Source organism: Argopecten irradians, chromosome 5, assembly GCF_041381155.1.
Source record: "Argopecten irradians isolate NY chromosome 5, Ai_NY, whole genome shotgun sequence".
In the NCBI taxonomy this organism is placed as follows: domain Eukaryota; kingdom Metazoa; phylum Mollusca; class Bivalvia; order Pectinida; family Pectinidae; genus Argopecten; species Argopecten irradians.
The window spans coordinates 22605894-22669236 of NC_091138.1; the positions used below are offsets into that span (position 1 = coordinate 22605894).

The 63343-nt window shown below is 35.1% G+C and overlaps 1 protein-coding gene across 1 annotated transcript; it reads left to right on the forward strand.

The window, feature by feature from the left end:
- Positions 1-17433: 17433 nt before the first annotated feature.
- Positions 17434-59882, forward strand: LOC138323242 (QRFP-like peptide receptor). Its single transcript, XM_069267674.1, has 5 exons — positions 17434-18429; positions 52154-52599; positions 56170-56274; positions 56583-56691; positions 59660-59882. Exons 1-5 carry the CDS (start codon positions 18054-18056, stop codon positions 59773-59775), a joined length of 1152 nt encoding a protein of 383 aa, XP_069123775.1. The 5' UTR covers positions 17434-18053; the 3' UTR covers positions 59776-59882.
- Positions 59883-63343: the final 3461 nt, after the last annotated feature.

Sequence of the window (63343 nt, forward strand, 5' to 3'; positions counted from 1 at the left end):
TTATCATACACTACCTAATCACCTATTTAAACCAGAAAAAAATAGTATCGTTAAGTTATCGTGTTGTTCTTTTGGTAGCGTTAAAGCAGCTAGTGAGACTAAATATTTCTGTCATTGTAAAAAAGGTTTTTTTCCGTTAGCGATATTTTCTCTCAAACCTTAAATCAAGAATGAATATTATTTATTGGAAAGGAAAACTCCGCCGAAATGATTACTCGATTTTAACAATACAATTATAAAGGCGCTGAAATGACTTTCAAGACTAGTATTACATTCTTGTATTTTGTTTATGGGAAGATGATATAATGAAAAATAGGTCCATAAATATTAATACCCTCGGTGTACTGTATCAATCCCTTCGTCAGGTCAGCATTCGGCAAGCGACATGCTGAACGGTCAAAATTTTCAGCTATGCTAAAGACACGCCGATGGTCTTCACAGGCCCGTGTAAGATTATATTTGTCAATATTATTGTTGATTAGTTTAATTTTGATAACAAGAAGGTCTCGTCAACGTTAAAAGTTCGGTTGATATTCAGTTGCCACTTCCCAGGAAGACATAGATTTGCTGATCATGAGATGACTTCCTGCAACTTGTTCCGTATACATCGCCATATGAAATCTAGATGTTCCAAATAAGATAATGGGAAGATTCGTGGAGCTCATTAAGCCAGTTTTTTTTAGGAGAGCTAATATGAGATTAGAGTTCGGTTGGCCCGGCACAGTTTCTAATATGTTTTAGGTCCACTCGGTTTGGTTCGGCTTGGTTGAACTCGGACCACATCACCAGGAAAAACAGAGAGGCTGGGAAAGAGATGATTTCGAGGAACTCGTTCAGCTCTAACATCAACGGGGAAATTCAGGCACTGAAAATACGAAAATAACGAGATTGAGAAAAACATTTAGTAGATCTTGATGGCGAAAATGGCATACCCTAAATAAATAGAACTTGCGAAAGTGAACTTTTCCTGGAACTCTTTAAAGAGCATCGACCGCGTAAACATCGATGTTGTGGAAGAGATATTTCCAGAAGCTTCTGAAGCCAAAATTTTCTTGACACCGTTAAGACCGCATCGCCAACAGCAACAGAGATGCTGAAAGGAAAAATATGTCGTAAAACTGACTTTGCCCGCATCGCTAGCAAAAGCACAGATGATGATATTGAGACATTTCTTGGAAGCTCATATACATTTTTCTGATAGTCCTTGATCCGCATATGCCAACAGAAACAGAGATGCTAAAATGAGATGCTTTCGTTCAAATAATTAAGTCATAATCGACATAAGAATTTTTACTCCTTAATCCGATATTTTCGGAGACTCCATAACCCGATATTTTCGGAGACTCATTAATCCGCATCGTTAGCAAAAACATGCTGAAAATAAAATGATTTCGTTAAACTTGTTTAGGCCGCATTTACAAGAGAAACAATCGTATTGTTAATAGGACATGAATTTTGATTTCGATAAGCTGATATTTACTGAAACTCCATTAATACTACTTCGCTAAAAGAAATGGAGATGCTGGGAACTGATTTTATTGAGCTGGCTATGACCGCATCACGAGAAGAAATTTAGATGATGTGAGCGACGCATTTTTGGAACTCCTTCAGCCGATATTTTCTGAACTCCATTCAGACCGCATCGCAAGAGGAAACAGTGATTTCTTGACATTCTTGACTCCTTCAATCCGCATCGCCACCAAAAACAGAGATGCTCAAAATAAGATGTTTTGTTAAACCTTCTAAGCTGTAACGACCAATAAAACATCGAGTATGCGAATGAGGTATTTCCTTGAACTCCATAAGCCGCTATTTTTAAAGAATTCTTAAATGCTAAAATTGAGAAGCTTTCGTTGAACCTCTTATGCCGCCTCGACTGGGAAAACATCGATGATGTGAATGAGGCATTTTCTGGAACTTCATTGACAACATATTCCGTCTTTGCATATTACAGTTAGATCCCTTGCGGGTAGGTATTGATTGTTACGTCATTATTTTGTGAGCGCAATTCACGTCGTTTTCTCCGAAAAGTATGACGTTACGCTCGCAAACACATGACGTCACAATTAAAACCTACCCGCAATGGCAGATAACTCTGAAATATGCAAAAACAGAATTGGTAGTAGAAACAAATATACTGATTCTGTTTTAAAACACTGTTGTTGAAGAATATTCATCAAATTGTGACCATTCAACTGATGTTATCAATCAGAACATTTTCAATTTTACTGGCCATAAGGATTGAGTGTGACCACACAGAAGTCGCAGAGGCAGCTGAACTACTTCTAAACCATGAACTTCGTAGATGTAAAACACCGGATCCAGATCATAGCAAGGAGCTTATGACCTTAAACATTCCGAATGATCAGGTCACGAGGCTACTAGGTTGCAGCATCCGCACATGTTTAAAACCTCCTTCAACACGTCGGGTAACTCTACAATCAGGAGAAAACCTAGCGAAGTATTATAAGACATCACAGACAAGAAGTTGATCGTATGTCAAAAGGTAACATTTTAATAAGTTTTCTTCACCGCAGCATATTGTTTAATGGGTCAGGAGAAACACTAAGGAACTGGAATTAAGAGAATTTCGTAAAACTCGCTTAGCCAAGAGGGAACAGCGCTTAGGAAAGATATAATTTCGCATCCACCAATGTTTTGATTGAGATATTTCCTAAAACTCTTCACCAATATCTGGGTGGCAAGAGGTGCGACCCTTCAATAGAGAATGGTTAGTATCTTACAATACTAGGTTTATTTCCGTGCGAGGCTTAGGAAAGTGGAGATGACGGGGTTTGCCGTGTCATCTAGGCTGTCCGTGTCGAGCACCGAAATAAACCTTGTATTGTAGGATACTAACTGTGTATTTGTTTTTTCTGCAACCATTATGACTTTCACAACGAAAAGTTATTTACTTGGTTTCGCTCGAAGCGAGACGCTTTATGGATGCGCAGGAAAAGATTCATTCACAAACCGAACATACTCCTTTTTACTACCGTGGGAAATATATAAGCGCATTCAGCCAGTTTTCCTGTTTAGCGTGGAATATCGATAAAACATATTGAGATTCTCACAAAACAATAACTATCCATCACATAATTACTTACAGTACATACCTTTGCCATAAGTCAAGACGACACCACCATACGTGATTTTCGATATAGTAAAAATGACGTCATTTCGGTGAATGTGACGTCACTTATTAGCGGGGCTGAATGACGTTTCGTTCATCTGATGGTTAAAGTTCGGGGTCAAATTAGAGATAATGGCGTCAGATGTGAAACAAATTCACAAGTACCAGTTCATCCTGCAGTAGTTATCCGTCAGTATATAGAGCAGCTGAAGGATAACGCTACGTACCTTGGGTCCAACCGGGCGTAAAGTACCGATAAATAAACAACCAATGAAACAATATATCTACTATGACGTGACATTGACCACATAGACACACCTTTTCGGACAAATGTATCTTGTACGTATACACCTTAATGATACGTGTAGGTAAATAGAATGATAATTACAGACGAAAAGTGGTAAAATGGCTTATACATGGCAATAGGAAAGAAACCTTTTACATTCCACACAAAAGTAGCAAACAAATAGACCAAGGTAATATTTGCCTATATATCGTAATTATATTGTCTCCTGGTATCAGCAATAAAGGTGATGACATGGAAAGGAGAATTGAACAAATGAAAAAGAAATTGTATCGTTGTGTATTAACAAATAGTAAAAGAAAATCTAAACATCTTATGAAAATCCTAACCAGGTCGAGATCCGGAGGCTCAAATGTATCTAATAACGTCTGTGTTTCTAAAAGCAGCACACATCGAGCTGGATAGGAATAGATTTTGATTTTTTATTGGTTAATATTTTAAAATGAATATTACTACAGTGTATTCCAAGTCGTGCTGTCAGAGATTTGGAAAGGTTTCTATAAGATAATTCCATTTTTCCTATCATAATTGATTTTTTCTTTACATTTATTGCATTTGCCAATACCAATGTATTTCTGAATATCACAGTTTTCTTTTATAATAGGTTTTGATAAGTCATTAATAAGTTGTGGGCATCTAAACCTGTAAATGTACTGTTCCATTATGAGAAGGATAGTGTTATCAGTTTTGTTATATATGTTTTTATTGTTGGATATACCAAAAATGAAAAAAAAGTTTATTAAAAGAAAAAGTTTAAATAAATAAATCTTTGCATTCATGTGTTTTTGATTCTATTTCTGTCTTACAGAAAAAGCAATATGGATTTTCAGATAAGTAAATTTAAAATGGTTGTAAGGACATAAGCGGTTTATTTTGTGTGTGGCCATTGAAGTTTTGAAACTTAGAAAGTGGTCAAATATATTTACTTCGAAGTTTTATCATTAATTTCAAATCAATTATTCCATTTTTATTTACATGTACGAAAAGACTTAGTGCTATTTTGACAAAGTATGCGGCAGAATTCTTTAAACCCCTTGTTTATGTTTTATAACATATAATTATCGATAAAACACATTGATATATATCAAACTGTTTGTGTGCTTAGTATTCTCTACACGAATATATATATATATATATATATATATATATAGTTAACTGGTATGTTACAAAGTTAGTATTAACATTAGATTTTCTGCATATTTATGAAAATTGTAAAAACTTAATGAGTACGGACATCGAAGAAGATCGTTCAGAAAAATAACACCGTTCTTGTATCAATCTTTATAGAATGTCATTTTCCTACAGCATCTGCTATTACATCCCTATTGTATCAAATGGGTGTTTTCTGTTTTTTTTTCTTCAAAATTTCTGATATATCATGTTCACTAAACTGTTTATTTCTCAATAAGGCAATTCCAAGAATTAAAACTATCCTTTCAAAATTTATTTTTACATTTAGATTCACAATCTTTAACGTATCCTACCCCAAAATTAGTCACAATACTGATGTTAATACTGTTTTATAGAATAATTAGCCATTTACTTGACATTGTGTATAATTTTCTGATCCATGTTAACTTCAAAACTCTGATAAAAGAGTATAATTATATCTATCGTTCTAAGACCACCTTCACTGTATTCCTTTATAATAATATCTCTCTTAACCTTGTATTCTTTACTTTGCCAAAGGAGCTTATATATTTCTGAGGTAAGTGCTTTTATGAATGACATATCAGGATTTGGCAATGCTATGAACAGATAATTAAACTTTAAAATTATGAAATATTTTATATGTTACACTTTGCCGATAGGTGTAAGTATTCGTTTATTCCAAGTATTCAAAATTGATTTAAGTTTAACAAGTTTCTTGTCATAACTCATTTTTGCCATTCTTTACAAGTCTACATTAAAATCAACACCAAAAAATGTAAAACTCTTTATCCCAATGTAAGTTTCACTCCGGACAAAAATGTTCATCACTGTATTGTTTATTCCCTATCCAAATTACTCTTACCCTTGTATACTTTTAAGCCAGATGCATTGTGTATTACTGCTTTTTTCTCAATTCTTTCAATATTTCCCTTAATGATTGTTTTGAATCATTGAGAATAATGTATGTGTCATCGGCATACTAGGATAGTAATGTAGGGGTGTCTTTATTGATAATACTATTTACATTATTTCTTATTTTAATTCCTACCACTTCAGCAAAGAGAATATACAAATATGGGGAGATAAGATCACCTTGTCGGCATCCTCGATTGATAAGAAAAAATGGAGGTCATTCCAATCCCCTGATTGACAGATGAATAGGAACCATTGAAACCCATTTTCACACACCATTTGTATATGATTCATGTATTCTCCCTGATATAAACCAAGACTGTTTATTAGAGTGTCTAAAATTTCTTATTCTATTAGCAATAATGCCTAATGCAATTTTATACATAGTATTTAAAAAATGACACTGGTCTCCAATTGTTAAAATACTATCTTGGGCTTTTCTCCCTTAAAGATAAACAAGCTATGATTCACTGCCTTTGTGTTACTGAAAGTTTGTTAGTATTTAACCCATGTTGAATTGACCTGAGTACAAAATTATCAAGCTGTTTGGAAAAACATGTAAAACATTTTATAGTGAAGCCATCTGATCCAGAACTTTGTTTTTTTCATATTTTTTAAGTAATACCTGCCTCTTCAAGAGTCATAAGTAATCATTATTAATAAAGTTAAGTTTTTTTATAACTGTTAAATAGTAATCTCATTCGATATTGCACTTACAGCCATAGTATTTAACATGTACATGTCTCCAAAGTGGGAAAACTCTGCATATATTTGGTTTCCAGATATATCTTAAATTATGGGAAAATGTTAAGTTCCATTAATGTTCATGAAAATCCTTTTCAGAAGTCACAGAATTAAGAATTCTCCTAGTGGAAAAATAGTGATTTATATAAAAAAAATCACATTTGAACTGAGTTTGAGACGAATAAGCAAGCGGAATTATCATAGTTTTTTTATCATTTTCGTAGTGATAACATGCTGACACTACATTCAACAATTTAGAATCTGGATACAGTAGGGAAGAAAAAGATTAAGGCCAAAAAGTGGGTAACAAGAAATATGCTGGTATCACCAGCCTACTACAGGTTCCGTTTCTTTCAACAGAACATGTTTTGAGTGATTCTATCCGCAACAAAAGTGATCAATATTATTGTTTTTTATTTATCCGTAACAAATTAAATATATAGCCGGCAAAAAGTTATTGGAAGAAACCTCGATCTTTACAAGAAACCAATTACCTTTTGTAATGTTCTTGTCACTTATCGATAAATAAGAGACGTCGTGGTGTGTTGTTATATCCAGGGACCTGGCTATAAAGGCGCTGTATGAGGATTTCCGCGTACGACTTCCCTGATATAACGGAATGCTGTTGAAATTCAAAATGATATCGATTCGACTGAAAATGACATATTACGATAGTGCCATCAGTTTTGGCCTTGAAATAATTTCAACTAAAATTATATGAAAAAATAAAAAAAGAAATTAGCTCAGATATTGCTTTCAGTGAACGCTAGCATGAATTTGTAATTTGTGACTTTTGTAACGAGATCAGACCGGAGGTTTTCATCATGCTTAATATTTAATCTCTCTACTCCCAGTAACAAATATCCTGTTTTCGAAGGATTTTAAGGGGTTGAATCCATTTGAATAACATCATTAATTGCAAATAGAATATAAATCATTGAATTATGAACGATAACTGACACTGTTATATGAAATTTAAAGTGGATGCGACATGAAAATATGATAGAAAACAACTATAGTAACCATTTCGTCCTAAATGAAAAAAAAAATCTTACCGAGGTTTTTATTTGTATTTCTACTTTTGCCAGTTATTTTGTTTGAACACAGTAACATCGTGTTTTGGATCTTTACAAATCAGTGTCTTTTGACATCTATAAATTATTAGTCAGAGAACAGCTACATAAACAACACTATATACCATTGACTGACATTGACATATGTCCTACTTAAATAGAAGCTGCTTCAGTACATTTGACAATCTATAATTATAAATTGATAGAAATAGAATTCAAAAAGGTTCCTTTAGAAATGTTTCTTGAATTAGTTCTTTTTATACACTCAATATCAGTGTGTGACATTTGAATGTATTGCCAAAATATCTGATGTTTTTGTTAGAGAGAAATCTCTGTATTTTTGTCTAAAATGGTTGAAAGCAGTGCACTCTTTCTGAAATAATCTAGTAATCAATACAAGACCAGAAGGTGTTCCACTACCGGTACACACAAGTTATCAGCTACGTTTGATACACTTTCTAGTACTGCAATTATAATTATACTGGTTAAGTACTCACTACGTAGATAAAGATCTAATTAATGAAAGGTCAAATTATATGGCATTAATGACTACCATAGCTTACCATTACCAAAGAGTCTTTGTTCTTAACAAGTACATTCAGCACAAACAACAAAAAGGTTAATTTAATGAGGGACTGGTCTAAAATAAAATGTTTTCAAAACGACTTAAAACCTGGGAAACCCATTACATGTTTTATAATTACAAAAATTAACTCTTTCAATCTTATCTGACTTAAAATTTCAAAGTTTCGCAAAACTATTATAACTACATGAAAAATTACATACCGATGGCCTAAATGAACGTACAACATCAAACACATGTAAGATTCCCAGTGTTATTTATATTTACTAAACAACGAAGTTTAATTTCGCTGTTTGCGTCTGGCGCAGTGCTATGGTCAACTAACACGCGGTGATTAAGACAACGACGATAAAAATAAGGCGATCCGCATTATGAAAATAAACATTTGATTTGTTTCAACATAATTGTTTAGAATGTGGTAATAAGTGTTGTATTAACGGTAAGCTAATAATTTTGCGACTCAAAAGGCGATCAAATCCAATTCCCACACTAAGAGAAGTTCTGAAGACAAATTGAAAACAATATAATCATGTTCAATTTGGCTTATACATTTACTTAATTTATATTTTTAATTAATATCATGCAATGATAGATATTGATAAGTGTTATGATGGTAGGTTAAATTAAAGGCCCACTACCTTTCCGAAACGGCTTTTACTTTTTAAAAATAAGAATGTACAATCAGATCGATAATTTATAGTCACAAAAGTTATTAACTTACCGTGAATACTACACTTATCATTGCCTTCTGAACAATTTAATTCAAACAAATAAAATGTTAATTTTCATAACGCTGGTCGTCTTATGTTTCCAGGCGTCGTCCTGAGCCACGCGCGGTAGTTGAATGTCACTGCTCCAGACGGCAAAACAGCGAATTGACTCTCCACTGTTTTCATATATTACGCAGGAAATCTTGCATATGTTTGGTGTTGTAACCTCATCTTAGGTCATCGATATCTATTTTCTTATGCTATTAAAAATGTTCCACCGACGACAGAGCATAAATGATATTCATCATTTGAACGATAATTGGTGTTTAATCGTGTATATATATGTCTGATTAACACAAAAAATAATATAAAATAATTTATTTCGCCATTGTTGCATGCGCAATTAGTACTTCATTCCATATTGGATATAGTGACACGGAATGGTGGTTATGGTGTAAAGTAAGTAACTTTTGCAACTGAAGAAAATACTAAATTGTCTGCTCCTGTTTTTGATAGTGAAACAATACCATTTGTCAGCGGTGGAGCATCTTTAATGTTTTTAGAAACCGTTGAATTTTGGCCCTTAAGTATTTTGTGTAACATTGATCGACTATTGATCATGATTTTATAACCTATTACCATTCTTTGGTCAATACAATTATCTTATCAGCCACAATATGCCATATTTTTATCTATAAATACTAAGGTCAATGATTTTAAGATACTTTGAATGTCCAACAAAATGCCAGCGTCCGAATAGAACTGCTGCTATGACATTCGATATACCAAAATCGTTGTCCTCCTGTCAAGTTATAAGGTATTAGGTTCGGGAAATAAAGATCGCATATCTGGAATGCCATCCTTTATGGTGAAATGGGAAAGTTGATGGCCAGTATATGAATGATACATTTTGTTATCTGTTGAAAGTTGATGGCCAGTATATGAATGATACTTTTTGTTATCTGTTTTGACGTATTAGAAAAAATATGTAGGTTATCTTTGGACTATGTTGGATTTTCTTTGTAGAAACGGCTCCCATCCAAATGATTGGTACACAGGGAAGATGGGGTTTGTATACAATCTAATACGATTTAAAGCCTGGCGCTTCGATACGTCCGACATTTTTTAGTTGATGGCAGATTAATCGAGTAAGGTTTCTTTTCCAAAGTTAGATTTAATTTTGATAAAGAATTTAATTTTCATATCAATCTATGTTCAAGTTTAGATTTGATTTGATTATACCTTTGTTCGCTGATTTCGAAATCGACACGGATGAAATAGTATCTGAAATAATGATAATGCTGTTTTGATATGAGCCTGGAAACGACATAGATAAAGTGCGATTTACCATCGATTACTGTCACCTTTCGTTGATTGTTTGTTTGATTAATTAACGTCCTGTAAACAGCTAGGTTCATGTAAGAACAGCCTCTCTAGTACGCGGTGTGTAGTGTATATGAAGTGGAAGGTGAGTGTTTTGGGAGACTGCGGTATGTCCGTATTGTGTCTTCTGGTATAGTGGAACTCTTGCCTTTTTTATAGTGCTATATCACTGAAGCATACTGCCTAAGACACCAAGCAACATACCCCACCTGGTCACATTATAATGATCGTGACGTGATTTTTGTGACGCAACAATAACAGGAAGGAACGTAGGACTTATCGAATGCAAATCGTACTTAACTCATGTTATTTTGTTTATCGAAATCGACGTATATGAAACAGTTATAAAATTTTGCAATATAATACCAGTCGACGGAGATACGTCATTGCTAGAATCTATCAGGTGTTAGGGTCACTACAAAGTCTTTCCGCTCAGTGGCAGTGCTAACATATAAGCCTTTCGTATATGGACAAATTTGTTTTACACATTTTCCAAACGTTAACTTCATTTTATTTCACCATGCTCTTGTATTAAAATGTTTCAAATTTCCATAGTGACGTCATACCTAGGACAGACTTATATTTCCCCCTAATGCACACAATGGTTACAGTATCATGTTTTATTTATACATTGACGTCACAATATCGACCACCAAAAAAGAATAGTAATTTCGAAAGTAATAAAAAGAAACATAGTGGCAACCATTGCGTCACGGTCGGTAATTTGAACCCACAAAATTAACCCCATGTATGTACAATATCTATAATATTTAAATGAAATAACTATAAAGAAGCGAAAATAATACAAGCTACATGGAGTTAAAGATGCTCCACCGCCGATAGAGCATAAATGATATTCATCATTTGAACAATAATTGGTGTTCAATCGTATATAAATATATGTTTAATTAACACAAAAAATAATATAAAATAATTTATTTTGCCTTTGGTGCATGCGCAATCAGTACTTCATTCCATATAGAATATAGTGACATGGAATTTTTTCGGGATGCAATTAATTATTTTTCATATTTTTAACTTGAAGTAAAATTAGAAGCTCAATTTTTTCAATGGAGGTAATGGTGTAAAGTAAGTAATTTTTGTAACTGAAGAAAAATACTAAATTGTCTGCTCCTGTTTTTGATAGTGAAAAAAATCCATTTGTCAGCGGTGGAGCATTTTAGGAATAGTGGTTTTTTTTATAATGTAACACATGTATTTGAAATCTAGTATGGCTATTGCTGTTCCCAAAACTTTCCAGTGCTAACGTAAACACGATTGTTCAATGCTAACTTACATGGTAGTGTCGTAATGGGAGGTTTTATACACTTGTAAGTTGTCACAGATATCACTCAGATTATCTACGTCATCAAAGTTCGTTGTTACTCGGCTACACAATCATACAAATGTGATCAGTAGTATATCAAGGCAAAAAAATTCCTTACCAACTCGAAAAGGTATTGCATAACCTGCTCGACCACATGGGTTTTCCTAGGGATTTTCTTGATTTCGATCAGACTCAATGTCATAAAAACAGCTAGTGTCATTAAAGGACGACATTCCTAAGTATGCAATGTGTTGCGTGTGTAAATGTTTTTGGGAGACTGCGGTATATTCGTGCGGTGTGTGAATGTTTTTGAGAGACTGCGGTATATTTGTGATATGTCTCCTTGTAGGAGGGCTGAAGTTGGTTGCGAGTTCCTAGTTCCGTTTAATAAACGGAACTAGGAACCAGACCCAAGTTCCGTTTAACTTAAACGGAACAAGGAACCAGACCCGAAATCCGTTTAACTTAAACGGAACTAGGAACCAGACCCGAGTTCCGTTTAACAAACATACTGGCCAACAAGCGGAGTTCCGTTTATAAGGATTCCTATCTCTAACTGCATGTTCAATTACCTATTATATACAGGAATCGAACTTAGAGCTTCCATGAATAATACAGCACAGAATTAATCTCTTTAACACAAGTTTCCTTAAACGGATCTGACACCTAGACTCCAGTTCCGTTTAACTTAAACGGAACTAGGAACCAGACCCGAGTTCCGTTTAACAAACATACTGGCCAACAAGCGGAGTTCCGTTTATAAGGATTCCTATCTCTAACTGCATGTTCAATTACCTATTATATACAGGAATCGAACTTAGAGCTTCCATGAATAATACAGCACAGAATTAATCTCCTTAACACAGTTTTCCTTAAACGGATCTGACACCTAGACTCCAGTTCCGTTTAACTTAAACGGAACTAGGAACCAGACCCGAGTTCCGTTTAACAAACATACTGGCCAACGAGCGGAGTTCCGTTTATTAGGATTCCTATCTCTAACTGCATGTTTAATTACCTATTATATACAGAAATCGAACTTAGAGCTTCCATGAATACTACAGCACAGAATTAATCTCCTTATCACAAGTTTCCTTACACGGATCTGACACCTAGACTCCAGTTCCGTTTAACTTAAACGGAACTAGGAACCAGCTTAAACGGAACTCGGGTCTGGTTCCTAGTTCCGTTTAAGTTAAACGGAACTGGAATCTAGGTGTCAGATCCGTTTAAGGAAACTTGTGTTAAAGAGATTAATTCTGTGCTGTATTATTCATGGAAGCTCTAAGTTCGATTCCTGTATATAATAGGTAATTGAACATGCAGTTAGAGATAGGAATCCTAATAAACGGAACTCCGCTCGTTGGCCAGTATGTATGTTAAACGGAACTCGGGTCTGGTTCCTAGTTCCGTATAAGCTTAAACGGAACTCGGGTCTGGTTCCTAGTTCCATTTAAGTTAAACGGAACTGGAGTCTTGGTGTCAGATCCGTTTAAGGAAACTTGTGATAAGGAGATTAATTCTGTACTGTATTATTCATGGAAGCTCTAAGTTCGATTCCTGTATATAATAGGTAATTGAACATGCAGTTAGAGATAGAAATCCTAATAAACGGAACTCCGCTCGTTGGCCAGTATGTTTGTTAAACGGAACTCGGGTCTGGTTCCTAGTTCCGTATAAGCTTAAACGGAACTCGGGTCTGGTTCCTAGTTCCGTTTAAGTTAAACGGAACTGGAGTCTAGGTGTCAGATCCGTTTAAGGAAACTTGTGATTAGGAGATTAATTCTGTGCTGTAGTATTCATGGAAGCTCTAAGTTCGATTCCTGTATATAATAGGTAATTGAACATGCAGTTAGAGATAGGAATCCTAATAAACGGAACTCCGCTCGTTGGCCAGTGTGTATGTTAAACGGAACTCGGGTCTGGTTCCTAGTTCCGTATAAGCTTAAACGGAACTCGGGTCTGGTTCCTAGTTCCGTTTAAGTTAAACGGAACTGGAGTCTTGGTGTCAGATCCGTTTAAGGAAACTTGTGATAAGGAGATTAATTCTGTACTGTATTATTCATGGAAGCTCTAAGTTCGATTCCTGTATATAATAGGTAATTGAACATGCAGTTAGAGATAGGAATCCTAATAAACGGAACTCCGCTCGTTGGCCAGTATGTTTGTTAAACGGAACTCGGGTCTGGTTCCTAGTTCCGTATAAGCTTAAACGGAACTCAGGTCTGGTTCCTAGTTCCGTTTAAGTTAAACGGAACTGGAGTCTAGGTGTCAGATCCGTTTAAGGAAAATTGTGATTAGGAGATTAATTCTGTGCTGTAGTATTCATGGAAGCTCTAAGTTCGATTCCTGTATACAATAGGTAATTGAACATGCAGTTAGAGATAGGAATCCTAATAAACGGAACTCCGCTCGTTGGCCAGTATGTTTGTTAAACGGAACTCGGGTCTGGTTCCTAGTTCCGTATAAGCTTACACGGAACTCGGGTCTGGTTCCTAGTTCCGTTTAAGTTAAACGGAACTGGAGTCTAGGTGTCAGATCCGTTTAAGGAAAATTGTGATTAGGAGATTAATTCTGTGCTGTAGTATTCATGGAAGCTCTAAGTTCGATTCCTGTATATAATAGGTAATTGAACATGCAGTTAGAGATAGGAATCCTTATAAACGGAACTCCGCTTGTTGGCCAGTATGTTTGTTAAACGGAACTCGGGTCTAGTTCCTAGTTCCGTATAAGCTTAAACGGAACTCGGGTCTGGTTCCTAGTTCCGTTTAAGTTAAACGGAACTGGAGTCTAGGTGTCAGATCCGTTTAAGGAAACTTGTGTTAAGGAGATTAATTCTATGCTGTATTATTCATGGAAGCTCTAAGTTCGATTCCTGTATATAATAGGTAATTGAACATGCAGTTAGAGATAGGAATCCTAATAAACGGAACTCCGCTCGTTGGCCAGTATGTATGTTAAACGGAACTCGGGTCTGGTTCCTAGTTCCGTATAAGCTTAAACGGAACTCGGGTCTGGTTCCTAGCTCTGTATAAGCTTAAACGGAACTCGGGTCTGGTTCCTAGTTCCGTTTAAGTTAAACGGAACTCTGGTCTGGTTCCTAGTTCCGTTTAAGTTAAACGGAACTCGGGTCTGATTCCTAGTTCCGTTTAAGTTAAACGGAACTCGGGTCTGGTTCCTAGTTCCGTATAAGCTTAAACGGAACTCGGGTCTGGTTCCTAGTTCCGTTTAAGTTAAACGGAACTGGAGTCTTGGTGTCAGATCCGTTTAAGGAAACTTGTGATAAGGAGATTAATTCTGTACTGTATTATTCACGGAAGCTCTAAGTTCGATTCCTGTATATAATAGGTAATTGAATATGCAGTTAGAGATAGGAATCCTAATAAACGGAACTCCGCTCGTTGGCCAGTATGTTTGTTAAACGGAACTCGGGTCTGGTTCCTAGTTCCGTATAAGCTTAAATGGAACTCGGGTCTGGTTCCTAGTTCCGTTTAAGTTAAACGGAACTGGAGTCTAGGTGTCAGATCCGTTTAAGGAAACTTGTGTTAAGGAGATTAATTCTATGCTGTATTATTCATGGAAGCTCTAAGTTCGATTCCTGTATATAATAGGTAATTGAACATACAGTTAGAGATAGGAATCCTAATAAACGGAACTCCGCTCGTTGGCCAGTATGTATGTTAAACGGAACTCGGGTCTGGTTCCTAGTTCCGTATAAGCTTAAACGGAACTCGGGTCTGGTTCCTAGCTCCGTATAAGCTTAAACGGAACTCGGGTCTGGTTCCTAGCTCCGTATAAGCTTAAACGGAACTCGGGTCTGGTTCCTAGTTCCGTTTAAGTTAAACGGAACTCGGGTCTGGTTCCTAGTTCCGTTTAAGTTAAACGGAACTCGGGTCTGGTTCCTAGTTCCGTTTATTAAACGGAACTAGGAACTAGGAACTCGCAACCAACTTCAGCCCTCCCTCTTTGTAATAGTGGGACGTATGACCATTTTATAGTGATACCTCAAACATACCATCAAAGAGACCCAACAGCACACCCCATCGGGTTTTACTGGCAAATCATAAATCCCGCTATGCTAGACGTAAAGCAGGAGCAAAATCAGGCCCTGCAGTTAGTGAGATAACATTGTACCTGTTGCCTCTGTTGCATGAGGTAAATGGCCACTAAATTAAGAATCGTATCCTTTCGCTTCTTCCTAACTGCCTTTCTTCTTCCCTACGTCTCCTGTGACATCGCCTCATGTTAGACCTGAAGTTGAGTTCTGTCCCATGGCTGAGGTACATCATACTCCTAAAAATGCTCCTGTTAGCTTAGTTCTCAATAATGGAGTGGAACGACTGGTTTGCCCGCTGACACTATGATGTGACTGGACGTGGTATGCTTGTTTGGTGTTTTCGGCGGTATGCTTCCTCTATTACAAGACACAAGATGAATATAGATTATATCGCAAAACATGCACCTCACACAAGGAACAATTGTAGCTGTTGCCACTATTGCATGATCATAAAAGGCGACTAATTTTAGAAATTATCTTTTTTCTTCTTTCTAACAATTTTTTCCCTCTCTATTGTCTTCTTTGACACCGCCTCATCTTTGGCCCTCAGTTGAGCACTCGGCCCTGTGAGGTAGATTCCGGGTTCTGTTGCCTGGCCGAGACACTCAGAAGTCTTTAAAAGTGGTAGTTTCTGCTCCTGTTTAGCGCTCAGCATACAGAGAGTGGGAAGACTGGTCGCCCGTTATCAATTTAATATTACCGGGTGAGGTGTGTTGCCCGGTGTCTTCGGCAGCATGCTTCCGTGATATAGCACTACAAAAAGTTCAAGAGCTCCAATATACAAGACACAAAACAAATATATCAGTCTCCCAAAACACACCCCGCACACTACATACACGCTACACACGCATACAAAGAAGACCGTCCTTATATGACACTGGCTGCTAATAGGACGTTTATTAATCAATCAAACGATCAAACACACAGCACACCTGGGAGGCCATCTTTAAACGACCTCGGCGGTTATTAGGGCGTTAATTTAACCAATCAAACAAAAGAGAACAAACTACCATTTTAACTAACATTTTATAGACTTTATGTAGCTTAATCCAGAGAACCGAGAGTCTTCCCGCAGAGGTGAGCGCTCAAATCGCTTAAAGTATGCCAGTGTCAAGGAAGAGGTCAGGGAAATTAAAATAAAATATCCCACATTCAGCCGCCTTTTGCGACCAGGAGCACCCTGAAGGCCTAGACAACCTCCTTGATTACATCCATATTAAACAACAAGAGTGAATGTGTTGACAAGACGTCTTAAGAATGTTGTTAAACAAAGTTTATTAAGTTAGGTTATCAAAATAAATTCTGAATAAAACAGCAATATCATATTAATGATATACTATAATTATTCTTGTCAAAGAGCTTATGTCTTTTCCCTGTAAATCATGCAGGAAGATTTATTACAAATGATGTAGATATATCTACTATTAATTGTTTTTTTTTGTTTTACAGTAATATGCGGCACATTAACTGTACTGAAAAGGAGGTTCAGTAGAACTTTCCCTAGTGTAATTTTACGTATCTTCTTTCAAGTGTTCCGGTAGGTAATAAAAAAACAACCAAGACAAGGTGCGACTATAATTGACACCCATGAGTTTATTGTAACATGTTTTACCTTGTCTATCACTCCTGATGTAAGGACCACTTGGTGTACCTTCCCTAACCTCCTACTAATATACAATCCCTAACAAACCTAAGTGCCAGTTCGTGAGTAGTGAATCTCGTATAACTACGTTATTATCTTGCGCCTATTTATATTAAACCGACGTCGCAATATGTTTGCTACATGAATGCTATATGTTTTTGCTCTAAATTAGCGTTAATTGTTTACAGTCATTCGACAATTGTGTATGATAAAGTTACTTATGTACGCTCTGTAAGGGTAATATCAGCTACTTAATAAACGTGGAAAATTGCTACCGGTAGGGCGAAGGTAGACCATGGTTAGTTTATCATTATCAACATACTTACACGCGGAACACTAACCTCGGTAAATTAGTTTATATCTATACTTGCTTAACCGAAGAAACAATAAGATGTTATATTGTTTAGATGAAACGTGTATATCGCTCTTTCCCTTTTTTATAAACACATAGTGTTCCTCTGTGGGGCCGCCTAGGCATAAGCACGTTCTCTTAAGTGTTTTTGATGTGAAGATGCTATCATTACCAGAGATATGTTCTGCGAAATTAACAAGTGGCGGGTATTCATATGTTCCTGAGTGTATAAATCTATGTCTGACGTAAATAATGACATGCATCGTAGATTGAGCGATTGAAATCAATTGAGCGCGACGCACCTTACAGAAGCACTCTGCACGGAGACCTGCACGTGGTGTTAGCCACTATTCAGCTTCATGGACGCGTATATGGCTAGTGCAAAAACAGGCCAACTCATAAGTAGTGTCAACTGGCTTCCAATAGCGTTAACAGTGCTGTTTACGCTTCTAAGCTGAGTGCTCGTGACGGAGTCCATATTGGTAAAATTGGGGTGATCGTAATGCCAAAATAGATGAAGCGAGACCCCCACAAAGAACACTTGTTGTGGGTTATAGAGTAGATAAGGCGGGAGAGGATCGATTGTTCCCCGTGAGAACAGCTGTGCTCAGTTTTCAACCGCAATTACAGAGGTGTCGCTGGCTGAATGGACATGTAGGTAAAGTTGATCAAAAGTTGATCATGGATGATATAACGAATTCCTCTGAGCACAACATGACTACTGGATCCTTAGAGGACCTGGAATATAAGGACTATTTTGATTCTAGTGTCTATGACTATCCTCTGGAACTTCAGCCTCAATCCTTTATAGTAATAGTGACCAAAATATCTGTGTACGCCATAATTATACTGACCGCCCTCGTGGGAAATCTTCTCGTCATACTTGTGGTGGTCAAAAACAAACGAATGAGGACAACTACAAACTATTTTATTGTTAACCTTGCCGTGTCCGATTTGATGGTCATCGTCTGGTGTTGCTGGGTATATCTCGTCGATGACCTGTCCGAGGGATGGATCCTTGGAAACTTCTTCTGTAAATTCAACAGCTTTGCTCAAGGTAAGAAAAATTCAAAATCCATTAACCTTTGACCGTTTTATTATCATCTTAATTATTTTAATTTGACTATGAATTTCAAGAAAAAAAATCACCAGCAGTATTGTTACAAATTGGATACTGATCATCTTTCCAAATTTAATTGAAAGCTGGTATGTTTACATGTTAAAAAGATACAAGCTTGAGTGCCAGGTAATGTTTAAATGAATCAATGGGATCTAATTAAAGTTAATCAATATCACATTACAGCCGGATACCATTATTAAAAACTATCTTTAGAAACCTTCATTACAGAAAGTCACACAGCCAATAAGTAGATCGAATATATCTTGTCCGGATTTGGTATTACCCTCTAGATATTTTCCTGGATAAGGACAAAAATGATCCGCGGAATCAGTAATTGACTGATTTATGATCAAATAACTGATGTTTTCGCTCGACACGGCTATGTTAATAACTTAGCTAACACGAACCTGTTGAGACAAGGCGCCTTGTGATAGTAGCCATAAGTACCCACACGTTCATTCATTATTAACGGTCGGTGATGAGTTTGAAGTTTAGAGCTGCGGTAAGGCAGTGCTCGGGTATATTAGATGAATAAACAACATATACTATTCGCCTTCTGTAATTGACTCCGCGGTATGTTACATGGATACCACAGCTGTAGGCTAAAATAGATAGGTTATCTTTCACGTTCGAATGATTATCTCGGTGGTTTGGGACTTTTCAAAGTTCTGATAAGAAATCTGTAGCCATTTACTGTTATCAATTTAGGGATAACTCTACTTTATTGTTTCAGTCTGATAACATAAGAGGTTTACAGAATCCTCCTCTGGTGGTGGCAGTTACTTGATAGATATTTATGTTTATGCTTGTAAAGTTGGACGTGTATCTGCCCTCCCAGAGATATCATCACTTTATATTTTGTAGTCATCGTCGGAAACACTCTGTACTACATCTCCTACAGACCTTAAAGAAATACTTAACATCAATATAAATCATAACATAATTATACGTTATTTACTTCTACATTATTAAAAACAAATGTCTCAATTGTTATCAACCCTTTATATCTACAGGGATCTGTAGATTCAGGACAATACGTACAACAGATAAAGACAATACGTACAGCAGATACATTTCATTCTCCTCATATCAAGAACAATTTAATGTGAAGTGGAATATCCACCGAAAAGAGGCGACATTTAAATTTATTATTTAAGCTCCACAATGTGACAACATGACATAAAGATTCTCAATGCGAAGTACATGTAGTTGCATCCATACAATATAAACAGCTACAGATCACTATCAAATGACACTTATCCAAACACTTCTAGTGGGGTTTACCCAAAAACCTTCACAAAGCCCTACGTGGTATTAACATTGTTGATTTCAACATCATATAACTGTTTGAAGAATTTCCATTTGCATTATACACGTAGCACGTATCATTGTTATATTAGAAATATACATACAGCGTGTCCCGTAAGTTATGTTACACTTTCAATGTTTAATAATTTGTTAGATACCGAATCCACAATTCCATAAGCCAAACGCCTGCAATCACAAATTTAATTAAAACAAAGGTAATCCTAGCAACGGTTTTGATAAACGACACATTTCTGCAAAATGCGGCAAATCTTTGACATTTGAACATAAGAACACTAGTCTTGAAGACCCATTTTTTTCCTTACTTTCTAATGTCTTATTGATGAATTGTACAAAATTTTTCTGGTGTTGTTGAATACCTTCTGTAGCTATGCTAAAACCCACACAGAAATAATTTGATATGTTGAGAACTGGAGCATTAGATGACCAAAACAGTGTCTTACACAGTACGTAACATTTCACAGTGCCAGTCTAAGATTCTTTTTGACGTACCAATGTCTTACACAGTACTGAACATTTCACAGTGCCAGTCTAAGATACATTTTGACGTACCAATGTCTCTACAGTGCTGACGTCTTGCAGGTAGGGCGTTAGAATTGTACCTGCTGCCCTTATTGCATGATCGTGAAAGGCGACTAAATTTAGGATCTTATAGTTTCTCTTCTTCCTAACTGACTTTATGTTTCGGAATGCCTCCCTTGGCACTGCCTCATTTTTGCCCTTGAGTTCAGCGTTCGCCCCTGTGAGGAAGGCTCTGGGTTCTGTCCCCTGGCCGAGACACACCAAAGTCTATAAAAGTGGTAGTTTCTGCTCCTGCTTAGCGCTCAGCACACAGGAAGTGGGACGACTGGTTCGCCCGTTGTCAGTATAATGTGACCGGGTGGAGTGTGTTGCTTGGTGTCTTCGGCGGCATGCTTCAGTGATATAGCACTATAAAAAGGGCAACAGTTCCACTATACAAGAAGACACAACATAAATATACCGCAGTCTCCCAAAACACGCACCTCGCACAACATACACGCAACACACCGCATGCATGGGAGGCCGTCCTTACATGACCATAGCTGTTAATAGGACGTTAATTAATCAAACAAACAAACAAACAAATTAGTCATGCAACAAATATTTTGATTGCATGCCTTCATATACCATAAATATTTTGATGTTGCTCATGTATGTCAAAAACTATGACATCTACAAACCAAGCATAATATTCGTATTACTGTAGTAATAAACAACATGTAATACAAATAATTACAATATATCATTGTGTTGGTACGATCTTTTAGTTGGTGCATGATGGCGACCTCTCTGTTGTAGAGGCTGTTATGTGGTATCATTTTACTTAATTATAAACTATGTTTTGTTCAAAATTCAATGAGATCCATTACAATTTCTTGGCTATTTTATAAAGATTTTGGGTGATCTCTCGTTCTTAAATCAACGTTATATTTTGTTCGGAAATTTAAATAATTCTAAGAATTTAGGCTGAAACATGACACTTATATAAGCGATCTTGATAGATGCATAATGCATTCATTCACGACCGATCTTTCACATAAAATTACTATTCTCATTTTACCCTTTGTATCTATGATTGAAACTTGACAAAAACACAAAAGTGTCTTTTTTTATTCTACTCCACCTGTCATCTTAACATAGAGTGTTCATGTCAGCCTTTCTGTTATGCTAACCTACAATGCATATAAAGCCCCTGTTTATGGAATAGAACTTGTATGATCAAGTTTACATATCAACCTTGTGACAGTAGATTGGTTCAGATATTAGATATGTTTAGCTGTTTTTTGTCATTTTATTTAAATTATTCTTCTTATTTGTAGGACTAACACAAATATCGTAATTGTCATCTTCTGTTTTGACCCGTCGCGTTATAGATAAGGTTACTCTTTGACAGAGCGATAACGTTGACGACCAATGCATGACTCCAAATTAAAGACTCCTACGGTGGTCTGTAATTATTGGGTAGTTCCGGTTGCTCTCTGTATGACCTCGGATGAACCAGGGATTAAAGAGGTTAAGCCATAGATTGCTCACTTAGTTCTGATCAACCAAGGAGTAAATTAAGCAATCTATTATCAAAATAAGCATTTTTGTAAATAGGGAAAAAACCTAATGTAATTTGGCATTTTTTCCTGTCCATGTGTTTATCCAAATGTTTATTCAAAGCCGGCGTTTTATTGGTTACCTTTACTTGTTATCACATACAGTACAAAAGAGTTATACTACATATATTGTGTGCATGTTTGTTTTAAACCAGTTTGAAGAATCTTAACATAATTACAGAATTAATAAAAAATAATGTCGCGAATAGAAACTAATCTAATCGAGAGGCAAGACATTTGAAAAATGACTGGATAAGCACAAGTATAGAACCAGGTGTTCCCAAATAGTTTTCGTGTCATTGGCCATATATGGTTAAAGTAATTATTGGCAAATGATAATGGAACACTGAACAATACTAGACTCATATCACAAAACGTATCAGATTAAATTAAACCAAACAAAATATTTAAAACTTGTAACAATTTTCATTCGTCCAAAACATATTTTATCTGACTGGGGCAAACCAGCCGGCCACTATTTTCAAAGTTTTTTGTACATCTAAAACTGTGCTAGTAATTCCAAATCCTTAGCAAAAGAAATTATATATACAGTCGTTCATTTTTAGACATAGAATATTTAAAAATGTTACTGTCTCTATTTTCTAACTTAAAAACTCTTTAAAGTCTAGAGCATTTTGATATGCACAATAATGATTAAAGTAAAGTACTCATAGTTCTAGTATTCTAATACCCATATTCGTCACTGGTAAAAGTAGATTCCTTTAGACCTTTGGATTCCAGTACCATAATATGCACGCTACAGATTTCATCACTATACTGATATGCCCGAAAATGACAAGGTGTGATTCTTTAGTATGTGTATTATGAAATGTCAGAGACAACGAGACCATTCTGATGCATGCTATAGTCGTAATCATACAGGAAAGAACATTATACCCAGTGCACGCCAATACCATAAATCTTACCAACATGTTTTCTCGGGGATCATGCACGTTGTTTACTGTGTATGAGAATGCGGGAGATAATTCCACTGGGGTCACTGGGAGGCGTTGGATGGCTTTCGTTTGGAGAATGAATGGGGCTAACTATTGTTTCTCTGTGGCATCGCATCATAAATCAAACACTTTACTTTGATGGATAGGTGAAAAAGAAGGATGGGTCTGTGTCAGGTTTACTTGTAAACAATGATAATATATCTGTTTTCTATTATAATGAGCTCACAGAAAGTACCTCAGTCCTTTTGAATATGACAAACATGAGATCGACAAACTTCATGGATTTAAGATTGTTAAACCTATTTATTCTTCTGATGTGGTTGTAGTAATTATGTATTTCTGGTAATAAATATGTATTTTTCTGCTAATGATAATTTTTTTCATAAAGTTATCACAATACGTTGGTAATAAATCACTGAATTAAAGATTAAAGAAATAAGTTGAGGACCTATGGAAACTGATGTACATTGTAAGATTCTCTTCAAAGTGATATTTAATGTTATAAGTCAAATATTATTTTTTCTATTTCTATTGGAATCGATTGTATTATCGAATACCCTTTAGTCATTGTTTATTATGTCTTCGGAAGATTTGTCCTACACTCCTAAATCGCATCCCACCAAATCCAATCAGTCTTTGTGTAATCTTGGGATTGTTCAATCAAGATATGTGATACGGTAATGAACATACAACGAATCTTGATGTAGGTTTAGTGGACATCAATAGAAAGCGTAATGTAGACTGCATGTGGAAGGAAATTTGAAGCCACAAAACTGTCTCTGTCCAATAATCAACGACTGTCCGACATGATATCCAGGGATCTGCTGTCGTAAAAAGAGCAGACTATGTATTAGCATATGGATCGTGCATGATTTATCTAAACTGTTGAAAACAAATATTTAATATTTGAATTATACTCATGGAGGAATTAAATGATTGCTATCAATAAAGTTACATAGCATTAACCAATGAGTGGTATGATAATTACAATGTATTATGAAAACAGGATTTTACTACATAAAAAGAACCAAAATAAAATAAAAAAATATTAAATGTTGAAAAATCAATATTAGCATACCTTAGGTTGTATCATCAGTGACTTTCTCCTGGTTTTTTCCTGGTAGGCTACCATCGGCATGTTAAAACGTTTCTTCAAATATAAACACAATTTTGATATACATGAGATTGAAATAATAAAGATTTGTAATTATACCTGTTTCTGATTATGTCATAGCCTACTCCAACAATACTGGAAGTATAGCATGACAAGATACTTAACAACACTAAATTGTGTCTAACCTCTTACTTATGATAGGCTTTTTACCCATTGCTGCGGAACGCATTTCCTAATTTAGTTGCTTTTTACTATCATGCAATAGGGGCAGCAGGTACAATTCTTACGCCCTTCCTGCAGGGCACTCAGGCTATGGGAATAGTTGGAGCCCAACTAGAGTCATTTTTTTTTAACCCAAACCCTGAATGATACTTAAGTATTAATAAATTGTTTACTCTAGCCTCAACATGTTCTCTGATAGTTTTTAATTTTTTTAAATGCTATGTGTGTGTTGGTAAATTAGCTAGTATTAAGGTGGAATGAAGACAGAATTGCATTGCTTTGTAGTATTTGGAGAAAAACAATATTTACCTTAGTTGGTATTTTGTGCGTTGTTCCAAATCTTGATTGCCTTGGAGCACTAGGGGACACCTTAAGCTTCATTAGTTCCTTAAATATAAACACAATCTAAAATGAAAATTGCCATATGGTACAGACTGTCATGACCTGAAGAGATATCTATATAAATAGTCCTTTATAAAGTTATCCTCAGCAGGCAGTATATAGCCATACCTCATGCTCACACGTATACCCATCCAATGTTGTAGCATACATAATACAAAATGCAAAGTCAATTGTACGTACCCGGACAGTCTAACTGACAGCTGGTTGGCAACCCATCAATTATATATCAAAACAATATTCACCTTTGTTTGTATTTTTGGCATCTTTCTTGATCGTCTTGGAGATGACACCTTCATTAGTTCCTTTAAAATAAGATAAATTCAAAAATAAAAAAATAAAGTTCTTGTCTGAAAGCCATAATCTTGACAGACAGACAGACAGACAGACAGACAGACAGACAGACAGACAGACAGACAGACAGACAGACAGACAGACAGACAGACAGACAGACAGACAGACAGACACAGACAGACAGACAGACAGACAGACAGAAAGATATAGATGGACACTAACACAGCTGTAATTAACCCAGTTTCACCGGCATGGGACTAATTGGTAGTAATAATTGAATTGCCAATAAAAGGACTTGCATTTTACTTTTAGAATATGTGTGTTGAGCTTGTCTTAATTGTATTGTTAACCATGATCAGGGGCTGTGGTGACTGAGTGGTTAATTCGATGTTCAGATTGCCAAAAGCCCTGCACTTCTGGGTTAAGAGTTCTAACCCCATGTGAGGCAGGTACCGACTGCTGGTCAGTAGTTTTTCTCTGGGTACTGCAACTTTCCTCCACCAACAAACCTGGCATATCTTTAAATGACCATGGTAGTTTACAGGTTGTTAAACTAAATACCGGGTAACCAAAATCAGTATTGTTGTTAAAATTTCAACCTATATCATGATTAAAGACTTTACATGTATACACAGAAGAAACTAATTCCATGTGAATACTTTAGTAAGTCAACAAAAAACAAGATAGTAAGATGGTAATGATATAAGACAACAAAGTTACCTTTTTCATGGTCATGGCCGTTGACTCTGGTTTAGTAGGCATAGCCCAAACAACCTCTGCATATGTCAGACGCCTAAAAAAGGAAAGAAGCAAATTTTGATATTAACACACTACATTGAATATATCTGTATCCAATGGCATTTATATATTCTACCTTTAAAAGGACAATTCATTCTAAAAGTACATTAAAATTTGCACATATTTCGAAAAAAAAAAGTTCTTATAGAAATCAGATTTATTGGATATGCCAGAAAAGCCCACTGTAGTGAAATTAAATGTATATATGTGAAATGTTCAAACTCACTTACTCGACTGTCCGCCATTACACATAGTGGTCAGAAGTATTGTATGCCTGGCCCTACAACTACTCAAATCACTCTTACAATTGTGTGTTAACCTTATTAGATGCATTTTCCTATCTAAAAATAATTTCATCAACTAACGCTTCAGTTGATATGTATTCCATTTCTTTAATGTGTGTCAGTTTGGCTCGGTTATGGGTACAGTGTACATGTTGTACCTGCTACCTGAATTTCAATGGTATCAATCAAAATACTTAACAATGTCGTGAAATTTGTCAAAATCTCTTGTTATATATGCTTCACAAGGAATGTAAAACAATGCATTCATGTCATAATTTGCTTCGTGGTTATGTAACAGAATTTGTATAGCCTCACTGAGTTGTCCCTTTAATTGAATTGAACCACAGCTCAATCTTTATATAAGCCCCATCAATCTGCCCCTTTTACACTTTGTACTATAGCTATAGTAATAGAATCTAATATAACATGGTGTAGTACTCATTCTCGATTTTAATCGATGATCGATCGATTATGATTTTCCTAAAGACTATCAATTATGAAAGTCAATAATCGATTATTAAAATGGGAGATAATTTGTGCTGATATTTTACTGTTCTGAACCTTTATTACATGTATACTGGTGCAAAACCAGATTTCAAAATGAAATGTTAAATAAAAGATAATTTGAATTAAAAAAACTTCTTTGTAGTGTTGGTTCATAGAATATCTTTCTAAAATTCTTCAGAGAAAGTAAAATGTTAAATATATAAATATATGTGAATTTTCTGTAAATGGTATCCGATTATAAAATTGTTAATTAGTAGATTGTCCTTAAGCAGTAATTGATTATGAATTAACAACCGATACCCAATACTAAAAGCAGTTTTCTGGGTTCAGGGCTGATTATTGCACGCTATATTTAACCATTTCAACATTACATTATTGCTGTTATTGCTATCGATATTGTGGAATACTACTTAACAGTAATAGTTTCATAATGAGTGTAGAACAAAACATTTATGTCATATTTTACTTCGTGGTTATGTAACAGAATTAGCCTCATTGAATTGTCCCTTTAATTGTAAATAGCTTATTCGCACTAGAGGAATTTCCCTTAAGGAATTTCCCTTAAGCCCAGTCGGTAGAGCGTGCAGAACACTGATCTTACCTTGTTACAATATTTAACAACTAAGAGTTATTCCCTTTTTTGTTTTGGAATGACCATTTGTTTTAGACATATTAAATCATTGCTTTTTGCACAAAACTGTTTGCTAATGCATTGTATGTGCTCTTTAGTTGAGAGTTATTATTTACTTGCTTATAGTATAATATTTCAGGAATCCTACCATTTTTACAGAATTTATTTTTTAAATTTCAGATTTCCAATTTAATAAGAAAAATAATAACTTTCAAAATACAGTGGAACTTCCCTAAACCGATCATGGTCGGTGTATAAAATTTCAGCCGGTTTAGAGAGGGTTGGGTTTGGAGAAGTGAACCAAATATCAATCATATCGTTCCATATTTAATCGATCGGAAGTTGTTTTCTACACTATACTGCCAGACTGTATGCCTAGTGTTCGTTATAACCGACCGATATTAATTGTTGATGTAAATATTATCACAAAAGAGAGAATCATACATATACGTTTAAAAGGAATGGGTTACAACAATCTTGACTTTGTTATCGCTTATAAACGTTAGTTGTGTGAATGTTCTTCGGGATGTTCTCGTCTGCACTAACCTACATACGGTCGATTGCTATGTCAAGGATCAAATTAAATATGATCTAATTACACGATGATCAGTCGATGCCGGTCATTATATGACATGGTCATTTCCTAAAACAATACATGGCTTTGGCTTCTTCATACACAGAATTTACATTTGAAACTCTCAAAATTGAATATGAAACTTTCTCTATATTACTACAGTAGCTCTGCTTGTTTTCCTACAGTAAACAAAACCCTTGCACATGGTAGACCTTCGTTAAATATCTAAACAATAGACATAATTAAATAATTACATCACCTTCTCTGCTGTAATTACCGTGTACATCTTCACACTGTATACATGCCCTAGGACATGGCATGCGACACCTATGGATACAGGTGCATGTGTATCATGTGTATTTCACGGTCGGTTGAATAAACCTCAATGCAAGCTATCAGTGTCGCTCAGGTAAGGCCGGTTTTCAGGAGTGCATTTTAGTTACATTTGGCTATTCTGATCTCAAAATTGGTCCGGTATTCGCCATTCGGAATGGGGATCAGGGATCGGTTTTGGGAAGTTTTATTTACTATTAATAAAGAGGAATTCATTCCGTAAATGACATCCATGTTCGGTTTCTAGAGATGATTGGTTTTGAGAAGATCAGGTTTCGGGAAGTTACACTGTAGCATGATGAGGCATAGGTATTGGATAAGATACCGTATTTTCCCTAATGAGGGCGCCGGGCGCGGGTAAATGGCTTAGGGGGGCGCCGTTATTTGAGACCATTTTTAGATGTTTTTTTCTGAAACAGACTATAGTCATCTTGCTTTTAGTTTCGTATTTTTCTGAAACTTACTATAGCCAAATTACGTTTTGAAGTCAAGTAAGTATTGAAATTACATAATTATGAAGAAATGTATGCACCAGAAGTATTAAACATTGGTTAAATATGTCTGTTTCACGGAATTTTGGCATTTCATGCTAGCCTGTTTGTTTACCATGCGTACACAAAATGGCGGACGGTGGCGGACGGTGCTTTCGATCGCTACTTTCGTTTTTGTGGCAGATGGGAAATACCGACAAGAGCACACAATTAAATGCTTAGAAATGATAACATTCATGTTATTTAGTAACCTTTATCATAGATATACAGTAAGTATTCATAAAACCTGTATAGACATCGCTAAAATGTTTTAGTTAGTCTTCATCCATACACGTGTGTGGGGCATGAAGTGACACGTTTTGTTTTGAACATGGCATTCTCGCTGTTTCTATGTGTAAACACTTGGCAAAGATGTCCTAAGTTGCCCAATGCAATAAATTTATAGCTGATCGGATATCTGTTAAGCATCAGATTGATGTGAAACAGTATTTTATTAGCGTCTGCAAAGACAAATCGTCACAATCTGGCACAAAAATTGTATGAAATTAGCTGATTTTTTTTTCAGCGAAAAACGTGGGGGCGCCCTTATTAGAGGAGGCGCTCTTAATAGGGAAAATACGGTATGTTTTTTATTGCATGTGTGTTTTGAGAGTACCCTTTCTTAGGCAAAATGTTTATACCATTTTTTTTTTAATTTACATTTTTTTGTTGGTACATTTGATCTTAAGCTAAGCTTTGGGCGAAACGACCCAGAATCTAAACACGTCCGAATCTCCGATGACATAAATTGGTGATGTGCTAGCCTAGTTCCCCGGTATCAAATGAGATACATACATGTATTGTGGTTCTTCAACCTATTTGATGTACATAGAGCTGGCTCATTTCTTCCTCACCGTCAAGTTAGATACTGGATATTAAATCCCATTACGTTATGCCTACTAGTACAGTACAGTCTTTGTGTAATCTTGGGATTGTTCAATCAAGATATGTGATACGGTAATGAACATACAACGAATCTTGATGTAGGTTTAGTGGACATCAATAGAAAGCGTAATGTAGACTGCATGTGGAAGGAAATTTGAAGCCACAAAACTGTCTCTGTCCAATAATCAACGACTGTCCGACATGATATCCAGGGAATTGGCGTGTCTAGACCCCTATACAGCAACGTCAATGTTGGATATTGTCGTTCGGTTTTATTCAATGTAAAGTATTAACAAACCCAAATTGCATGCAATGCAGTCTGTCTTTATATGTACATATATGACTCGAAACAAATACTTTGTGAAAAGATGTTTTTTTTTAAATGGTATGTCTTCAATACGTCTTCTTTTCACATCGCTTCAAACTTTGATTCTCATCTTTTTTAAATTTGTTAATATTACAAAGATAGACAAGAAAGTGAACATTGTCTTTTATATCCTCTGTAACCATCTTCTATGATACTAGCATTTTATAATGATTAAACATTGCCGTTTAGCATTAGTTTAGTTAATTAAGGTATCATGATCTAGCTGGAAGTAAATGAACTGTATGTAACTTATACAAATCACATTCAATGACTCAAATGTAAGCGCGCGAAGGTCTTAGAGTTGGAGAAAACCGGAGCATCCAGAGACGTGCACGTGACTTTTCATGTCCGTGCCGGGAATCGAACCCCTTCCGGCTAGGTAAAAGGCGTGTTGCTTAACCACTACACTATCTGATCAAGCTGAAATGACAACAAAATATATTTATTACGTAATTATATAATATTTTGGTCGTCGAAGAAAAACAAATTGTTCTAGAATTACTTTCATCTTCAGTTATTATTTTAGCAAGAATACTAAACATCTGACAATTATTAATAACATATCTTTGTCTTTAATGAACTATAGAGATTTTGTTGTTTTATGAAATTTTTAACCGAATACCAGCGCATTCTAAACATTATTAATCTTTACATGCTAATAGATAAAGCAAAATTAGGATTTGTTCATAGACATTTTAGATCATACGTAGTGCTTTGTAAGCGAGAAGCTGATTTATTTAGAGATTATGCTTGCCAGAATGTAAAAGCGATTTACCCGCTCGAATTATACAAAATGACAACCAAAGCGTATCGATAAGGACAATTAAAACTATTAAAGTCTATTTAGTATAAAAATTCTTCAAAAGTAATAATGTAACTATTGATTTTCAAAACATTTTATTAGTTAAACCTTCAAGTTGAAGAATTTGAAAGCATTGAGATCGATTATAATCTAATTCCTTATCTTGAATTTACAGAGTTCGTTTCCTGAAGCATACAAAACAGTTATATATGTGCATATGTTTCCATTTTCATTTCCTTTTCCATTTTCATTTCCTTTACGGCTAAATACATATTGCAATTTGGAAATGGAAATTAGATCGTAAATTGAAACCGATATTATGCTAGAGATTTTTCAAAGTACATATTAGTCTATCATGAATTTAGCATGCTAAAAGGCGATATATACCAGCAAATAAGGTTTCAACTCACATACATCAACAAAGCACAAATAATATCACATGGACGTAATGCAGAAACATATAATCACATATTTATAGAGAAAATCCGCTTTCTAGTTTATTGACGTCAACCACAATTTAAAGTTATTAATGGGAGAGAGTTTGGTATGACAAAATAAATGTTGTGTAATCAAATGAACAAACATTGTATTTTTTCTGGCAGTCCTTGTCAATGGGTACAATATTCGTCACAATTTATATTATGTTACTTTAACCTGAAAGACAGTTACACAACGACGTATTGAAACCTATCAGAAAGACGTTCGATATCATTTTCTGTAAATAGGTCAAGGAAAACGTGGTGTTTTGAACTATAGTAACTGTGTCATAACACAATAAGAAACACTATAATTAACTTATTAATGGAACCGTCAAATATATTTTTTCTTTTCGAGAGGTGCGACAAAAAATACATCTTCACTCTTTAATGGATGGTGGATATCTAGGTTAGATATCTCCTGTTACAAAGCCTTCGCGCACTAAGTTCTTGGCCCTGCAGGTAGGGCGTTAGAATTGTACCTGCTGCCCCTAATGCATGATCGTAAAAGGCGACTAAACTTAGGATCTTATCTTTTCTCTTCTTCCTAACTGACTCGCACCTCGCACTTCACACACGCTACACACTGCATACATGGGAGGCCGTCCTTACATGACCCTGGCTGTTAATAGGACGTTAAAATAATCAAACAAACAAACAAACAAAGTTCTAAATATGTGTATCTCAAAATTAAATTTTACACTTATACTGTCATCAGGTAGACAGAACCTACATGTACATCATCACCGCCATAGCCTGATAAGTAAACATTTTATATATAAAATATCAGTTTGTTGTTTGATTTTGGAGGAGTATCACTTTAAACATTTTATATATAAAATATCAGTTTGTTGTTTGATTTTGGAGGAGTATCACTTTGGGCCGTTTTACGGCAACTTAGTGATAAGCAAAATATTTTGCATGAAGAAAAATTACAGGGTCAACTGCATGTTGTATGCTATTCAGAATATCCTATATTTTCTGCGCACATAATTTCAGAGATCAAGGGGTGAAAATTAACATTTTCATTGTTTAGGTCCTAGCTAATTAAATATTAGAATAGATATAACATGTTTTTGCAGATTTGGCCTGTAAATATTGGGTGTGGGATGTTCAGTGCAGAAAAATGATTAAAAATTCAAAAAGTAGGTCAAAGTGACCTAGTTCAGCATTTATTCTATTTTAGCATTAACAACTATAATATTTTTGCTGAAAATTAGGATTTTTCAAAGATTTGATAGATACTGATTGGCCGTAAAACGCCCCAAAGTGATACCCCTCCTTTAATGCTTAAAGACGAGATGTTAATTGTATAAGCGAGGAAATTTTCTAAAGGACATAGCGGCCAATCAATTTATTGATAATTTTAGAAACAGCATCGTCCCTACTGAAGGTTTTATTCAGTTTTAATGGCAAATACCTTTAAAAAAGGTATAAATCCACGGCTACATCGATTACATACTTTAAAATGGATGGGTCTAATCAATGATATCTACTGTATATAGAGCTATTCCCTGGTTGCTATATGTATTCGATGAAGACATGCAAATCCGATTCATTTCATTGTATCCGGACCATACCCACTGAGAACAATAAGTAGAAAGGGACAACGAAACAAAGGGGTTGTTGTTATACCCTTTCATTGGATTATGCTGTTATGGGTATGGCGGAAGGTAAATGTCGGCTTGTATTTTGTTTCCTCTTTAATTAATCAACGTGATCAGCAATGTACAATAGGAACAAAAGTGTCGCTAACTAATAGTGTAGGTGGATGTGATATTTCGTATAGTTGTAACCGGCTAATGACTTTTGTAGGTACTGTATTACCGTAATCTGGACGTTGACCCTTCCTGTCAAGCTTCCATGTTTACTCCAATTACCGGTATTCCGATTTCATAAAAAATAAAATAAAAAAATAAAAAACCAACAACAACAAAAAAAAAAAAAAAGAAGAAAAAATAGGCAAACGATATAGAAAATTTTAGATTTAGGTAAAAAGTTTATTTTGATATAAACGATAAATTTGAATGATATAACAGTTTCTTTTATTCTAGGCTAATGTGGTTGAACACATCCTTTACTATTTTTCCATGAGTTACAGAAATTATCAGAAAGTGAATAGTTATTAAATTATAAAAATAGCCATAGGCATTTATTTCTAATGTACACACAGTTCCATAACGTATTTAGTTTGACGCTGTTTACTCTGTGGATTTGATAGAAGACTTGGGTGATAAGAATAATTCAGAATGATTCACCGTTAAATGGAAGAAAGAATTTAAGATATCTACAAATCTAATGGCTTAAAAGTGCATCAGAAATTAACGATCGCTCCAAAAATCTTTAAGATGACATTCAGACATATAGTACAGGCGGATAGCATGTATATTGAATATATATATATAACATTTTCATGGGTGAAATTGTTTATCTGTTATTTTTTTATTAAGCCGAAAAATTAAATTTTGGAACATATATTAGAATCATATATCATTTAAATAAAAAATACAATTGACTATCATCAACAAATGGTACTTTGACGATATAAGCCAGGAGGAAATGAAATGTTAAGCATAATATAAAAATATAATTGCCAGTCTGCATGGTACACAAGCGCGACAGTATAATTTAGCCGAAGTCAGCCTACATAAATATTGGCCAAATTCAAAGCCAGGTCGGCCTTTTAATATCATATGTTTATGCATTTGCAATATTTACCACTAATATTTAACACTCATTAAAATGGTATACGTGGTATTCTTCTTTTTAGAACTTCCTTCGGATACACTAGTTACAGTATAACATTATGAAGCAGACCTAAATAATAACCTTGCTGAATACAGTTACGACTTGTACCAAGGTGTTTACAAGATGTTTTCGGAACCTTCCAAAATGTCATTTCAATATATTTGAACATGTGCATACGGCCCAGAAAATTCAGTCAATAGAGAAGTTCTGATATTGCGAAAAAATTATATTTTGGATATTGTTATCTGGGCCTTTTAGCCGAGAATGACACCTATATTTATGTACCATCATCAATGTACTCTCTGCTAACTCGGGTGTATGGAAATATATAAACAACTATAGGTTTCACGTAGGTTCACCGTTTTTGTACTCTATTGACATATTTTGATATTTCAAAGGCCGCAAGTTATATAATTAAAAGACAAAGGCCAGAGAAAACCCAACAACCGACGCAAGTTACGTGGTGATTGCCTCCATAGTGAATTAGAGTGACCCAAGTGTTCAAAAGATGAGTAGGATAATGGACAATCACAATTCAACATGAACTTAACTTTAAATCATTAACAAAATTATTAATTTCCAATGTTCCATTCTTTGCCTACTTTTAGAGAACATGTAATCACAGATTTTGCAGCATATGAGAAATGGAAATTTCACTGATTATGTGAGTAAGCTAATCACACTCTGAACAACTGGGACCTGGAATCCAAAAGACAATCCTTCATTGCGTTATCTTGAATGATAATTCTGATTCCGCCCTCGCAAGAAATGATGCCATCGAAATTTCTGGTGGATATCAACAACCTTGGGATCAATGGGACCTCCTATATCAAACTCCCACAATCTCTTAGACAGAATCAAATCTCCGCCATCGGGATTGGCGTATATCCCAGGGAATAGAGATCACAGACCGGTGATACACTCCAGATATCGGTAATTACTTAAGAGTACAACATCATGAGTGTTACAAAAATGGAGCATCGTTATTGTTAATCAGAAAGATCAGAACGCGAGGGGACAGTGACATTATCGTCATTCGAGATCTATTAAATTTTAAACATCATTCATGAAAATCGGCCCCGGAATATCGTTAAAAATAACTAGACATTTAATTTTGAGTTGTGTCGACTATACTACAGCAAAGTATGGCTCTTTTAGGTTCGCCAAGGTTCGTTTATTGGTACATCAAGTTAGACAAAACGTTTAGACGTTATAAAGACAAAAGAACGAGAAATCGTAAGATAAGGTTATATCTATTAACAAAAAATGGCGCTAAATATATATTTTTACTTTTCGATTTAACTTTGATTTCTGCAAGACTAATCTTGGCGTGTTTTTTCTGATATAAAAACCGAACTGAGGTTTTGTGGTAAACTCTTGAATAATATATTAGCAAGTGGTTAACCCTTGCTTAAAAAAAAAACATAAAAAAATAAACAAAAAACACTTTACTGGCAGGCACACTATAACGTATATCAAACGAAGATTTTAACACCGCTCCATGTTACGGCATTGGTAAACTTTCCTCACTGTATTTACTTACAGCGAAAGAACATAGAAGACTATGCTATAATGATTTATAAATATCAGTTAAGTTTGCAACAGAGGACACAACAGCTTGTGAATGACATTGCAATCGAATTGTTAAATAACAATTGTGACACTTATCCTAAGATCCGGTCTACATCTGTTTACATCAACCTCACTTATAACTAGTACAATAGGCGTCAATACGTATCATCAAAATTAATTCAGAAGACGTGGTACGTTTTTGTATTTTCAGTATGATAGATGAATAAAAAGGGTGCGTTGATTACTCCATTGAAAAACGTAATAATCTGTCGCTGCTTGACATCTACAAAACTCATAAACAAACATACGTGTCGTTAGGTGTCAATTCATATAATTTATACAATAATGTGACCAAATGGGATGCGCTTATTTGGTGTTTGAGTGAGATTGCACTATAACAAGAACAGGAACTCCACTATCACAAGGAGACACAATACGAACATACTACAGCCTCCAAAAACATAGATATTCTTACACCGGAACACAATGTTTCAATAAAATAGCACTATAACAAGACAGAAATTCCACTATACCACAGCCTTCTAAAACATACAGATATTCTTACACCGGAACACAATGTTTCAATAAAATAGCACTATAACAAGACAGAAATTCCACTATACCACAGTCTCCAAAATATACAGGTATTCTTACACCGGAACACAATGTTCCAATAAAATAGCACTATAACAAGACAGAAATTCCACTATACCACAGTCTCCAAAACATACAGATATTCTTACACCGGAACACAATGTTCCAATAAAATAGCACTATAACAAGACAGAAATTCCACTATACCACAGTCTCCAAAACATACAGATATTCTTACACCGGAACACAATGTTCCAATAAAATAACACTATAACAAGACAGAAATTCCACTATACCACAGTCTCCAAAAACATACAGGTATTCTTACACCGGAACACAATGTTTCAATAAAATAACACTATAACAAGACAGAAATTCCACTATACAACAGTCTCCAAAACATACAGGTATTCTTAAACCGGAACACAATGTTCCAATAAAATAACACTATAACAAGACAGAAATTCCACTATACCACAGTCTCCAAAACATACAGATATTCTTACACCGGAACACAATGTTCCAATAAAATAACACTATAACAAGACAGAAATTCCACTATACCACAGTCTCCAAAACATACAGATATTCTTACACCGGAACACAATGTTCCAATAAAATAGCACTATAACAAGACAGAAATTCCACTATACCACAGTCTCCAAAACATACAGATATTCTTACACCGGAACACAATGTTCCAATAAAATAGCACTATAACAAGACAGAAATTCCACTATACCACAGCCTCCTAAAACATACAGATATTCTTACACCGGAACACAATGTTCCAATAAAATAGCACTATAACAAGAACAGGAATTCCACTATACCACAGCCTCCTAAAACATACAGATATTCTTACACCGAAACACAATATTTCCAATAAAATAGCACTATAACAAGACAGAAATTCCACTATACCACAGTCTCCAAAAACATACAGGTATTCTTACACCGGAACACAATGTTCCAATGAAATAGCACTATAACAAGACAGAAATTCCACTATACCACAGTCTCCAAAAACATACAGGTATTCTTACACCGGAACACAATGTTCCAATGAAATAGCACTATAACAAGACAGAAATTCCACTATACCACAGTCTCCAAAAACATACAGGTATTCTTACACCGGAACACAATGTTCCAATGAAATAGCACTTTAACGAGAGAGGAATTCCACTATACCACAGCCTTCTAAAACATACAGATATTCTTACACCGGAACACAATGTTCCAATGAAATAGCACTATAACAAGACAGAAATTCCACTATACCACAGTCTCCAAAACATACAGATATTCTTACACCGGAACACAATGTTTCAATAAAATAGCACTATAACAAGACAGAAATTCCACTATACCACAGTCTCCAAAAACATACAGGTATTCTTACACCGGAACACAATGTTCCAATGAAATAGCACTATAACAAGACAGAAATTCCACTATACCACAGTCTCCAAAAACATACAGGTATTCTTACACCGGAACACAATGTTCCAATGAAATAGCACTATAACAAGACAGAAATTCCACTATACCACAGTCTCCAAAAACATACAGGTATTCAAACACCGGAACACAATGTTCCAATGAAATAGCACTATAACAAGAACAGGAATTCACCTATACCACAGCCTCCCAAAACATACAGGTATTCGCACACGGAACGCAATGTTCCAATGAAATAGCACTATAACAAGAACAGGAGTTCTTCTATTACGAGGAGACACAATACCAATGTACCGCAGCCTCCCAAAACATACAGGTATTCACACACCACAACACTATACACAGACGCGAGGCGGTCATTAAATGACTATGCTTGTCAATAAGACGTTGGATTTAATAAACCAATCTGATCATTATATTATCGATGCCATTCACGATACTGACAATTTTGGCATGCCGACTCGCTTATCAATTGCTGATCCAATAATGTATTATAAGATAGTATTGTTGAGACATGAAGCGTTCTATCATACGTAGATGGAATTTAAAAGCTGCCAAGGTTTTATAAGATACAACGAAACTGTTAGGGATAAGATAAGCATAAATAAAACGATCTTTTTTTTCTGATTCGGTCTAGTGAAAAGGAAGAATTATTTTCACTCCAATGTTGGCAACTGCCACAGCTAGAAAAGTTAATTGAAGTTTGTTTAAACTATTTTATAACCAAGCGATGGATACTGGGCATCGTAGAAATTTCTTCATTCCGTAAAACCCCCCAAATAATACTGGCAATTAAACACCACACACGTGGTATTTTAGCAACGAAGCTTTACATTACAATATGTTTAATACGTGCTGGTGGTCTTTAGCAGATTGGATGACTACTAAACGACTCAGCAGAATCGACAGAATTCGAGGGAGAAATGGATAGGCGAAAACTACTGATATCGAATTAGGAACAAATAATGGTCGACAAGGGTGTATAATTTGGGATAAATAAGGCGACTGGTGGGCAGTTTGGTCACATCATCAAGTAACGTCTGGCAAGAGTGAATTATAGGTGTTAATATGTAGCCAGAGGGACAATGTCAGTGGGACATGGTGGTACATCAGACTCGAAAAATGGAAAAGTGCGACGGCTACTCAAATACCAAATCGTTTATTTTGTGCCTAAGGACTTTTTCAAACATTTTAATCTATAATTTTCAGAACATCTAAGTATAGGTATTTGGTTCATGCGAATTAGGATTTTACATGTTGCTATGCCCCGGGCCGTTACCGCATGTGTTATACCGGGGAACTTCCTGAATCCAAAGCAATTTAGTTCATGGTTTGAATGTCTTGTAATTGTGTTTTATGCGCCATTGTTTTGTCATTTATAATCAATGTATGTTACATCATCATAAAGATCAATATGTTGACGCTTGTGGCTAACGTTTTTATCAAAGTGATAAACACGGTAAATATTGATAGATACATTTTCCTAGGATTGTGAGATTTAGATATTACTGCGTCGACTCGGCGTATGTATACCCAGAATGCACCTAGATGACATAACGCTCTGAAAACATTAGTGATATGATTGTGACACAAATGGCGATATGGACTATTTGATTTGTACCTCAGATCAAATTTAGTAAGATTCCTATTTGATATAAAGACCGTATTGTGTGGAACTGTTTTGATGTGGCATTTTCACCAATACCGTTGCACGCCGGATGAACCATTTTATGTAAATGAAAGAACGGTCCTATTATGGATAATACATATCATGTCAGTTGTAGTTAACGTCATCCTTTATTTAATAATAGTAACCACCCACGCCAGCTTGAGTGTTTTACCAATATTCGAGGTGACCTAATAACGTACGGCTGATATTCAGTTTCGATTTAATAGACAGTTTGATTATTTTATGTAAGGACGGCCTCCCATGTATGCAGTGTGTAGCGTGTGTGAAGTGCGTGTTTTGGGAGACTGTGGTATGTTCGTGTTTTGTCTTTCTTGTATAGAGCAACTGTTGCCCTTTTTATAGTGCGACATCGAGCAACACACGGTCACATTATACTGACAACGGGCGAACCAGTCGCCCCACTCCCTGTTTGCTGAGCGCTAAGCAGGAGCAGAAACTACCACTATTATAGACTTTGGTGTGTCTTGGCGGTGCCAAGGGAGGCATTAGGAAACATAAAGTCAGTTAGGAAGAAGAGAAAAGATAATATCCCAAATTTAGCCGCCTTTTACGATCATGCAATAGGTGCAGCAAGTACAATTCTAACGCCCTACCTGATTCAATAACCTGGCTGATACACAGTTTGTTAGTGACCTAATATGGAAAAATGTTGGGTGAAAAATTATCTTGTATCGGGCGAGGCGATGCTGTGTAACGAATCTATCCCGTCGAAGACCCTTTCAATTAAGGAACAGCAAAATGTATAATACAGTATGAAACCAAAAACAACTCAGGATTGAGCAATTTTTACATCATTAAATGACTCGAATGCGTCATCATGGTCCATTTCTGTTAAATAATCCTAAAACAGTGTTGCCGATTTCGGTTTGCTTTGAAACTGGTCATCAGCACTGTCATTCCAACATTTTATCTCCATCTTTTTGCGTGCCGTCGTCTCGAATCGTTATTTGACCGTCATCTTATTGCTAATGACGTTAGGGGCGAGACGATAACTCTATCATCTAAACCTGATACGACTTCTACTAACCTGATACGACTTTATTTTTTATATCATGTGACGTCATTTTAACCAATAGGAAAACAAAATTCCTGTCTGAGTCGTGATCTTTACTTTCTGCTTCTGATTAGCGTTCAATATAAAAGGTTTTGTTTGCTTGTTTGATTATTGTAACGTCCTATTAACAGCCAGGGTCATGTACGGACGGCCTCTCATGTATGCGGTATGTAGCGTGTGTGAAATGCGAGATGTGTGTTTTGGGAGACTGCAGTATTTTCATGTTGTGTCTTCTTGTATAGTTGAACTGTTGGCCTTTTTATAGTGCTATATCACTAAAGCATGCCGCCGAAGACACCAAGCAACATAAAAGGAGTGAGACAGCTGAATTTCTTGCCGTCAGTATAATATGTCCTTGTAGGGTGTGCTGTTCACTATGTTTGGCAGTATGCTACAGTGAGATTGCACTGCAAGCAGGGAGTGGGACGACGGGTTCGCCCGTTCTCAGTATAATGTAACCGAGTGGGGTATGTTGCTTGGTGTCCTCCTTACATCACCGCGGCAGTTAATAGGACGTTAAATTAATCAAACAAACAAGCAAGAGTTCCACTATCGCTTAAAGATACTACACGTTTGTCGCGCTAAGCAGGTCTGAGCAACAAATAGCATTTTCATTAACTATGATGTAACTTGGTCATACTTATTTTCATGGTAGCGGACGATCAACTCAATGTCAAAATTAACTCATAAGAGACAATAAGAAGAAATTCAGTAATGTCGAAGATATAACGATTAATCGTATTGCATAGTGAAATGGGGTAGCAGGTACACGCCGTATGTGCAGGTAATTTGGAAACAAACAACAAAACAAATAGAATAAGCGCACATAAAGAAGAAAAAAACCCAGGTGCATTTCAGAAAATAGCAAAACCTTCTGTTATTTATATCTTGGTTTTTTAAGTTGGGTCGGAAGAACGATTACTGTGTTAACAAATTGATAATGCTTTGTATGTCATTATATTAAAAGTATAAATGGCCTTACTACAAACAATAAAACTACCAATCACAAACAACAATAATATTCACTGTATTAAAAGCCTCCGATTTGTCTATTCTGCTGCAGCCAATGCATCGACGGCGAAATCATTAAACGCAATTAACAAATCACGCCATCAATCTATTTAAAATGTATTTTGTGACACTGCATAAAAGCATCATTTCTAAAAACGACTTTCGTTGAGTAATCTTCAATGACTAAAAGTCTTTTGTTAAGCCAAGCTGATCCTAAAATATGGGCTCCATTGTCATTAAAATCGACGTCAATTATATGAATGCAAAGGCAATTCTATTAAACTGTGTCTTTTGAAAACGTGTAAGTAAGATTAATTATTTGTCAGTTAATTGTGAATTCGCCCAACACACACTTCAAAGATGAAAGTAATGGATGATTAGTATTCGTAGCACTCCTTATGGTGGTATTGTGGGAGTTATACATTGGACTCAGCGAACGATTTCATTAGAAATAAATATCTCTGAAATGAAACAAAATCAAACTCATACTTTCGGTTTTTAGTTTTCGTATAGAAACGTCAGGGCAAAATAATTTCACAATTACATGTTAACTTATGGTCCCATAAAATTTACTGATCTTCGATGGAATTACACTTGTGAATTCATAAAAATACAATCTTTAGTCCAATAATGCCTATTAAGTTATAAAACGTATCTTTAGTATACTATGTTAAATTCGTATCGAGGGGGTGTTTTTCTTTGTAATAATACAATCAATATACAAGAGTGATTTGGTACAGTACGTGACAGTGAACCTAGATGATATCAAGTTAGCAGATAAACATGGTTTTGTTCTCTCTTTTTTTCTTTGTTAAAATATACATTATTTAGTTTTCTTAATAACATTTGGGAATAGTTGTTGGTATGAATGCTCTTTTTGAAATTATTCTTGTGGGAATGTAATAATAATGGAACCATTAACGAAATGAATACAAATTGATTCACACGAGATCTGTACTTGCGATACCCTATCCGCCCGACAAGGGCCCGGAAGTACTTGAATTACATCATACCAGGTATAGTCACATGGGTAGGCGTAAGGTGGGAGACGTTACGAGTCTTTGTCTGTCGCTATATCAGGAGTATTAGTAATCATTAATTTTGTCGGCACTTTCCAGATTTTGTCACATGATATTTATGTCGTAGAGCTCGCTATATATTGTTAATTTGGATTGCTTTCTTTCTAGAACATCATTTTTTGTATTTCACTTGCGCAAACTTTACAATGTATCTAAAATTTAGAAATTATCACATGTATGCATAGAAAAACAAGGATGTTTTTTTTTTTTTTTTGACAACTGATAGAATATCCATCACGTAGAAAAAGACATTGAGCAACTGCTGTCACACTCTCCTGGCGTAAGCTGAAGGCTTCAGGAGATTTGAGTGCAACAATGTCAACAACAAGGAGAATAGTTATACTCGTACTTAAGGTGTTAGAAACGTTCACGTGCAATTATCCAACGGTATCACAGACAACCGTTTGTCTTCATTAGCAAAAATCTCTCGAGAGATCCAGACAATATTTACCGCAATTGGGTTTATTAAGATTCTTAAGTCAACACTTTTGATTTATCGATAATTGCGAATCTGACAAGATTGACTGTAAATGTATCAAGGTTATTGGCAAGATGGAAGCGAGCCTGGATGTTCGTCATGGCTTTGGGAGAAACCTAATTATAGGTAAATACTCACGTGGTCGATATAAAACTAACCCTCCTATATCACTAGCATATTGGTCTTCCATAAGACAATTCATAGTATGTCACGACATCGATGGTACACTACATGTATATCGATATAAGTTTTGTTTCTTAGATGTGTTTTAGATAAGCATTCTTCAACTTAATTAAACCATAAAATTCACGAACTAAAATCTTATATAATTTCATTTCTATCCATTTGTTACATTTAGTGAAACATTCTTTGTTGTTATAAAGACATAGATTACAGCTAAAGGAAAATGACATTACAATGGAAATTGTGTGCTGACCGGTAAATGTACGTACCGACGTATATGTTTAACTTTTTGTTTACGCAAAGGTAGCCAATTCTGTAGCATTAGTTTACGTCTGGAATCAACCAAAACCCAATAGGATAACAACATTTCAGATCAATCAACCGCTGATTTAGCAAGTGCAATATCAGCTTTGAAACATACACAGTTCTCTCAGCAACTTCTATTAAGAAACGGCTTTACGATAACGTCCCACACAGATTCTACACCAATACCTTGTATATTGTCTGTGTTGGTGTTCTTTCTTCTCTGAAAATAAGCAAGTTACGCTGTTTGACAGATGACGTGTTTTTTACTGTAACACGCTACCGGCATATCTCCAATACAGTGAGCATGAGATGTGATTACCATGATATATACATTCTGACAGACTATCGCTCCTCTACAATCACGCGCAGCGTTGTTACAGCTGCATGCAGCGGCGCTAAAACATCAATAACTCTGATACAATACAAACACTTTTATTGTTAACTCACCATAGACATATTACTCAACTGATCAGGGTGTGTAAGCAGAGTTTACCAGGTAAACAAGTGGAGGAGGGTATACAAGTATTGGGAAGAATATAAATAAAAGCACAATATAGCAAATACCAATGAGTTACACTACAATAACATAGTAGTCTCAATTAGTATTGGTTAAAAAGGTACCCGACTATTATTAGGCTATATGGAATTAGCCGATGTGATCCTCAGCTTCGATTGGAATTGATTGGAGCTGCCAATTAATTGCTAAAATCTGTCACACGGCATTTTGTGATTTTTACCCATATAGCTGAGTCTACTGATCCGTACGTTGTACGAGGATTGAATCAATAAACGTAGCGATTAAGAGCATTAAGTGTTCATCCCTACACAGTTTACTTCTATTCTCACTTACCTTATTCTAACTATCAGAGAGGATATAACGTTTGAATAAAAAATAACTGTTTATAGAAAAAAATGTACATTTTAAGACAAAACTTGTTTTTAGGTCATCTGACCCGAAGGGTCAGGATGAACTATAGTCGTCATGTTTCGTCCGTCGTCGTCCGCCGTCCGCCGTCCGCCATGCGTTAACTTTTCACATTTTGAACTTCTTCTCAAGTTCTACCAGTGCCATTTGGCTGAAACTTGCATGAAATGATCCTGACATGGTCCCGACAAAGTGTTGTTATTTTTCGGGTCGATCCGAAATCCAAGATGGCCGCCACAGCCGCCATCTTGAAAACACATTTTGAACTTCTTCTCAACTTCTGCCTGTGTGATTTGGCTGAAACTTGCCTGAGATGATCCTGACATGGATTGACAAAGTATTGTTACATCTCTGGTTGATCCCAAATTGAAGAAGGCTACTCTGACACTATATCTAATTAAATTCCTACATGTTAAGGCCCTTGGGCCTCTTGTTTGAAATAAAATTTGTTGAAGGAAATGGAAAATGATCCTGACATGGTCCTGACAAAGTGACACCATATGAAATTAATTTTACTATTGCCAAGGTAGTCAGATAACCGTTAAGGCCCTTTGGGCCTCTTGTTTAATTCTGAATATCAACATAATGTCTTAGAAATAAAATAAAGTCAATAGCGACAGAACAACATTGGAATACAGAAAACACAAGCATGTTTTTTTTTATATTGGCTATGGTTAGTAAGTGAGTATTATATATAATGCAACGTTGCAAATTGTTAAGGGTATCAAGTGGCACCTTCCATCACATCTGGAATGGGAATTTATTCTACACTAATTGATGCCGCAGTAGGGTAATGTCGAGGATTGTACATAGAAGACGAAAATAACAAGAATTCAAATAGGATTCAATTTCAAAATATGCTAAATGTATTTGGTCCATTCTGCTGAAACGAAAATAGAAATGTCAAAACAAGGATTTGATCACCATTGCAATGATTCGCCCAAACAAGTAGGTGAGCGGAGACACATGGAATAAAATGCACTTCTTCCTAATGCTTCCTTCAGAGCTTCTCGCTTTTAGCCTTTAACTGGGCGATTGACACTTAAAAAGGTTCTTAATGGAAGAAAACAATTTCTTTTGGCCTTTCGCTTAGAGATCAGCACTTAAGGAAAGTTCCACGATGGAAGTAAAGTAATTACATGTCTGATATGGCCTAGAACCGCATATTATATTGCTACATACGTGTAAATGGGGTAAATATAAGGATTATGTAGAGATAAATATTTATGAGAAGATCGGCTAATTAGGCCGGACCGTTGGCCTCAGACAGCCTTGATGACAGTGGTGTAGGACCCCATATTAGGTACACACCGCGGGGGTTTCGATCCCAGTTATTTACAGGAAATTACTGTCCCCGTTCACAAGGTAACAGGTCCACAGATTGTTACTCCATTGATATCGAGTCCAGTTTGTAATGTAAGACTTGGCAATACCCATATGATATGGATGTTTACCGTGTGAGAGCTAATTGTTTACACACAGTTTTTCTCTATAAATATTAGGTGAAACGCTCGAACGGACGAAGCCAACCTACACCGTAGAAAATGTCGATATTGTTTATGCAATGTTAGTTGACACGACGATACTGTCTAACGCTTATGCAAATGAACACTCATCGGATACGTAAAATGTAATTGGAAGATAAGAATTCAATCATACCAATGAAATGAAAGCACAATTTAATCATTGTTTTATGATTTGTGAGGCATAAAATATTGGAACAAAAGCACTCGATGATAATTGTCTCTTATCTCTGCCATATCAACAGGCATTAATAGCCCTTGTAAACCTTGTTTGGTTCGCGCTCTCTACACTTCACGGCGTAACCTTGTCAATATGGCGATCGTGACGCTGTCTCTTTATACAACAAGGTGTTCTAATTAGATTGATGGTACACTGAGCATAAAGATGGTTACCATCACAACACACACTGTCATTGACCTTGTCGGCCCACTCGAGTGGACAAACCAGATGACACGAAAAGGATTTAAACAGAAATAAACCAGCTGAATTTACCGATCTGTTTGACAGAAATGGTCATTAGAATATTAAGGTCATCACCTTTAAGTGTTATCCTAGCTTACAAAGCTTTGCTCTCCACCAATCAGGTGGCGATTCCAAAGCCGACTCTGGAAAGTGACTATAAACGGAACGAATTATATCGAACATCTCTACGATCATTATAGTTAGTAACATTTATGAGTGATTAGGTATTCCATTCTACTAAGAAGGCATCAATAATAATCATTGAAGACAATGACAGAAACGGACACAAAATTTTATCATTCGAAACTAATTGTCTATAACATATTGAGAAGACCAGTTCACCTTAATTTGACCCACTTTGAATAAAGAGACATATTCAGAAAATCTTAAATTGATGGTATACAAAATAGGTTACCATTCGGAAAGAAGCTATGTTCAACGTTTAAAGCGAATTACAATTCTGTTTCATTGCTTTTTCAATCACGACGATTGGATAAATTTGATGTCCAAATAAAACTGATCATGTTTTCAATCCTCGTTTTAAGTGATATATCGAACGTTATTGATAGTTTTCAGTACGGTGTATAAAGATAATTCTACAAATATGTGAATTTGATCAAATTCCATTTGAATGATATTCATAGAAGTTATTTTCATGGGTTTTATATAAGTCGGAGAAAATTTACAATAATATAAAATTAATTTTCTTTGTTTTCATACCAAATCCGGCTTTCTGATTGGCCAATATTTTTTTTTGTATACCACTATGAAGAAAAAAATCCGAGAATGGCGCGAAACCCCTACGTTATCGTGACGTCACAATAGAGACATTGACGTTGCGTATTTATTCGAAAAAAAAGAATCCCTTGAAAAACCACTATAATGTTACATTTATACATACTTCATTTTATCAAATAGAGTATAAAATCAATTATAAGTATTGATGTCACTATTTTTTAATTTTATCGGATTATGAAAAAAAAAATGTTTGCAAACTTTTGTGAGAATCCGCTACGCGGATTCACACAGTTTGCAAACATTTTTTTCCCATACCCCGATAAAATTAAGAAATAGTGACATCAATGCTTAAATGAAAAAAAAAATCCGAGAATGGCGCGAAACCCCGACGTTATCGTGACGTCACAATAGAGACATTGACGTTGCGTATTGATTCGGAAAAAAGAATCACTTGAAAAACCACTATAATGTTACATTTAAACATAATTCATTTTATCAAATAGAGTTCAAAATTAATTTTAAGTATTCATGTCACTATTTTTTAATTTTATCGGGTTATGAAAAAAAAAATTTGCAAACTTTTGTGAGAATCCGCTACGCGGATTGACACAGTTTGTAAACAATTTTTTTCATACCCCGATAAAATTTAAAAAAAAAGTGACATCAATGCTTAATTGAAAAAAACGCACTTTGAAAAAGTATTTCAAACTGTGTTGACTTGCACCAGATTTAACAACTTTGAAATATTTTTTTAAATTGCGTTAATTTTTCAGAGTGGGTTGTAACAAAATGTCGATACCAATGTCCCATACATCACGCACTCAATGTAACATACACACTCAGCTTTTATGGTTTTGTTGACATAGTGTATATATCAGCATGTACAGAACTGGAAATTATCATAACTTTTTTATGTACTATTCCAAAGGCATTGAGTAACATGTTCATACCATAACGTGTATTAAAGCATTTTTCTTGATAGCTTTTGGGTTGCTGAGGTCATAGACAGAAACCTGACTGACTTTCATGTCAACAACATTTATAGTAATATTTTACATTACTATTGGAGTAATAGATATGTTAACGCAAAAACAAATTCTCTTATTTTGTTTTTCGATGTGGGATGCAATATTATATATACGTGCGTTCCAGCTATCATAATCGATTTTGATAAGCTGTCAATACACACATGTATGTATAAATTATGCATTAACTGAAATTAACTGAATGAGATATGTATCTCTTGATGTATATCCTGGTTTATTTCCAATCGCCTGTTCAATATGATACACACAATGTAATGTCAGTCATATACACCAATTACAGTTGGTAGTAGACTAAAGGTTACACCCTTGTGCACACGGAGTGCACTACGGTTAGACTACAGGTAGATACGGAGTGCACGAGGTTTAGACTACAGGTAGACACGGAGTGCACGAGGTTTAGACTACAGGTAGACACGGAGTGCACAAGATTTAGACTATAGGTAGACACGGAGTGCACTACGTGTGAACACGGTGTCCACTACAGGTGGACATCGTGTCCAGGTACATTGAGACCTAGACAGACAAGGTGATGTGTTACAGTTAGGGATCGGGGAAGAATAAGTTCTTGAAATAATACATAATTATAATTTTTAAGTGTTTATTTTTTTTAATTACAACATCTACAATTTAATGTACAGTATATATAACTATATAATACGATTTTTTAGTATACACAAATAAAACCTTTTCACTGCAAAAGTAATAAAGATTAATTTATATTCATTAAGTATATGTTTATTCAATTTTATATCAGTAGTTTCCATTTCATATCTTAAATTGTCTATATTACGTTTTCAAAAGTAAATGTTTTATGGGTAAATTGCATTAAATATATATATATATATCATTTACATGAAATAGTAAATACAAGCATTTTCACAAGTCAAAAACAACTTTGAATTGCTGCAAAAACCAGTCCTAATGTGCTTTTGAAACACTTTTTCTTTTATATAATAAGCCTTCAGTAATACAATCATATACTGGGTAACACATAGCTTTTTAATAAAAAGATTTGGTGCCTATCAATCAGTTGTCTAGTGATACCCTTGTAGATCGTCTTTCATTAAAATATATACACTTTTTATATTTTTCTTGCTATTTTAAGTTCTAAAAGTATTGTACGTAAAATAGCTTAATTACATATTCTTTATTAAAAACTGAACGTCTTTAAAAGAACATGCAGAATTAAATCCACTTCAAACTATATGACGTCCTCCACTAATTGGTGGCTAGCAAAAGTCTACCTACAAGTACCCAATTCAGCTTGTTTTGATTCTTAATTACCGGTTCACACAATATGTTTATGATCCCAACTCCGCAAGTTATCTTGACCGTATATTGCGTCATGGTCCAATAATTATAACTTGTCAAGCATACAGGTAAGCCACAGTATCCAGCTATACTGGTGCCTCAAGGTGACCATCGATAGATGACCAGAGGGCAGAATCGTTGCCTTCTGTGTTTGCACAGCTTAATGAGAATGGGGGCAGTATCTTTATATAATATGTGATTTTAGAATTGTTTCTATCGAAGTTTGTTAAGACAAACAAATATACTTTACCGTTTAAAAATCTTATAGGTTCATGAGTTTGAAACACATAAGTACCATTCTTATTAGATAAATGTACATGCTTGTTGTAGAGCCTGGGTAAATATGTACACCGTTTCCCGTTTCCCGGGGGGTGGGGGTCGGGGGGGGGGGTAGATTGGGATGAGGTAAAAACTAGTTGGCAAAACGTATATAGTAAGTGATGCTGAATACACCTCAATTATTGTCATGACACATAACAGGCAGCCGTGAAGTGGAACTGACGGGAGCTGTACAATGCGTAAATCAAGCATGTCTGTCACAACCTTCAATCAAGGACATTTCAGTTCTCATTTACAACAAAATGGCCATTTTGATCTTTAATGAACAATATTTTAACCTCTGACGAGTAGTCATTGAAAGACATACCGGTATTCTGATTAAATGGAAACTTATTTTACAATTAACAAAGGATCTTCTTAATTAACTCATTATTAACAAATGTGGCTTAAACAATATTATTATGTAGCCCGTGAGGTCATTCAACTGTTATATGACTCCCTCCTCTCACCCTTTGTAGTGTACAATCCTGATGTTATGTATACAATTCCGTGCATGTGATGCATGATTTGGCAGGCATCAATATAAACACCATTAATATTTAACTATCAAAAGCATCATGTCGTGTATATTTAACATAACAGTGTAAAACTCATATGATAACTCAATTACTTCGTCCATCCTGATGTACTTAATCAAGAACATGTTCTGTTAAAGTTCTTTATCATGTAGGTACGTTAAACCCTTAAGTACATACTTCAGAGATTTTAGGTTTTAATGTTCAGTTATGTGATGACTATGACAACTTTGGACCTTACCGGTGTGACGTTACAGTTCTAGGTTCCTATGGTAACTAAGTGTGTGATACAACTTTCTTTTGTTATGTTCTAAAGGACATTTTTGCCGCACTGATACTACTTATATACCCATAGACTGGTCCGTGCCTCAATTACCTCTCTTGCGTGCGCTTGTCCGAGGTCCTTAGTGAACGGAGCGCAGCCTGGTGTAGCTTTAGGGAACTGAACCAGTCGCAGATGCCCCATGGTCGATTTGGCATATTTTGATAGAAACTACTAACCTTTTTCTATACTTGTTGGACGCGCTAAGACCATTACTCAATTCTGTGCTTGTAATGGTAAGTTTCGGTCGAACGGACGCCACGTTCTATTTGATGATTGCTATTGCAGGATGTTTGACGATACTGATACTTCATTTATAACCAATGCTTAATATGACAGTTATCTATTGTATACTTACTAGGCAGGCGGTTTTCGGCCGAACAGACACTAGTTTTATATAAAAGCTAGCTATTTTGGTTCCATAATTGGTATTATCATCATAATGGTGAGTCGCTAGTCATTGCGTAAACCAAATGTGTAAAAGCTCAAAAACAAAGAGTGGAGATAATAACAGTTAGAATTAGCTTACTGATTGCACAAAACCTCAAAACACAGCACATGACACAATTTTAACCGTAATTAATTCTAATTCAATACTATTGCGGTTGCGCAAAACGTACAAAAGTCACATTTTCATGTTTATACCAGCCATCATAGCTTATGTCTCCAAAGAAAAATTTCCTATATTGCCTATACATCTAGATACATGTATATCGAACAAATAAGATAAAGAATCACACTAAAGAAACAGCTTCCTTTTAATTGCCGTTGTATAAAGCTTTTATGATAAAAATATCATTTATGCAATGATAAAATGCGAAAGGTTCTGGGCGTAGGCCGAAATACACGCACTTTAAGAAAGGGTCAGTATCTTTCTAGTTATAAAGCACCCCTCACGGGTTTCAGATCTGATAATGGTCACCACATATGAACCGATCAGTTTGAGTTTGATGCTCCACTGAATCTGAAAGATGAACTCGTTCTGGATCATCAAAAAGTGCATCGTTAGTGGTGACGTTATTGAAGCATGACTGATGTCGATATTATATCATTTGAGAAATAAAGGGACCTGGGCGTCTTCTGAAATCAATTTTAAGAATAAAATAAACCTTTAAAAATATAATTGCATCGTTTTTGGTCACTTACAGTGGAAAAAAAATAAAATAATAAGAGAGAGGCCACACTTTTATTGTCATGTCTTAATTCTGTTGTTGCAATGTTATTTTTCCTTTCCATTGTGTTTTGAGCTCTTTCTGTGCTTTCAAGAAGTATGTAGATTATTACATGTGTAGCAATTTTACGGAGGTGTGAATATTGAAGACTATATGAATGGTTTACGATCAACATAACAATAGCAATGGCACATACACAGTCATCCTTTACGATAAGTCATTCTTGCTTTGTGTTTCTTCCTATTTCTCATAGTTACGATGTCGAACAATTGTTGACCGATTATGAATATTTACAGGAATCTGGTTCCAATTTTACAATACTTTTCAAGTAATTTCCGTACTTTTGAAATATGTTTATATGATATTTTTCTTTGAGATACTTTGATTTGGGATTTCGATTCTGTGTGTACGTCGGTATCGAAAAGTTTTTTCTACAATGTAAGTATATATTGAGCATGTCTAGATAAAGAAGATTGTTGATTTACACTCCATTTGATCTATTTTCAGTGACCTCTCTCATAGCCAGTATTCTATCCCTGACCTTAATTGCCGTGGACAGATTTTTCGGGATCGTTTTCGCCATGAAAGCTCACATCATTGAACGCCGTGCCTGTCATGCTTTGGTGATTATTTGGATGATCTCGATCGTTGTGGGGGCGCCATTGCTCTACATCCGGCAGGTGCACGAGCGCCACTGGAAGGACCACGTGGAGCGCTGGTGTGATGGTGAATGGCCTTCCGTTAAATATGGCGTCAGTGCAGAAAATAAGACACTTTACTACCGACCCGCAAGGGTAGCCTATTGGACCTTCGTGTCACTGATGTTATTTATCATTCCTATTCTGGCAATGTTTGGTGCTTACTGTGGTATTATGAAGACCCTCTGGTCAGCCCGTGCCCCCGGGGAGCGACTCAAAGGCGAGATAAAAGTACAAACAAAAATGAAGCGAAAGGTGGGTTATATTGAATGTAATGGAATTGTTTTTTTTTTTTGAAATGTCACGTAAATGCAATAGCTTAATGTCATTAAACAACAATATTCCAATTAACGCGAATACCCATATGTTCCCTAATTAAAAAGAACCTAACTCTAAAAATGTTTTGAACATCAAACTAGAGCAAAGGAGTGGCAAAAAGGGGAAATGAACTGATATCATTGCCCTCTGTTGAAAGGAAAAGCAAGAAAGTAACGAAACAAAAACGAAAAAATCCACCTATTGATGTAGATATTATATAAGTTTTATCTATTATTAGGAGACAACCCTGATAGAACACCCTTTTTTCTTTGTCTATAGCCTCTCACAAAGACCAATCCTACTACATTGTGTTCTTATATCTGTAGACAATGCTCAATTTCGTAAGCCATTTGCAATAGAACTGATTTCCAATAACACTATCTGATGAAAACATTGATAATCAAATACCATGACATACTTGATACATTACATTTCTGCATGAATATTTTTTGAAAAAAATACGTTCTTAATATCATTTTAATAAGGTTCTGTTGTCATCAATTACATTCTTACAAAAGACGAAGAAAAGTATTTGTATAATTGGAACTAAATACAATTAATTTTGAATGATTTCACACGATGAATGGAAACAATTACCTTGGGCGGTGGTATGTTATAATACGTCGCTATTGTTTTCTCTCCTGATTCATCATACAGACACATTAGATAAAGCTTTGAACACTATCAGACACAACTAGAGCCAACATCGCGTGTCAAGGCTACATTGGATGGTGTATTACGAACGGAATTCCATTTCCATGTGCATTAGAACGTCAGTTAAAGTTTATCGAATGAAAATCTAATTCAGGGAATATCATGGATTATTTATTTCACAGGACGTGAGATAGTGTCTTCTTCTAAGATATTGTTTCTGCCACGAACCTATTAACGTCAGGTGAAAACAGAGGATTCTCACTGTAACATTTAGTTAAAGGAATGTCATTAGAATGAATTAAAGTTTTTTTGTGAATTGAAATCATTCTCATAAAAATATCAAAACTACCAAATACTACTAATGGTGATGTTCTCGTTAATACGAGGATTAAACAGGAGAGTGTCGTCTAAATCTGGTCATATCTTATTCTGTTGCTATTATTGAAATGAAAGGTGTTTCCAGCTATTACTAAATATCTATGGATATTTATGTATATTATAGAATTTATTATTAAATGTCTTTTAATTAATTTCATTAGTCTATTAGTAAAAACTAATTTCGTCTTGAATATTGGAAGATTGTTGATAAATTATTAAGTTAGAGTATCAGTTTCTCTGACGTCGTTCAAACATAAAAGATCATCCTTTAACATGTTAGTTCCGTTTCCGTTGGATGGAGTTTCTTTAATCTTGAGTTACCAATGTAATAGATAGGTATGTAAAATCCTTCTTAACGTGGCATGTCCATCACTTCTCACCACTCTCTATCGTTCTGTATAATACATGATTAGCCACGTGTGTAGTACGGCTGCAATTAAAAACATTTTACTTCATTAAAAGTGAAAATTAATGTATTTTCTGAATGAGTAGGCACTAGACATGTAATCTCGTAAATGGCGAGATCAGACGTGAATAAGCTGTTAATAGCTATAAGGAGACCAGAACAACGTGAACCAGACATTCTGGAACATAAGCACGCGCCTACACTAATTTAAAATGTCAGGTTAGTCTTTACTGCAGTTGATCAGCGTAGTAACTGTTGTTATCTAACGCCACCTAAATACGTGTAACCATGTCTATGTGGCCAATAATACCACCGGTGAATAGAGAAATCCCACTGATCTGTAAGCTAATACAATCGTATACTATATTTGGTTTAATAGCAGGAACGACACGATAGACAGCTGAAAACGGTAATAAAGCGAGATCATTGTGTTTAATAAAGGCTTCTTTGTTTGTTTCACTGTAGAACGTTAAACTAAACTCGAAATCCACTAACCAAGGACATAATACGTTCAAAAATATTGCTCTGGTCTGCTTTTCCTAAGCGGGCTTTTAAGATAACTTAGACCCGACTAAGCTAAGTCCCTGGCTGAGGCCTCTTAATGAATCTATTCCTGCTTTTAAAATTATAAAAAGAACAAAATTTCAAAACCTTTGCTCTGGTTTAAAGCAGGATTATGTCGTACTATGTATAAGTTAACGGCATTGGATTCAAGTACTGAACATTGTACTGCCAAATGTCATCTTTGTGTTCAACAAACTCCATTTCCAGAAAGCATTATGGCTTAGCATTGCCAAGTGTGATAAAGTCATTTATGCTCATAATTTATCTGGAAAAGAACATAGAGATTGCTTGTTAGTCCCTGACATAATGACGTCTTCGCGTGTAATTTGGTGATGAGTCTTAGTCAATGTTTTACTGAATTTCCTGTAACTGGTACGATGGATTGAGGTCAAAACCACAGGAGTTATGGTCTACTAAATAAATACTCGTGCTTGTGAATTATGACGGTTGCTATTTTGGTGTACACGGTGATGGAATAACATGCTCGATGCATACATTCCGATAATACTGTACGTCTAAAGTTATAATTTTTCGGCATATAATCGTGAAAATAATGACGTCACTACTGAAGGAGCCTTACGAGTCGTTAATCATGAATGTAAGATTAACTTAAGAGGGGTAACGAATGCGTATTGTATACACATTGTATTCAATATTTAGTTAAACTTGAAATTATAATTTCGAAATAGATGCTTGTGTATATCATTTTAAACCATGTTAATTTTCTGAAGAAGAAAAACCCATCATAAATACTACGATGACGAAGAAACACATGTTCGTTAAGAAATGGTACTATTAAAACAGACATGGCATGTTATAACACATTTCATAGTTTAAAGCTAAAATATTATTATTATCGCTATTAATAGGTGTTGTATGTTTGGTATGATTATGTGCTCTAATTATATAGATAAATTGAATACATAATGATGAAAATCAAGACTCCCTGTATTATCGATAACGACTTATAATCGCATTCTCGTATCTTCATGGTATTGCTAGGAATTAACTCACGTACAAATGCACACGTGCGTGCAAGTAATAGCATGTACGTCCATATTGCTGATAGTCCATGTTTCCCGTGAGATCGGAATATAGTATTACTATCATTGGATTTCATTGATATCATCTGTTTAAACAAGTGTGAAAATGAATGCAGTTTTATCATAATCTGTTTTGCATTAGATGCTATAACTAGAACTTAAAACAGAAATTTAGGATACTTGTTAGATTGGCTACTGCATGCTTCAATAAGACTCAATGGTAGTCTAAAGTACTGACGTGGATGATTAATTATGACCATTAATTATTTTGGCCTATATTAAGTTAGACCATGAGTTTTAAAGGAAAACATGAGCATTGACATTATCATTTGGATCAATTAAATAATAAATTAACAAAAAAATTATTTCTATTCAGATTTTCTTATAATGGTTTATTTTATTCCTTCGTGATAGTGACGTCACACATTTTGATGACATGTTGTGATTGTGTTTTTACAACAGGTGGTGATAATGCTGGTGTTTATCCTCACTATATTCACCGTATGTTGGGTCCCTCTCATCGTGTCGATTCTGTACGCCGAGTATAGACCGGAACAGCTGGAGCGAGTAAGTCTTCTAAAAATACAGACATCGATAATAGACTCAATACACAGGGAAAATATGTAATGGTCGAACAAAGCTTCACCTAAAATGCACATGAAATTTGCCTGAAAGTGACCAGAAATTGAGGTCAATAGTACACGAAGAAAATGTGATGTCAATATTGACCTGAAAACTCACCTAAAATTGAACTTAAGTTAACTGGATACTATTTGCTTGTATATAGAATTGGGTCGAAAATGCATTATCAAGAGTAAAATATATGTTTCCAAATAAAGGAAAATTTAATGAATTTATTCTGTGTTATTTTCCAGATGGGACCATGGTATAGCAAATTTACATTCTTTGCAAAAACGTTTGCATTTTCCAATAGTGCTATCAATCCCTTGGTTTACGCAGGATTTAACGACAATTTCAGACAAGGTGAGTACAAACTTTGAAATCCTAATTACTCCTTGCGCATCAGCTGCCATTTCGAGGCAGGGTTCCTTTTTTAGGAGATGTAGGAATTTTTTGTCCCCTGTTGCAGCTAGAATATTGACCAAACAATCGATGTAATGATGTCAACATATGTAGGTCCGTGACTCAACTCCGTGTAACATAGGCTGCCTTTGGTATCGACGTATAACCATGTTAACCAGAACATGACCTTTACCAAGGGTGACGTAGGCTAATGCTGCAATATTGCCGTACAGCAGTTCAATTGACAAACACTTCAAGACATAAGTGAGATCGCAATGTTCGATGTGACTTATCAACATTATTTTGCGGACATAATGCCCGGTCCTTGAAGGGTACATTGATCCTTACGGAAAAGATTTAATTTGAATTGCCTTAACTGAGCGTTGGTCTGATATATATAATGGATGTCTCGGATCGATCAAAAAACTTTAAATCCTTTAGCTACTGAATCATCGATTTCCTCGTTCGAGAAATCCGTTTATCATAGATTGCTCTTTCGCAATATTGTTATTTTGTAATCTGCTTGTATTTCCATTGATTGGGACGGTGACCGGGTCTCTAGAGAGGGATTGTGTTGGCGTTCTGATAAACTGAACGTGTTAGAAGAAGGCGAACGATCATGTTGGTATTCCTAAAAACTGTTGAGGGGGAATCTCTTGAGAAAGAACGAGTTAGGTTTAACAACGAACGAGATTATCGGGGTGACAGAAGTGTCATAGAAGTTCTACATAAAAGGACCTATTTATAGCTGCACTGTATGGTATAATGTATATGTGATTAAGATCTCTACAGGACAATTTCGCATCATTGTTTGTCGAAATTGACCATGTTTGGGATGGGTTTCTTCTCATGAAGTGTTTGAACGTCTGTCGAAGTGTTTGAAAATGGATCTTTCTATATCATATAAATGTATATAAAAGACAAGGAGAACATTTCTAAAGAATCAAATAAGTCATTTTAATTTTCAAAAAAATGGTATTTTCGATTTTATACAAATAACAAATATTCAACATTTGTTTTAATACAATGGTTATACCAAACTTTATTTTTCATTAGACATATTTTTCTTATACAATTTCCAAATTGGTAACAAATCATGTATTTACCAAACAAAAACGTTTGTTTGATTTAGTTTTACGGGCTATGGGCAGCTAAGGTATGGCGAAAAATTAAGGCGGCGATAAAATGAACACGTCTTATGATACTTAGGCCTTTATCTGACAAAATATTTGTTTTCCTCTCTATTGCAAAATAAAACTGTTAACTAATGCGGTGGACATTAGTAAGCGTGCAAGAATTGAGCGATAATTTATTGGACACATAGGTCTTGTGCGTACATTTCTGTGTAATTGGAAGGGACACTAGACAATGTCATCACAAGGTGACAACCATGTTCATGGCCCCAGTTCATCACTCTCACTATCAGATTCCATTCCAGAGTTATTGGGTGCGATCCCCCCAGTCTAAACTAATTACATAATACAATTTGCTAGGGAAGCAAGTGACAAGAAAGTCAGTGATTACGTCGGACTAGTGTCAATAATTCATTGCATCCTTGAAATCATTGTCACTATTATTAGTTTGATCAATTGTTCTAGAGATTATAAGAATCTTTTTTCCGTGAGAGACACAGGAAGCTGTGGTAGCAAATTTGTAAAAAAGGAAACTTATTCCGGGAAAATGAAGCAAATGAAGGATTTTGTTATTGTACTTTAAGAAGAACCGTTTTTTTTTTGTAATATGTCATAAATCATACAAAATCTGTTAGGATTAATTTTCATGAAATGATGGTTTTGTAGTCAATCAACCGGTGAATATGTGCCTGACCTATTAAACCTGAAAAAAAATTGTAGATCTTTTGAACGTGTACACGTTCAAAATAGCTCGGAAGCTCCGAACTGTCCGATCTGTACCGGTATTGCCGATATTGAGCACGTGATACGGCTAGGGAGGTTCCGATCTATACGGGTATCGCCGATGTTGGTCACGTGATGCAACTCGGTTTTCCGATATTACCCTAAAGTTTGAAACATGGCGTTGACTGTTACGGTTCTTTCAAAACGTGTGGTATTTCATGCGACATTTACCGCTATGTCAATAGTATATTGGTGTTTTCATGGAACTGAACCATCATATATAAGCATTCATATTCACACTTTGTATGTTTTATGATAGTTTGTGATGGTGAAATTTACAAGAAATACAACTTTAAAATACAAAATGTAACAATTTCCAATATTATCAAATATATCCTTTTATTTTTCTCTAAATAAACTAGATATTTTTGCTATATCGTGCGTGAGTGTATTGATTTCTTGTGAATATGTCATGATGTGTGCCATGTATCTGTAAATATATCGATACATATGTGCAAAGAATGAAAAAATGAAAATGATAATAATAAATAATTTGAATGTTTACTGTGTTATTGTCGTAATCTCTTCGAGACAGAAATTGGAAATACGAGGAACTTGTAGAATGTTTTATACTCCTTATGTTAGTACAAAAGTTAATGCATCGCACAAGAAACTTTGTTTTCTTTAGTGCCACAGAGATAAAAATTCAAGTAAAATAATAACTTTTAGTCATAAATATAGTAATAGGGATTTAGAGATAAATCTTAAAGAAATTTATATCGTGTGGATAAGATATATTTTATCAGACTGTCCTAGATATACATGTAGTATGATAAAGCCATTTATACAATACAGTTTATGCTAATTGCTGGATAGATACGTTCAAACAAAAATCAATTTACTATCGAAAATTGAAATAAATCACAATTTACGATAAACTACGCCATCATCTACCTCGGTAAAGAAAAGCAATAATTTTTACATTTTTTTTATTGTATAAGATTGAAATGAATGGTTTTTTGATTCTGATTTGATTAATATAGATTTTTGATTTTCTGTATTTTTGGTTTCAGGAATTGGCTCTATATTTGGCTGTTACAAAAAACAAAGATGGACAATGGCCCGGATTGATTCGTTTCGATCTACAACCACGACCAGTACTCGGATATTTCATTTTCGTGTTTCCTAAGATTTCAGTGATGTTCTCTCTTGTTTAATATTTCCTTTATATGCCACGTATTTTGTCATTTTATGGTATTAAACTTAAAGCCACTAATCAAAGTCTTAAACTTGAATTTTCTGTTCAATAAACAAACTACCTATTCACTTTCATATATATCCCTTTTAGAATTATCTTCAGAAGTTGTTGGGCGAATAAACAATGTGAACACTGGTATTGCATTGCAAGTATTCTGTATTTGCATAATGAAGAGTGATTTGCCCTTGCTGGTAGGTGTTGATAATGACGTCATGTGTCTGCGAGTGTAACGTCATACTTTTTCAGGCAATACGACGTGAATTTCGCTCATAAAATACTGACGTCACAATGGATACCTACCCGTAAGGGAGGTAACTCTGTACCATGTAAAGACGAAATAAATGTGTTCCCAAAAATCTGTGAGAAACTTCGCGTGAATGAAAAAACCCATAATTTGTAACTCAACGACATAGGTTTATTATGACTCGTTCATTACCAGTTACCCTCCCTGTAAAACTCAAAATAAGTCAAGTAAACCACTAATTTCTCAATAGGAATTCTAAATCTGATATACATAGCAATATATGAATGCATATTACATATGACCTGTTGAAAGCGGTTGATGAAACAACATAAACATATCGCAAAACACATGTAGTTATGAGTACAGATATACAATTTAGTCTACTTCAAAGACAATCAAAGGTGATTAAGTCAACAAATAAATAACCTATATGCAAATTATTATATTTTTGACTATACAAAATATTATTTCATCACATCCCATTTACTTGCCACTTTATATACATCATTCGATAGGCCGGGCTAAACAGCCATTGTACTGATAATTCTGATGTAAGAAAAAAACAGAAACCAAACAATAAAAAGGCATCACATTTCAATAAGCGTCCTTTATAATAATGGTATTGCTGTCATTTAAAAACAATAAGAATGGTGCATTGCCGGCAATGAATCCAAATTCTTTCATTAGTGTCTATATCTTTTATAAAGTTAGTTCCCGTTTTCAGAATGAGACAGGATCGCACAAGTGACAACGAAACCAATGGATATTCAAGTAAGCATCTATTTCAAGGAAATAAAATGAAAGCACTGAAAAAATCTGAAAACTATTTTAAAATATGAGTCTTTCACTAGCTATATCAAAATATATGCTTGAATTTGTCATAGAAACTGAAACAGAACTCTTATAATTTTTAATGACAAATAAAATCCTTGGTAAGCATGAAATCTAATATAAGAGATGATGTTACATAAAATAAATCTGTCTGTGGTACAGAATATAATATTAAAGCAATATGATATAATTTCTCTTTTATCATTTTATAGCATATTCGTCTTGAAGTAGCTTTGAAGTTTTAATGATGAATAAGAGGTATTGAATTTCTCGTACAGAAAGACAGCTTATCTTACGATATTCAAATGGTAATGAGACATGTATTACGTAGAAACTGGATCAGTGGCTTGCGCGAATAGCTTCAAGATTTCAGGCTTTAAATTGCTGATTAATACACGGTTATTGGTATAGTTAATTTAGATGTCCATGTCTGATGCGTACGTTAGGTGCATTTGGGTGACAGACCTCTAAGACCATGATATACATGCTTGTATTTCCCAAAAGCCGATACTTGCCTTGGTAAACAACGCAATTTACCCTCTACATGTAAACCTGCTTTTAATATATCCCATAATACTGTGTGTAGCGTTAGATTCTACGGTGTCTTCATCATAAGTTTAACACTCGATAGATTCTAAAACAATTTTCACTTTAAGTTCGTTAACTAGATTCATTAAGTATGAAAAAACCTCTTTGATAATTCCAAAGTATGATTAACGCTATATCCAGCAGCACTGTTTCGAAGAAATGAGTTTAGTATTGTACTATTGATCTATCCCCTAGTTTAGGAGAAATTTAATACTCATAACGTATGAGAACTTGAGAGAATGTAATATAGTTTGAAAACAAAATTGCAATTTTGAAAACTGGGTTTCCACATCATACATATTATTTCACATCTCTAAATTAATGGCGATAGGTAATTTCCCGCATGATATCATACACAATTTAATATCGCGAGAGAACATGTCGTCAATGTTTTGTTACGTTACCCGGACCTTGACAGGACCTTGACACCAAACGCTGTTGTGTATGCCTAATGTCATCGAGTCTATAAAGGAAAAAAAACCATGTCTGATAATAATAATTGACAACAGTCGATCGTTTGTGAAAATTATAATCGCGACATTCGTAAACTCATTTGTCTCCTAACTTGAATCTGACTGTTGATGTCATTTGAAAATGCTAAATACTAATGAGCAAGACATTATATGAGCTTTATTTAAAAGAAGATGTCGGCTCAATGTTTAATTAGACTATCCCACAAATACTGATGCTTATTCATTAAACGTATGGATTGATCTTTCGAAGAGATTGACGTAATGCTTACTTTATAAATGCAACTATATATATATAATTGCATTTATAAATTTTATTGTGTCAATATCACGCCGACAACGAGAGACGGAGAGAAGTAGGAAATTGATATGAAGATGATTCATTACATTGTTGACTGATACTTTGGATTGTTAAGAATTTGCAGCATTGATAAAACGTTCCAAATCAGAAACTGCATAGGGCAAACTGTCCTTTATATGAAATACGTTTGGACTGTATGCTACCATTTGTTAACAGTTAAATGATAATAATCACTTTTCAACTCGATATTCATAACATAGATATAAATTAAAGTTCCCGACTGACAACGCTTTGACGTCAGTTTATAATAAGTTGTAAAACAATACATTTTTTGTCACCATTAACAACGTGGAAACCAAAGGATTTAAATGAAATTGTTTTGTTTATTTTATAAAGCTTTTATTGTGTCAATAATTTTCAACTATATCTTTATTGTTGAAATGATGCCGTTAATACGTGATTATATGTACTATTTAGTAGTGGTGAGGCAGGTGAAAGTGTCTCAATGAGAATTCTTTCCGCTGGCTAAATCTAAAAAAAGCTGTGAGACGGTAACTCTGTCAGTAACGTTAATTCTGAAGATTTGAAATGCTGGATATAATATGTCATCGTCGGCAGATGGCGCTGTCTTGTCGCTATTTAGAAATATGCTTATTAATATCATTCTTATACATGTTCTCTTACATTTATATTTCGCTGGATAATAATTGTTCTTTTGGTGACCCAAATCATAATCTAAAGAAAAAAAAACCTAGCGATACATAGACAAACGAACCACATTATACACATATACGGATATAAATATGTAAAGACTTAACAATTATTTTCCATATCTGTCACCTTAAATAAAAATAATGTTAACATCCTATAGAAGCGCTGTATTATTTTCTTTCATCTCGTGTCTGAAATTACAACGTTACATTTAGATTGGTAACTCATTACCATTTATTCTCTTGGTGTCGTGACCAGATATGAAATATTGTATTTAGGTTGACATGTGCGAGTCAGATGTTCATTTCTGGATTCTTAGTTGGTCATTGCCGCACAGATGTTGCTTTATCTGCA

Excerpts from the sequence above, each read along its gene's own strand:
- LOC138323242 (XM_069267674.1), top strand. The coding sequence starts at position 18,054 with ATGGATGATATAACGAATTCCTCTGAGCACAACATGACTACTGGATCC. Across the intron at positions 52,600-56,169 it reads AAACAAAAATGAAGCGAAAG|GTGGTGATAATGCTGGTGTT; the intron begins GTGGGTTATATT and ends TTTTTACAACAG. Across the intron at positions 56,692-59,659 it reads TAACGACAATTTCAGACAAG|GAATTGGCTCTATATTTGGC; the intron begins GTGAGTACAAAC and ends TTTTGGTTTCAG.